Source organism: Amblyraja radiata, unplaced genomic scaffold (genome assembly GCF_010909765.2).
Source record: "Amblyraja radiata isolate CabotCenter1 unplaced genomic scaffold, sAmbRad1.1.pri scaffold_160_ctg1, whole genome shotgun sequence".
Lineage (NCBI taxonomy): Eukaryota > Metazoa > Chordata > Chondrichthyes > Rajiformes > Rajidae > Amblyraja > Amblyraja radiata.
Window position 1 is genome coordinate 65024 of NW_022630500.1, and position 58736 is coordinate 123759.

Below are 58736 nucleotides of genomic sequence, written 5' to 3' on the forward strand. Positions count from 1 at the left end.
GAAGGTCCATCTGTCTCCTCAGATTCTGGTGAACTTCTACCACTGCACCATCGAGAGCATCCTTACCAACTGTATCACAGTATGGTATGGCAACTGCTCTGTCTCCGACCGGAAAGCACTGCAGAGGGTGGTGAAAATTGCCCAACGCATCACCGGTTCCTCACTCCCCTCCATTAAGTCTGTCCAAAGCAAGCGTTGTCTGCGGAGGGCGCTCAACATCGTCAAGGACTGCTCTCACCCCAACCACAGACTGTTTACCCTCATCCCATCTGGGAGGCGCTACAGGTCTCTCCGTTGCCGGACCAGCAGGTCCAGGAACAGCTTCTTCCCTGCGGCTGTTACACAACTTAACTCTGCACCTTGGTGATTGCCAATCACCCACCCCACCCCACCCCCGCCAGACGCTCCTCCCACTGTACGCACGTAAATAGATTTCTTTATTGCTCATATTTATGTTGCTCTTCTAGGGAGATGCTAACTGCATTTCGTTGTCTCTGTACTGTACACTGCACAATGACAATAAAGTTGAACCTGAATCTGAATCTGAGATTGGGGCACTATCAGCCGAAACGGTTGCTATGAGGATAATGGTGCTACAGAATCGTATGGCCTTAGATTTCATTCTGGTCGAGAAGGGAGGCACCTGTGCTATCATTGGGCAAGACTGCTGTACATATATTCCTGATGATTCCTCCAATATTACTGATCTGCAGCCCATATCAAGAAGGAGATAGCTGAGATCCAAGGTGTAGGGGAAAGTCTGGTTGGTGATCATGACCAGGGGATGTGGAGTTGGTTTAATGGATGGGGCTCCTTTTGGGGTCTCGTGTGGCATTATGGGATTATTATTCTGATAATTATAATCGTTGCTGTATTGCTTTACTGCCTGGCACCATGTATTCACCAATGGCTGGCTTCTTGCTGCATTATTGGATCAATTGATTGAGACAATCAAAAGGGGGGAATGTGAAAGTCAGTGCGGTTATTCTCCATCTTATTTAGCTTATGTAGTTATATTTGCTATTAACCTCCATTTTGTACACAGCATGCTGGTAACAGTTTAAAATATTGGCCAATTTAGAAGCTGCAAAAGCCTGTGAATGCTCAACACAGAGCTTGTAATAAAATGACCTTCACTAACTAAAGGGAACAGAGATAACGGCCGTTCCCTAGCATCTCGTTTCTTTGCCATATCAGTGTTCTGTCTGGAGGTTGCAATCAATACGATAGTGCTTTCTTGCCTATGCAGCTGGGCCATGTATCTCTATACTCCCATATCTCTTTAATGTTATTTGAGGGATTTCATTGTATGTAACTGAGCCCTTTGTTCACTTATGCCTACGAACCATGTGACTAATGTTGTTTTATCAGTATAAAGATACATGTAATTTCTCTGTATAGTCAGTAGAGGTGTAGCAGCTTGCGAGTGTGCATCTGAGTGCACACAACTGGCTGTGTCCTATTTTCACCCGGGTGACAGAGTAAAAGTTTGTTCAACGAGACCTTTGACTCTTTGAATTATTATTCTACTCATCAAGTCTATCCAACTTTAACAGAACAGCATATGAACAGGCCCTTTGGCCCATAAAGTCCGTACTGAACATGATGCCAAATTAATCTCATCTCCTCTGCCTACAACGTGACCCGTACTGGAGCCTGGGGTCGAGGGGATCGGTGAGGAGAGAGGGGTGGGGGGGAACCGAGGCCGTCGTTCACCAACAACTGAGCTCAGCCGCCCACTGATTTTCCACCAAAGTGTATCAGGTACAATGTTTGTTGTTCCAGGATGCAGACAGCTTCAAAGACATTGCTGGTTATTTTTCCCAAAGAAGAGTGGGAAGAGATAAGTGACTGGGAAAATCTCCGTTATAAGAACGTGAAGCGGAACTATGAAGCCATGCTCGCCATTGGTTTGGAGAAAATATTCTTCACCTTTTTTCCTCTTTGGCCTTTTCTCGTGATACACGCTGACATGTTTTCTTCCCACATGAAATCTAAGTAGGTTTGTGCTTTCTGAGACCATATGGGTCAGGTCCGAACATTTCACTGCACTGGTTTACTTTGAGAATATGTCTGAGGATATTGGACATTCCTGTTCTTTGACAACATAACTTCTATTGGCTTCTGCTCTGTCTTTACAGGAGCATTCGTAATAAATTGGGTGAGTTGAATGTGCAGATAGCTATTAATGACTATGATATAGTTGGGATCACGGAGACATGGCTCCAGGGTGACCAAGGCTGGGAGCTGAACATCCAGGGATATTCAATATTCAGGAGGGATAGAAAGAAAGGAAAAGGAGGTGGGGTAGCGTTGCTGATTAGAGAGGAGATTAACGCAATGGAAAGGAAGGACATTAGTTTGGAGGATGTGGAATCGGTATGGGTAGAGCTGCGAAACACTAAGGGGCAGAAAACGCTGGTGGGTGTTGTGTACAGGCCACCTAACTAGTAGTGAAGTTGGAGATGGTATCAAACAGGAAATTAGAAATGCGTGCGACAAAGGCAAAACAGTTATAATGGGTGACTTCAATCTACATATAGATTGGGTGAATCAAAATGGCAGGGGTGCTGAGGAAGAGGATTTCTTGGAATGTATGCGGGATAGTTATCTAAATCAACATGCAGAGGAACCAACGAGAGAGCAGGCTATTTTAGACTGGGTATTGAGTAATGAGGAAGGGTTAGTTAGCAGTCTTGTTGTACGTGCCCCCTTGGGCAAGAGTGACCATAATATGGTTGAGTTCTTCATTAGGATGGAGAGTGACATTGTTAATTCAGAAACAATGGTTCTGAACTTAAAGAAAGGTAACTTTGATGGTATGAGACGTGAATTGGCCAAGATTGACTGGCAATTAATTCTAAAAGGGTTGACGGTGGATATGCAATGGAAGACATTTAAAGACTGCATGGATGAACTACAAAAATTGTTCATCCTAGTTTGGCAAAATAATAAATCAGGGAAGATAGTACATCCGTGGATAACAAGGGAAATCAGGGATAGTATCAAAGCGAAGGATGATGCGTACAAATTAGCCAGAAAAAGCAGCATACCGGAGGACTGGGAGAAATTCAGAGACCAGCAGAGGAGGACAAAGGGCTTAATTAGGAAAGGAAAAATAGATTATGAAAGAAAACTGGCAGGGAACATAAAAACTGACTGCAAAACATTTTATAGATATGTGAAAAGAAAGAGATTAGTTAAAACAAATGTAGGTCCCTTGCAGTCAGAAACAGGTGAGTTGATCATGGGGAACAAGGATATGGCGGACCAATTGAATAACTACTTTGGTTCCGTCTTCACTAAGGAAGACATAAATAATCTGACGGAAATAGCAGGGGACCGCGGGTCAAAGGAGTTGGAGGAATTGAGTGAAATCCAGGTTAGCCGGGAAGTGGTGTTGGGTAAATTGAATGGATTAAAGGCCGATAAATCCCCAGGGCCAGATAGGCTGCATCCCAGAGTACTTAAGGAAGTAGCTCCAGAAATAGTGGATGCATTAGTAATAATCTTTCAAAACTCTTTAGATTCTGGAGTAGTTCCTGAGGATTGGCGGGTAGCAAACGTAACCCCACTTTTTAAGAAGGGAGGGAGAGAGAAAACGGGGAATTACAGACCAGTTAGCCTAACATCGGTAGTGGGGAAACTGCTAGTCAGTTATTAAAGATGGGATAGCAGCACATTTGGAAAGTGGTGAAATCATTGGACAAAGTCAGCATGGATTTACAAAAGGTAAATCATGTCTGACGAATCTTATAGAATTTTTCGAGGATGTAACTAGTAGCGTGGATAGGGGAGAACCAGTGGATGTGGTGTATCTGGACTTCCAGAAGGCTTTCGACAAGGTCCCACATAAGAGATTAGTATACGAACTTAAAGCACACGGCATTGGGGGTTCAGTATTGATGTGGATAGAGAACTGTCTGGCAAACAGGAAGCAAAGAGTAGGAGTAAACGGGTCCTTTTCACAATGGCAGGCAGTGACTAGTGGGGTACCGCAAGGCTCAGTGCTGGGACCCCAGCTATTTACAATATATATTAATGATCTGGATGAGGGAATTGAAGGCAATATCTCCAAGTTTGCGGCTAACACTAAGCTGGGGCGCAGTGTTAGCTGTGAGGAGGATGCTAGGAGACTGCAAGGTGACTTGGATAGGCTGGGTGAGTGGGCAAATGTTTGGCAGATGCAGTATAATGTGGATAAATGTGAGGTTATCCATTTTGGTGGCAAAAACAGGAAAGCAGACTATTATCTAAATTATTATTATTATTATTGCTTTATTTATATAGCACATTTTAAGTCAACTTGCATTGACACCAAAGTGCTTTACATAAATTAAATAATAAGTTTACATACAAACCATAGAAAAAGGTTAAAAATAAAGAAAGAAAGAAAATGGACACAACACATTATAGAGTTCAACACAAACGTCCCCCCACAACAGAATCAAAAATTTCCACTGTGCGGAAAGGCAACAGAAAGTTAAGTCCTCTTCCTCTGAAACACCCGAGGTCGGGGCCCATTTGTGGCCTTGCTGCCAGTCCGATGATTTTCAGAGCCCTCTTGCCGTGAACATGGAACACTGGCGTCGGGTGAAACAATTCCTCAAGCGGCTTGGAAAGTCTGGAGTGGCTGCCTCCTCCCCGGAGACCGGAGACCGGGGCACTCGTAGACTTCAGGCCACGCCGGTTGGAGCTCCGACCCCGGCGAACTCGATCCCTGGCTCCGCGGCGCTCCAAATCCAGCGCCGCCCGCGGCCGGACGCCCGCAGCCCCAGCTCCGCGATGTTTGGATCGACGGCCACAGCGCTCCGGAGCTTACCGCACGGCGACCCGGCAAGGCATCGCCTGCTCCGTGGATCCGCTCCGTGATGGTGTCCTTGCGCTGCGCCGCCGCCGAAGCTGTAGTCCCGGCCGGTCCTGACAGGAAACGCCGCTCCATTCTCGATGGTAGGCCGCGAGGACGGGGCGAAGAAGCAGCTCGAAGGGATACTGCCTCTCCGACCAGGTAGGGGACTAAGAATTAAAGTTTCCCCCTGCCCCAGCCCCACCCACCACATAAAATACCTCCACTAACATTTTGGACAGGACTGGACTTAAAATAAAAAAAAGGTGAAGAGACGGACTGTGGGCAGGCTGCCATACACAGACGGCGCCCACTCCCGCACATCCGCCACCTAAATGGTGGCCGACTAGGAAAAGGGGAGCTGCAGCGAGACCTGGGTGTCATGGTACACCAGTCATTGAAAGTAGGCATGCAGGTGCAGCAGGCAGTGAAGAAAGCGAATGGTATGTTAGCTTTCATAGCAAAAGGATTTGAGTATAGGAGCAGGGAGGTTCTACTGCAGTTGTACAGGGTCTTGGTGAGACCACACCTGGAGTATTGCGTACAGTTTTGGTCTCCAAATCTGAGGAAGGACATTATTGCCATAGAGGGAGTGCAGAGAAGGTTCAACAGACTGATTCCTGGGATGTCAGGACTGTCTTATGAAGAAAGACTGGATAGACTTGGTTTATACTCTCTAGAATTTAGGAGATTGAGAGGGGATCTTATAGAAACTTACAAAATTCTTAAGGGGTTGGACAGGCTAGATGCAGGAAGATTGCTCCCGATGTTGGGGAAGTCCAGGACAAGGGGTCACAGCTTAAGGATAAGGGGGAAATCCTTTAAAACCGAGATGAGAAGAACTTTTTTCACACGGAGAGTGGTGAATCTCTGGAACTCTCTGCCACAGAGGGTAGTCGAGGCCAGTTCATTAGCTATATTTAAGAGGGAGTTAGATGTGGCCCTTGTGGCTAAGGGGATCAGAGGGTATGGAGAGAAGGCAGGTACGGGATACTGAGTTGGATGATCAGCCATGATCATATTGAATGGCGGTGCAGGCTCGAAGGGCCGAATGGCCTACTCCTGCACCTAATTTCTATGTTTTCTATGTTTACCTCCCTGTAATTAACACAACAGCTTCTTCTGTGTCTTGCTTCCCGGGACAGCATATTTAAGATTGGATTTTGGCCGTGGCTGGGATCATCTCCTGCCTTTCAACTGACTTTACTGATATACTTCACATTCTGTCTTCACGTGATGAGTGTTAAGCACTGTTGTCCATTTCACCTTTGCTGCTGTGGTCGAGGTTTGTCAACTGGACCAGAAAGGAGGAGAAACAGAACCTTGTTGCCTTCCAGCACCGGGGAAACATTGACTGTCATCCCTGGCCTCACTGCACTGTTGCATTTACCACATGGAGTTCCTTATACAACACTTAAGAAGGCATCCTGAAGCTTCCAGACCAACGTCAGCTGGACAACCTTCTGCCTCCGGTGTGAACCCAGATTGACAATGTAAACATGGGCAGAGTCCGTTCACACCATCTGACGGAAGGAGTGGAATTGGGAAATCAGGTGATGTTCAAGCACGGACAAAGGAGAGACGGCATGAATGTGCAGAATGTGGGAAGTGTTTCACACGGGCAGGGACCCTCCATCTACACCAGCGGACCCACACCGGAGAGAGGCCGTACAAAAGCACAGTCTGGAAGAAGAGTTTCAGAGTCCAGCTCCCTCCATCGACACCAGAGGACCCACGGGGTCAAGGAAAGAGCATTCACGTCGTGGCCCTGGTTTCACCAATCTTTCCACCACCAAGCACAAGAAGTACAAGACAGACACCGTTGTATGCAGATGCCGAGACGTGTGTTCAGCTCTGGCTGAACAACTTCTAATCTCGTGTGTGGACTCGATAAGAAGACCCACACGGGATAGCGGCTGTAGGAAGAGTTTCACAGACTGCATGAATGTGCAGACTGTGGGAAGAGCTTCGCACGGGCAGGGACCCTCCACCAACACCAGTGGATTCACACTGGAGAGAGGCCGTACAAATGTTCAGACTGCAGGCAGAGCTTTATCAGAGAAATGTCACCCATTTTCAGTGTTTTTACATTTAATTCTTTCATATTGAATTACTTTGAGTATGTATTTACATTTTCAAACTGTATTAATATTGGCCCTTGCTGTATTTCCCCCTTTATGATGATACTTTGTGTGGAGAAGTCTGGGGTATAAGGGATGGGTCCCTGGTTTCCCACCCCGTGTGAATTGGGGACCAGGGACGGGTATCATTGCCGCATGTCTGACCCTCTCTAGACTGCATCTTCCCACTGGGATAAACTGTCCCCACTGGGATATTCTGACTGTGCGGGATCGCTGGGATCGGGGCTGTTGTGATGCAGTCTGGTTATCGCACTGAGTTCATCAACACGGCGTTGATAAATCAACCACTTTTATTGTTGCCACAAGTCAGGAGTGACCCAAGGAGACTGTCATCCCTGCCCTCACTGCACTGTTGCATTTACCACATGGAGTTCCTTATACAACACTGAAGAAGGCATCCTGAAGCTTCCAGACCAACGTCAGCTGGACAACCTTCTGCCTCCGGTGTGAACCCAGATTCACAATGTAAACGTGGGCAGAGTCCGTTCACACTATCTGACGGAAGGAGTGGAATTGGGAAATCAGGTGATCTTCAAGCACGGACAAAGGAGAGACGGCATGAATGTGCAGAATGTGGGAAGTGTTTCACACGGGCAGGGACCCTCCACCAACACCAGCGGACCCACACCGGAGAGAGGCCGTGTGAATGTTCACACTGTGGGAAGAGCTTCACATACTGAGGTGACCTCCAGAAACACCAGCAGATAGAGTTCATTATAACTCACAAATCTGGGACACTTGGGAGTTTGGTGCTGGATGGCAGATGTTCCAGACTATTGCATGTTTTATTATTAGTCCACCTACATTGTTTAGTTTAGTTTAGAGAGCCCATCGAGTCTGCACTGACCAGCGATCCCCACATATTAACATTATCCTACACACACTAGGGACAAATTACAATTATACCAAGCCAATTAACCTATAAACCTGTACGTCTTTGGAGTGTGAGAGGAAACTGAAGATTTTGGCGTAAACCCACTCAGGTCACGGGGAGAACGTACAAACTCCATACAGACAGCACCCATAGTCAGGATCGAAACCGGGTCTCTGGTGCTATAAGGCCACAACTCTACCGCTGCACCACCGTGCCGCCCCAAATGAAGCCGTTCCAATTGTTCCAACGAAGCCGACAACATCTTGCGGAAGAGCACCACGTTTCAGTGTGGTGCAGCCCTTGAAGTTATCATTAATATGGGCAATTTCAGATAACCAGCCTTTCCATTTTGTATCAGAACTAGCCACATTATGTGACTGCATCAGTTCTGATGAACGGTCATTGATCTGAGAAGACATTTTTCAGAAGGTGTTTCAACATGGGGAAGAAAGGTCAGAGGGTTTTGGGCCAAACGTGGGCAAATAGGATCACCTTAGAGGAGGCATCTTGGTCAGCATGGACAAGTTGGGCTGAAGGGCCTGTTTCTACAGGAGCGTGAAACATGAACTGTTTCTTTCTCCACAAGATGCTGCCCGACCGGCTGAGTATTTAGAGCATTTTCTGTCATTATTTCTTTGTTCCGTCTTTATCTTTAATCGTTGTCCAGCCCCGAGTTGGCTTGTTTGAGGTGTAGATCGTCCCCAGCTTACGGACACAGTAAAGTACAGCCCGTACACATGAGCGAGTGTCTGGGAGACGGTGGGATGGATTTACCGGCTGCTGCGGGGCTGCAGGCATCTTCTGCCGTGTGGGAACTCTGTTCACGGACGCATGTTCCGCTTGGGAACGGTTCCCAGGAAGGGAACCCTGCCGTAACCGGGGGGAACGTCCTGCACCGTCTCCATAGCAACTTCTTGATGCATCTAATGAACGTCCCAGGCCATCTGTGTGCTTCCAACACAACACCACGTCTCACAGTCACAACTGGTTCTCTGACTTCCACAGTCTGCAAGTTTTAAACAACACAGTTTCAGCACAATCTCACCCTACACCTAATTAACACATGTTGTATGTAGGAAGGAACTGCAGATGCAGAGGTTTAAACTGAAAACAGACACAAAAAGCTGGAGTAACTCAGTGGGACAGACAGCATCTCTGGAGAAAAGGAATGGGTGACGTTTCCATCGAGACTCATCGCCAGACTGAGATTCAGGGGAAAGGGAGACGAGAGATATAGACGGTGATGGAGAGAGATATAGAACAAATGAATGATATAAATACAAAGTAACGATGATAAAGGAAAGTGGCCATTGTTAGCTGAGGGCTCGGTGAAAACCAGTTATAGACAATGAGACTCAACAAGACAACTTTCAGATTAGTACAATGACTTGGGTGGGGGAGGGACGAAGAGAGAGGGGATGTAAGGGTTCAAGTTAGAGCAATCAATATTCATACTGCTGGGGTGTAAGCTGCCCAAGCGAAATATGATATGCATCGAAGTCCCTCACCCTGAGCACAGGATCGCCCCAGGGTTGCGTCCTCAGCCCCCTATTGTACTCCCTGTACACACATGACTGTGTGGCTAGGTTCAGCTCCAACTCAATAATCAAGTTTGCTGATGACACTGTGGTGGTGGGCCTGATCTCAGACAACGATGAGAAGGCCTACCGGGAGGAGGTGGCTGATCTGGCACTCTGGTGTCAGGACAACAGCCTCCTCTTGAACATCAAGAAAACTAAGGAGCTGATCGTGGGCTTTAGGAGGGCACATCATCCGAGGGCGTACACACCATTGAGGATAATTGGAGATACTGTGGATAGGGTGAGCTGTTTTAAATACCTGGGAGTCTACATCTCTGAGGATATGACATGGACATCACACGCTGCAGTATTGGTGAGTAAGGCAAGGCAGCGCCTTTACCACCTCAGGCAATTGAGGAAATTCAGTGTCTCCGAGGATCCTCCAGTGCTTCTACTCAGCGGCTGTGGAAAGCATCTTGTCCGGAAATATTACAATCTGGTTTGGGAATTGCTCCGCCCAGGACAAGAAGGCTCTGCAGAGAGTAGTGCGTTCGGCCGAACGTACTGTGGGAACTACACTCGCCCTCCTGCAGGAACTATACATCAGGAGGTGCAACTCCAGTGCCAATAAAATCATGGGAGACCACTTCCACCCCTGCAACGGACTGTTCCAGCTGCTACGGTCAGGCAAACGCCTCCGTTGCCATGTTGTGAGAATGGAGAGGTTGAGAAGGAGTTTCTTCCCAGAGGACATTAGGACTGTGGTCCTATCTCACCAGGGACTAACTTTTACTGGACCACTCTACTGCTTTTTTTTTAAATTGCTGTTTTTTTCCCCTTTTCCTTCCGCCCACAATTTTTAATATGTAAAAGAATGTGATTCTGTTCCATTCTGTTTGTAGTTTGTTTGGTTGTTTGTTTGTTTGTCTTTTTGCACAAAGTCCGCGAGCATTGCCACTTTTCATTTCACTGCACATCTCCTATGTGTATGTGATGAATGAACTTGACTTGACTTGAGATGCTGTTCCACCAATTTGGTGATTGCCTCAATCTGACAATGGAAGAGGCCCAGGACAGAAAGGTCAGAGTGGGAATGGGGAGGGGAATTAAAGTGTTTGGCAACCGGGAGATCAGGTTGGCCCAGGCACAAACACATGTTGTACTTTCTTTATCTTTCTCATCGTATTATCAATCTTTACAACAATATTCCATTATTGGTGTGGATTGCTAGCTGCACTGTGGCTGAGAGGAGGGCGCTGCAGTGAGTTATAAAAACTGCACAAAGAGCATCACAAACGCTCAACTACCCTCCCTGGATGACATATACAGGGCCCGATGCTTGGGCCGGGCCACAAACATCAAGCAGGACACATCCCACCCTGCCAATCACCTTTTCACTCTGCTACCCTCTGGAAGGCGATTCAGGTCTCTGAAGGATCGCACCGGTAGACTAAAAAATAGTTTCTACCCATGTGCGATAAATAACTTAATTCTAACAAACACTGGGGAAGCACAATATAATTCGGGGTGCAAGATAATGCGCAATATTCTTTTAAAATATTTTTAATACCTATTTATTATTATTTTTTTACTGATAAGTGTATATGTGAGTCAATGGCTGTTGTGTTTGTTCTTTTTAAACCGAAGGAGATACAATGGAATTTTGTTGCACAGTATTGTGCAATGACAATACACGTATTCTATTCTATTCTATTAATTAGAGCAACAACAAACACAGCGCAGGAACAGGCCCTTCGGCTCACAATGTCTGCTGAACATGATGCCAAATTGAACATGATCCATATACCTCCAATCCCAGCATATCCATGTACCTTACCAAAAGCCTCTTAAACACCACTATTATATCTGCTTCCATCACCAGCCCTGGCAGTGTGTTCCAGGCACCCACCACTCGGTGGAATAAAAATCTTTCCCCGCACATCTCCTTTAAACTTGTCTCTTTTTTACCCGCCGGTCGTTGAAATTTCCACCTTTGAGAAAGGGTTTCTCAGTGACATCAGTAATATTTTAAACATTGAAATATTTTACTGTTCACTTAAGCTGCCTCTATCCCGCTGACTAACGCATGAGAAACTGGTTCAAGCATTAAGGAGAAACCTTCCAGCAGATTATCAGTGACACATTGCATTGCATATTGTAAATGATTTATGACAAAACTTTCTTTATACTGTTGGATTAATTTCAGGAAAATTACTTTTCCCATCGAGCTGCTTTCATCTAACTTCCTGTTCAGAGCAGATAAAATAGGGCGGTACTAGCTACAGAGACCCGGGTTCGATCCCGACTAAGGGTGCTGTCTATACGGAGTTTGTACGTTCTCCCCGTGACCTTGGTCAGAGGCTTGGATAGAGTGGATGTGGAGAGGATGTTTCCACTAGTGGGAGACAGTAGGACTAGAGGTCATAGCCTTAGTATTACAGGATGTTCCATGAGGAAAGAGATGAGAAGAAATGTATTTAGCCAGTGGGTGGTGATTCTGTGGAATTCTTTGCTACAGACGGAGGCCAAGTCAGTGGACATTTTTAAACCAGAGACAGATTCATGAATAATACGGTTGTCGGGGGTTATGGGGAAAAGCAGGAGAATGAGGTTAGGAGGGAGAGATCAGCCATGATTGAATGGCAGAGTAAACTAGATGGGCCGAATTGACCTAATTCTTCTCCTATCACTTATGACCTGCGTGTGTTTCCCCCGAGATCTTCTGTTTCCTCCCCCACTCAAACAATGTACAGGTTTGTAGGTAAATTGTCCCTAGTGTGTATGGGATAGTGTTAGTGTGCGGGGATCGCTGGTCGGCATGGACTCGGTGGGCTGAAGGGCCTGTTTCCGTGCTGTATCTCTAAACTAAACTAAAATGGAGTCCCATCCCGAGTAGGCAGAACCTTCCCATTGAAACACTTACTGGTTACTTGAATCCCAGTAGATTACGACACCACGTATCTGATCTCCTTTGATTCGTTGTTGGCCGGTCACAACATCAAAATCAACGTGTAAAGCAAAGAACCGCAGATGCTGAAAATCTGAAATAAAAATGGAAGAAAATTCAAAAAACATCCTTAACTTCCATCTAGGGTCCAGACTCTTTGAAGCTGTGACTCGCAGCTTGAAACTTGTCATAGAAAGAGGCCAAGCAGGCCTTGCAAATGCAAATATCCTCCACTTTGAAATATTCTCTAATTTGGCCAATAATAACAGAACAAGGAACTGCAGACCAGACTATACTAACAGAACAAAACAGACTTGGATGAGATTAAATTGACCCAGAGGGTGGTTGCAATCTGGGACACGCTGCCTGAGGAGATGGTGGAGGCTTGAACTTTCCCTGCAGCTGCAGGACATGCTCCACTGCAGGAGATGCTCCACTGCAGGAGCGGCTTCAATGCAGGCACCTGCTCCACTGCAGCATCTGCTCCCCTGCAATATCTGATCCATTGTAATAGCAGCAGCTCAATTGTAATGCCTTATTATTAATGCCACTTGTGATGAAATGAGCACACCCAGCAGACGTGTGATTATTGGCAGCAGGATATGTAGTTTTGCTTCCAATTACTATTTCAATAGACAATAGACAATAGGTGCAGGAGGAGGCCATTTGGCCCTTCGAACCTGCACCGCCATTCAATGTGATCATGGCTGATCATCCACAATCAGTACCCCGTTCCTGCCTTCTCCCCATATCCCGTGACAATGCTATTTTTCAAAGCCCTATCTGGCTCTCTCTTGAAAGCATCCAGAGAACCTGCCTCCATCGCCCACTGAGGCAGAGAATTCCACAGACTCACAACTAACGCTCTGTGAGAAAAAAGTGTTTCCTCGTCACCGTTCTAAATGGCTTTCTCCTTATTCTTAAACAGTGGCCCCTGGTTCTGAACTCCCCCAATCGGGAACATGTTTCCTGCCTCTAGCATGTCCAAGCCCTTAACAATCTTATATGTTTCAATGAGATACCCTCTCATCTTTCTAAACTCCAGAGTGTACAAGCCCAGCAGCTCCATTCTCTCAGCATATGACAGTCCCGCTATCCCGGGAATTAACCTTGTAAACCTACGCTGCACTCCCTCAATAGCAAGAATGTCCTTCCTCAAATTAGGAGACCAAAACTGCACACAATCCTCCAGGTGTGGTCTCACTAGGGCTCTGTACAACTGCAGAAGGACCCCTTTGCTCCTATATTCAATTCCTCTTGTTATAAAGGCCAACATGCCATTCGCTTTCTTCACGGCACGGTTACTTTCATAGACTGATGAACAAGGACCCCAAATCCCGTTGTACTTCCCCTTTTCATAAATTGACACCATTTAGATAGTAATCTGTCTTCCTGTTTTTGCTACCAAAGTGGATAACCTCACATTTATCTGCATTAAACTTCATCTGCCGTGCATCTGCCCACCCCCCCAACCTGTCCAGGTCACCCTGCATTCTCATAGCATCCTCCTCACAGTTCACACTGCCACCCAGCTTTGTGTCATCTGCAAATTTGCTCGTGTTACTTTGAATCCCTTCATCCAAATCATTGATGTATATTGTAAATAGCTGCGGTCCCAGCACCGAGCCTTGCGGTACCCCACTAGTCACTGCCTGCCTTTCTGAAAGGGACCCCGTTAATCCCTACTCTTTGTTTTCTGTCTGCCAACCACTTCTCTATCCATGTCAGCACTCTACCCCCAATACCATGTGCCCTAATTTTGCCCACTAATCTCTTATGTGGGACCTTATCAAATGCTTTCTGAAAGTCCAAGTACACCACATCCACTGGCTCTCCCTTGACCATTTTCCTAGTTACATCTTCAAAAAATTCAAGAAGATTAGTCAAGCATGATTTCCCCTTCGTAAATCCATGCTGACTCGGACCGATCCTGTTACTGCTATCCAAATGTGCGGCTACCTCATCTTTTATAATTGACTCCAGAATCTTCCCCACCACTGATGTCAGGCTGACTGGTCTATAATTCCCCGTTTTCTCTCTGCCGCCTTTTCTTAAAACCATCAGGCCCTGGGGATTTATCAGCCTTCAGTCCCATCAGTCTATCCAACACCATTTTCTGCCTAATGTGGATTTCCTTCAGTTCCTCCATCACCCCCGATCCTCTGGCCACTACTATATCAGGAAGATTGTTTGTGTCTTCTTAGTGAAGACAGATCCAAAGAAGCTGTTCAACTCATCTGCCATCTTCTTGTTCCCCATAATAAATTTCGGTCTTCAAGGGACCAACTTTGGTCTTAACTAATTTTTTCCTCCTCACATACCTAAAGAAGCTTTTACTATCCTGCTTTATATTCTTGGCTAGCTTACCTTCGTACCTCTTCTTTTCTCCCCGTATTGTCTTTTTGGTTATCTTCTGTTCTTTAAACATTACCCACACCTCTTGTTTCCCGTTCATCTTTGCTACGTTGTACTTCTTCGCTTTAATTTTTATACTGTCCCTGACGTCCCTCGTCAGCCATGGTCGTCCCTTTCTCCACTTGGAATCTTCCTCCCTCCTAGGAATGAACTGATCCAGCACCTTCTGTGTTATTCCTAGAAACACCTGCCATTTTTGTTCCACTGTCATCCCTGCTAGTGTATCTTTCCAGTCAACTTTGGCCAGCTCCTCCCTCATGGTCCCTTGATTCAACTGCAACACTGACATCTCCAATCTACTCTTCTCCCTCTCCAATTGTAGATTAAACCTGACCATGTTATGGTCACTGCCTCCTAATGGCTCATTAACCTCGAGGTCCTTTATCAAATCCAGTTCATTACATAACACTAAATCCAGAATTGCCTTCTCCCTGGTAGGCTCCAATACAAGCTGTTCAAATAATACATCACGAAGGCACTCTACAAAGTCCCTTTCTTGGGGTCCAGTACCAACCTGATTTTCCCAGTCTACCTGCATGTTGAAATCTCCCAAAACAACCACAGCATTATTTTTGCTGCATGCCAGTTTTAACTCCTGATTCAACTTGCACTCTATGTCCAGGCTACTGTTTGGGGGCCTGTAGATTAATCCCATTAGGGTCTTTTTACCCTTACAATTCCTTCGTTCTATCCATACTGACTCCACATCTCCAGTTTCAATGTCATCCCTTGCAAGGAACTGAATTTCATTCCTCATCCCCAACCCCTCTGCCGACCTGTCTGTCTTTTCGATAGGAGATATATCCTTGAATATTCAGTTCCCAGCCCTGGCCCTCTTGCAGCCATGTCTCAGTAATTCCCACAACATCATACTTGCCAGTTTCTAACTGAGCTTCAAGCTCGTCCACTTTATTCCTTATACTTCACGCATTCATATACAGTACTTATATGATTTCCTCCTGGTGAGGTTCCTCACCAATATTCAAAAATTCCCATTAGTGATCTCAAATTGGACTAACTTTACAATCACCACCAAAGCTTGATGTCATTCAGACGATGGTGACCATGGATAACACAAACCCATAGACATTGGGGCCGAGTTATGCTTTTTAATGTTGCAACTAGTCACAGACCTGAAATCAGAGATTGGACAAAGGCCAATGTTCCCATTGATGAAGAGGTGGATTGTCCTGGTTGTTCATTATTCAATCCATTTACCCAACCATGGCACAAAGTGTCACTGTCCGTACAGGCAGCAAGAATGAGCCATTACTTTAAACCTGGAGGAATGGAAAGAAGGATTCTGATCTATTTCACTTCACACACAGATGTGTGAAACTGAAAGATTGGTCATTGTGATTTCTGACCTGGAAATAGACACATACTCATCCATCATATTCTTCATGCTGGTTGATTATTCTTTAACTCTGAAAAATAATTTTAAGGTTGTTTGCTGTCTTCGTCAAGTAGACATGATCAATTGAATAAGCATGAATACTCTGGTGGAAATAGTAATAACTATAACATTACAAAGTGATGTTTCCACAGATATTTTGCACTGGTAAGTTCAATGAAGATAAATACCTGAAGTTGTGGCCATAACAGGTGATGAGCATGTTTTATTATTCACAGGATTAGACGTACCAAAGCCAGAATTCACGACAAATCGGAGCAGAAGGCGTCAAGCCCAAGTATACGAATCCAGCGAGTCAGATGAGGATTGGACACCTAGACTTCTGACAAAAAATCCACAACGTAATTTAAATCTGTTTGAAATATTAAATGCAGTTTTTCAAATATAATTGATTCTAATCAATTTGGCCGTTAGCCTATGGAATCTGTTGCAAGGGAGATTGTATTCTTAACTTTGGAGTGGTGGAAAACTTGTCAAATTGAATATATTTTTCCAAATGTGTTATTCATTAAGTGCAAATTTACTTTTCCAATTTTTTACTTTTATATGTTGCTTATTTTAAACTAAATTACATTAGATACTAGACCAAGTGCAGACTCGTTGGGTCTGTTCCCCCAACGTGCGGTTGTGGGGGGGGGGGGAGGTGGCACGCAGCATCACACACTAACTACCCCCCCTCCCGCACTCACGCTAATAGAGGTGGGGGGGCAGGAGTGGGGGGGGAGGAGGAGAGGGGGGGAGGAGAGGGGGGGGGGAGGGGGGGGGAGGAGAGGGGGGGGGGGGGAGAGGGGGGGGGAGGAGAGGGGGGGGAGGAGGGGGGGGGGGAGGAGAGGGGGGGGAGGAGAGGGGGGGGGGAGGAAGAGGGGGGGGAGGAGAGGGGGGGAGGAGGAGAGGGGGGGGAGGAGAGGGGGGCGGAGGAGAGGGGGGGAGGAGAGGGGGGGAGGGGAGGGGGGGGGAGGGGGGGGGGGGAGGAGAGGGGGGGAGGAGAGGAGGGGAGGGTGGAGAGGGGGGGGAGGAGAGGGGGGGGTGGAGAGGGGGGAGGAGAGGGGGGGGCGAGAGAGGGGGGGAGGGGAGGGGGGAGAGGGGGGGAGGAGAGGGGGGAGGAGAGGAGAGGGGGGAGGAGAGGAGAGGGGGGAGGAGAGGAGAGGGGGCGGAGGAGAGGAGAGGAGAGGGGGGGAGGAGAGGAGAGGGGGGGAGGAGAGGAGAGGGGGGGAGGAGAGGGAGGGGGGGAGGAGAGGAGAGGTGGGGGGAGAGGAGAGGGGGGGGGACAGAAGATGGAGGGGGGGGGGGGGAGAGGAGAGGGAGGGGGGGGGGGGGGAGAGAGGGAGTGCCTTTTTACATCAACCCAAACCCAAACAACCATTTGCAGGCAGTGCTTTTTTACCTCTAACCATATTTTCATTTTCAAACCAAATTAAGGGTACTCACAGTGCTGTAGACATTTGTCAGTGTCATTCTAAGCTCTGATTGAGGTACACCACTTGCAGAGACTGATTGAAGCACACCACTTCCTGGTTTTATAATCCCTCCCCCTCCCTCCAGCAGGGGCAGCAGAGAGAATAGGGAATGTTGTAAAAACATTAATATCTCTGTCAATTTTCATCGACGGGAAAAATCCTCGGCACACATGCGGCGGAGGGGGGCTCTGAGCGAGGTGGCCCAAAATGACGGCCGTAGGTGACGGCGTACTCTCGGAAACCGCAGCACAGAAAGCCAAAACCGGTCAAGTACAGAGTTTTAGTAATATAGATATCCAAACTATTGAGATTCAGTCTGTGCTTCTCCAAAGCAGAGATGATGTGTCACTTTTTTCCCCCAAGAACTCAGAATCTTTAGGCCTCCTTTTAAGGTTTCTCTGATATTTTAAAAATATGTGCAGGTTTTGTTCTTGACAAGTTGCAGGAATGATTTATATATATATTTTTTACAGAACATGTTATAAATACAGGTAGATACGTAATTTGGGTCACAAAATGTACTGGAGGACAGAGGATCTAAGGGGGTGGAGGAACTGAAATAAATTTTCATTAGGCAAGAAATAGTATTGGGTCGGCTAATGGGACTGAAGGATGATAAATCCCCTGGACCTAATGGTCAGTCCCAGGGTCCTCAGGGAGGTGGCTCCAGAAATAGTGGACACATTGGTGATAATTTTCCAATGTTCAATAGATTCAGGATCAGTCCCTGTGGATTGGAGGATAGCTAATGTTATCCCACTTTTCAAGAAAGGAGCGATAAAGAAAACGGGGAATTACAGAGCAGTTAGCCTGACTTTGGGGGTGGGAAAGGTGCTGGAGTCAATTATTAAAGAGGTAATAAAGGGGCATTTGGTAGCAGTAAAAGGATTAGTCCAAGTCAACATGGATTTATGAAAGGGAAATCATGCTTCACTAATCTTCTGGAATTTTTTGAGGATGTGACAAGTAAAATGGAGTGCCGCAAGTCTCGGTGTTGGGGCCACAACTGTTTACCATATATATTAATGATTTGGAAGAGGGGATTAGGAGCAACACTAGCAAGTTTGCGGATGACACAAAGCTGGGTGGCAATGTGAACTGTGAAGAGGATGTTAGGAGGTTGCAGGTTGACCTGGACAGGTTGAGTGAGTGGGCAGATGCAGTATAATTTTAAAAAGGGAGGGCGAGACAAAACGGGGAATTACAGACAAGTTAGTCTAACATCGGTAGTGGAGAAACTGCTGTGGTCAGTTATTAAAGATGGGATAGCAGCACATTTGGAAAGTGGTGAAATCATTGGACAAAGTCAACATGGATTTATGAAAGTTAAATCATGTCTGACGAATCTTATAGAATTTTTCAAGGATGTAACTAGTAGAATGGATAAGGGAGAACCAGTTATATCTGGACGTTCAAAAGGCTTTCGACAAGGTCCCACATAAGAGTTTAGTATGCAAACTTAAAGCACACGGTATTGGGGGGTTCAGTATTGATGTTGATAGAGAACTGACTGGCAGACAGGAAGCAAAGAGTAGGAGTAAACAAGTCCTTTTCAGAATGGCAGGCAGTGACTACTGGGGTACCGCAAGGCTCATTGCTGGGACCCCAGCTATTTACAATCTACATTACTAAAACTCTGTTCTTGACCGGTTTCGGCTTTCTGTGCTGCGGTTTCCGAGAGTACGCCGCCACCTACGGCCGTCATTTTTGGCCACCTCGCTCAGAGTCCCCCTCCGCCACGTGTGTACCGAGGATTTTCCCGTCGATGAAAATTGACAGAGATATTAATGTTTTTACAACATAGAAACATAGAAATTAGGTGCAGGAGTAGGCCATTCGGCCCTTCGAGCCTGCACCGCCATTCAATATGATCATGGCTGATCATCCAACTCAGTATCCCGTACCTGCCTTCTCTCCATACCCTCTGATCCCCTTAGCCACAAGGGCCACATCTAACTCCCTCTTAAATATAGCCAATGAACTGGCCTCAACTACCCTCTGTGGCAGAGAGTTCCAGAGATTCACCACTCTCTGTGTGAAAAAAGTTCTTCTCATCTCGGTTTTAAAGGATTTCCCCCTTATCCTTAAGCTGTGACCCCTTGTCCTGGACTTCCCCAACATCGGGAGCAATCTTCCTGCATCTAGCCTGTCCAACCCCTTAAGAATTTTGTAAGTTTCTATAAGATCCCCTCTCAATCTCCTAAATTCTAGAGAGTATAAACCAAGTCTATCCAGTCTTTCTTCATAAGACAGTCCTGACATCCCAGGAATCAGTCTGGTGAACCTTCTCTGCACTCCCTCTATGGCAATAATGTCCTTCCTCAGATTTGGAGACCAAAACTGTACGCAATACTCCAGGTGTGGTCTCACCAAGACCCTGTACAACTGCAGTAGAACCTCCCTGCTCCTATACTCAAATCCTTTTGCTATGAAAGCTAACATACCATTCGCTTTCTTCACTGCCTGCTGCACCTGCATGCCTACTTTCAATGACTGGTGTACCATGACACCCAGGTCTCGCTGCATCTCCCCTTTTCCTAGTCGGCCACCATTTAGATAATAGTCTGCTTTCCTGTTTTTGCCACCAAAATGGATAACCTCACATTTATCCACATTATACTGCATCTGCCAAACATTTGCCCACTCACCCAGCCTATCCAAGTCACCTTCAGTCTCCTAGCATCCTCCTCACAGCTAACACTGCCCCCCAGCTTAGTGTCATCCGCAAACTTGGAGATATTGCCTTCAATTCCCTCATCCAGATCATTAATATATATTGTAAATAGCTGGGGTCCCAGCACTGAGCCTTGCGGTACCCCACTAGTCACTGCCTGCCATTGTGAAAAGGACCCGTTTACTCCTACTCTTTGCTTCCTGTTTGCCAGCCAGTTCTCTATCCACATCAATACTGAACCCCCAATGCCGTGTGCTTTAAGTTTGTATACTAATCTCTTATGTGGGACCTTGTCGAAAGCCTTCTGGAAGTCCAGATACACCACATCCACTGGTTCTCCCCTATCCACGCTACTAGTTACATCCTCGAAAAATTCTATAAGATTCGTCAGACATGATTTACCTTTCGTAAATCCATGCTGACTTTGTCCAATGATTTCACCACTTTCCAAATGTGCTGCTATCCCATCTTTAATAACTGACTCTAGCAGTTTCCCCACTACCGATGTTAGACTAACTGGTCTGTAATTCCCCGTTTTCTCTCTCCCTCCCTTCTTAAAAAGTGGGGTTACATTTGCTACCCGCCAATCCTCAGGAACTACTCCAGAATCTAAAGAGTTTTGAAAGATTATTACTAATGCATCCACTATTTCTGGAGCTACTTCCTTAAGTACTCTGGGATGCAGCCTATCTGGCCCTGGGGATTTATCGGCCTTTAATCCATTCAATTTACCCAACACCACTTCCCGACTAACCTGGATTTCACTCAATTCCTCCAACTCCTTTGACCCGCGGTCCCCTGCTATTTCCGGCAGATTATTTATGTCTTCCTTAGTGAAGACGGAACCAAAGTAGTTATTCAATTGGTCCGCCATATCCTTGTTCCCCATGATCAACTCACCTGTTTCTGACTGCAAGGGCCTACATTTGTTTTAACTAATCTCTTTCTTTTCACATATCTATAAAAACTTTTGCAGTCAGTTTTTATGTTCCCTGCCAGTTTTCTTTCATAATCTATTTTTCCTTTCCTAATTAAGCCCTTTGTCCTCCTCTGCTGGTCTCTGAATTTCTCCCAGTATGCTGCTTTTTCGGGCTAATTTGTACGCATCATCCTTCGCTTTGATACTATCCCTGATTTCCCTTGTTATCCACGGATGCACTACCTTCCCTGATTTATTCTTTTGCCAAACTGGGATGAACAATTTTTGTAGTCCATCCATGCAGTCTTTAAATGTCTTCCATTGCATATCCACCGTCAACCCTTTTAGAATTAATTGCCAGTCAATCTTGGCCAATTCACGTCTCATACCCTCAAAGTTACCTTTCTTTAAGTTCAGAACCATTGTTTCTGAATTAACAATGTCACTCTCCATCCTAATGAAGAACTCAACCATATTATGGTCACTCTTGCCCAAGGGGGCACGTACAACAAGACTGCTAACTAACCCTTCCTCATTACTCAATACCCAGTCTAAAATAGCCTGCTCTCTCGTTGGTTCCTCTACATGTTGATTTAGATAACTATCCCGCATACATTCCAAGAAATCCTCTTCCTCAGCACCCCTGCCAATTTGATTCACCCAATCTATATGTAGATTGAAGTCACCCATTATAACTGTTTTGCCTTTGTCGCACGCATTTCTAATTTCCTGTTTGATACCATCTCCAACTTCACTACTACTGTTAGGTGGCCTGTACACAACACCCACCAGCGTTTTCTGCCCCTTAGTGTTTCGCAGCTCTACCCATACCGATTCCACATCCTCCAAACTAATGTCCTTCCTTTCCATTGCGCTAATCTCCTCTCTAATCAGCAACGCTACCCCACCTCCTTTTCCTTTCTCTCTATCCCTCCTGAATATTGAATATCCCTGGATGTTCAACTCCCAGCCTTGGTCACCCTGGAGCCATGTCTCCGTGATCCCAACTATATCATAGTCATTAATAGCTAGCTGCACATTCAACTCATCCACCTTATTACAAATGCTCCTTGCATTGAGACACAAAGCCTTCAGGCTTGTTTTCACAACACTCTTACCCCTTATACAATTATGTTGAAAAGTGGCCCTTTTTGATTTTTGCCCTGGTTTTGTCTGCCTGCCACGTTTACTTTTCACCTTGCTACCTATTGCTTCTACCCTCATTTTACACCCCTCTGTCTCTACGCTCACACATTTAAGAAACCCTTTCCCTTTAACTCCATCCTCCACTATCCCATTCGACACCTCACCCCCCTTATTCAGTTTAAAACCACCCGTGTAGCAGTGGCAAACCTGCCTGCCAGAATGCTGGTCCCACACCTGTTAAGATGCAATCCGTCCCTTTTGTACAGTTCCCCCTTACCCCAAAACAGATCCCAGTGATCTAAGAATCTAAATCCCTGCCCCGTGCACCAGTTCCTCAGCCACACGTTCAGGTCCCGTAACTCCCTGTTCCTGCTCTCGCCAGCATGAGGAACTGGAAGCAAACCGGAGATAACAACTCTGGAGGTCTTGCTTTTCAGCATTTCAGCAGAAACCCCTGTCCGTACCTCTCACAATAGAGTCTCCCACTACACTCGCGTTGCCTGCCTTAGGCCTTTTTGGTTTTGGCTCAACAGCCCTATTCACATCGCAAGCCAGTCCGCCACTCAGTGTAAACACGCCTTCTGTCCCGACAGCTTCTAAGTGGGTGAACCTGTTCACAAGAGGTACAACACCCGGGGATGTTGGCATTCCATGCTTCCCTCCCTTTCTCACTGTCTCCCACCTTCTCTCTTCCAGTACCTTTGGTGTAACAATCGTACTGTAGGACTTGTCGAGGAACGACTCCGTTTCTCGGACGAACCGGAGGTCATCCACTTGCTTCTCCAGTTCCCCAACACGGTCCTTCAGGAGCTCTACCTGGATGCACTTCTCGCATTTGTAGCAGCCAGAGGCACCAGCGGTGTCCTTGACCTCCCACATACTGCAAGCATCGCACTGAATCAGCTTGCCTGACATCTCCTTCTTTCGTCTCTCCCTCTCAAGTGTATTGCGTGGTCTCTCCTCGCCGAAGACTCTCGAGCCAAAGACTCACACATTTCTCACAAGGCCACTCACTCACTGCCGCTCGCTAAGAGCTGTCTTGCTTAAATTGACTGATTTACAAACCAAATTCCTCAGTTTTCAACAGTTTTCCCAGCACTGATTCACTTCTCTCCTCCTACTTGGGCTAGGGCCAATCAGTCGTATCTCTTGCTAAACTCCTGGTGCTGTTGCTCCCAAAGCTACAGCAGTTCTGAGTCTACAACATTCCCCATTCTCTCTGCTGCCCCCGCTGGAGGGAGGGGGAGGAAATATAAAACCATGAAGTGGTGTGCCTCAATCAGTGTCTGCAAGTGGTGTGCCTCAATCAGTCTCCGCAAGTGGTGTGCCTCAATCAGAGCTTTGCATGGAACTGACAAGCAGCCCCCTCCCTGGAGAGGTGGAGGACCGAGACTGTTGGAGGACCGGAGTTGGTGCCGGGACGGTGTTGATTGAGGAGCGGGTTGACCGCCGCTCACGGAGTTTGGCTGTCGATTGAGTGCAGCTGCAGGGAGGGACCGCGCCGGTCCGGAGGTTGGGAGAGAGCAAGAGGAGACACTGGGTAGTAATAGTAGGGAGATATTGTATTGGGGTATCGGCCGACGGCCTGTATAGGTCCGGTAAACGGTGCTCTGGCAATATTCCCTGCTGTTACAAAATGACAGGAGAGAGTGGGTCTAGTGGTATGGAGGCCAGTGGAGGAGAGGATAATGAAGGAAATGTTGAGAAGGAGTGGGAAACCGTGGGAACACGGGGCAGCCCCAGGAAGAGCAGCCGTAAAAGAAGGAAAAGCAATATTGGTGGATCGGAGAGTGAAGACAAGGAACCAGAAAAGGAACCAGAAAAGGAAATTTCGTTAAATGTAGTGGTGAGGTTTGAAGGAGAAGGAGGAGTAAAGAAGATAGATCCATTGAAGCTGACAAAAATAATCAGAGCCCAGGTTGGGGAAGTAAAGTATGCAAGAGTGCTGGAAGATGGAAACATGCTAATGGGGTGCAACAGTGAGGCTCAAGTTGAAAAGGCAATGAAAATGAACAAGATTGACAAAATCAAAATAATCAAAGTAGTGAGAGTGGGAGAACGGAGGAGGGCAGGGTGTAAAGGGGTTATCTATGGAATCCCTCTCAAAGTCAATATGAGTGAACTGGTTCAGGAACTCAGAAAGAAATGTGAATTAATTATGAATGCCAAAAGAATGACCAAAGGAGCAAAGAAAGAGGAAACTGAGTCAGTCCTGCTTGAATTCAAGACAGAATCCCTTCCAAAAGTGGTCCATTTTGGATTCATGCGATATAGTGTAAGAGAGTACATACCCAAACCAATGAGGTGCTTCAAATGTCAGAAATTTGGGCATATAGCTAAAATGTGCAAGGCGAGCCAAGAGTCAACATGTGTGGGTTAATAATATTAATGTTAATCCTACAATGGAATGCACGAAGCTTGTTAGCCAATGGGCAAGACTTTAAGCAATTCATAGACAGTAGGAAGGAAAAACCAGATGTCGTATGTATCCAGGAAACCTGGTTGAAACCAAGTTTAGATTTTGTTCTATATGATTATGTTGCAGTGAGATGTGATAGGGGAAATGGGGGAGGAGGGGGTTGTGCCACTTTCATTAAAAAAGGGATACCATACAAGGTATTAGGAATTGGGCAGGAACAGGAATATGTGGTAATAGAAGTGTGGTCTGAGAGGAGGAAAATAGTGGTAATAAATTACTATAATCCATGTAAGCGATTAGAGGTCAATAAGTTACAGGAAGTAGAAGGCCAGAGCAAATCTAATGTTATTTGGTGTGGGGACTTTAACGCACATAATACATTATGGGGCAGTGGAAAGTCAGATAATAATGGACAGGTAATTGAGGAATTATTAAATGATGGTAATCTAGTATGTCTAAATGATGGAAAGAAGACCAGGGTAGATGTTAGGACAGGGAAGGAGTCTGTGTTGGACCTTACACTTGTTTCTAATAGGATTGCTGCTAAATGTAACTGGGAAGTATATGAAAAGGGTACCATAGGAAGTGATCATCATCCTGTGCTATGCAAAATAAATATTACTTTAACTATGAGTAAAGAAAACAGAAGTGGACGATGGGTGTTTGGAAAAGCTAATTGGGAGAAATTTAAGGAGGAAAGTGATAGATATGTAAAACCGATACAAGAAGAGACAGATATAGAAAACTTTGAGAATAAATTGTCAGAAGGTATCAAAAGAGCAGCATTAGTTTCCATACCTAAAAGTAAAGGAAGATCAAAAAGGAAAGCTGTGCCATGGTGGGACAATAAATGTAAAGAGGCAGTGGTGAATAGAAACAGAGCATTCAGATTATTAAAAAGAACTCATAACTACCAACACATGATTAATTACAAACAGGCTCAGTCAATTGTAAGGAGGACTATAAGACAAACAAAAAGAGCATATTGGAGGAAGTATTGTGATTCAATTGGAAACACAACACAGGTAGGGGAGATATGGGGGATGATTAAAAAAAATGGAAGGTGATAAAAGGGAGTGGAGTTATCCTATCCTAACAAATGGAGATCAAACTGTAGTCTCAAATAAAGACAAAGCAGAACTAATGGTTAACACTTTTAGTAGGGTTCACAGCTCCCACAACTTATCAGATGAAGGAAGAAGAGGTAGGGAAAGAACAAGAGAGGAAAATGTTGAGGCCTTACAAAGGAAAGGTATCACAGAGGACAAGTACAATATTCCATTTAATTTGGGGGAGCTAAAGAGAGCTCTGGCCAAGTGTAAGAACTCAGCCCCAGGGAAGGATGATATTTGCTACATAATGATAAAGCATCTAAGTGAGGAGGGACTCCAAAAGATACTTGCACTATATAACAAGGTGTGGGAAGAAGGGCGAATACCGGAGAGGTGGAAGGAAGCAATCATTGTGCCTATTAGGAAACCAGGGAAAGATGCAATTAATCCAGTACATTATAGACCTATAGCTTTAACAGCACACATGTGTAAACTGATGGAAAGAATGGTAAATGAAAGATTAATGCATCTAATGGAAGAAAACGGTATAGTGGCTAATTATCAGAGTGGCTTTAGAAAAGGGAGAGGTACTAATGATCCAGTTCTGTGCTTGGAAGATGATATAAGGAAAGCACAAGTTAAAAAAGAATCTGTAGTTACTGTATTTTTTGATGTAGAGAAGGCTTATGATATGTTGTGGAGAGAAGGTCTTCTAATAAAGCTGCATTTAATGGGAGTAGGAGGAAATATTTTTAACTGGATAATGGATTTTCTTAACGGTAGAAGTATCCAAGTTAAAATAGGGTCAGACATCTCTAGTAAATGTGTAGTCGAGAATGGAACTCCCCAAGGAAGTGCGATAAGCCCGATCCTATTCTCAATCATGATCAATGATATATTTGCAAACATTCAACCAGAGATGGGGCGATCGCTCTTTGCAGATGATGGCAGCCTATGGAGAAAGGGGAAGAATATAGATTTTATCGTGGGAAAAATGCAGCAAGGGATAGCCCAGGTGGAAGAGTGGGGAGTGAAATGGGGTTTTAAATTCTCTATAGAGAAGACAAAGACAATGGTTTTCACAAGGAAGGAAATTAAAGAGGATGTCCAGTTAAAACTATACGGCAACAATTTGGAAAGAGTAAAAGATTTCCGTTTCCTGGGAGTCCATTTTGACTCCAGATTAACATGGAGGGTCCACATTACAAAAATAATTGGAAAATGCAAAAAAGCCATCAATGTAATGAGATGCTTAGCAGGTTTAGAGTGGGGAGCAGATATATTATCTCTTAAACATATCTATGTATCACTGATCAGATCCAGACTAGAGTATGGCAGTATAGCTTATGGATCAGCATCTAAGTCAGTGTTGTCCGAGTTGGACAAAGTCCAAGCGGAAGCTCTAAGAATCTGTATAGGTGTGCGGACGTCACCTGTATGTGCACTACAGGTGGAAACTGGGGAGATGCCGTTGAGACTGCGCCGCAGACAACTAATGGCTAATTACTGGCTAAGCCTTAAGGGTCATGGAGAGAACCACCCAACAAAACAGGTAGTACAGGAGTGCTGGGAGAGAGGGGTGGCTCAGTCTGGAAGTTTCGGCTGGGTTGGAGGTGGTGTGGCAAGGGACATGGAAGTAGAGGACAAAGAGTTCTGCCCTGCAGTATTGTGGCCATCTGTCCCAATATGGTTACTGAACATCCCAAAAGTTGATCTGGAGATATGGGAGGCAAAAAGGAGGGAAAAAAATTCGGACCTAAAAACAGAATACCATAACCATATATATAATAGATACAGGGAACACCTCTTAATCTTCACAGATGGATCAAAGGACCCAGTAGCTGAAACAACAGGGGCAGCTGTGGTAGTGCAAGGGATGAATGTTGAGATTTGCAAAAGAACAAATAACTATTTGGCAGTGTATACAGTGGAACTGTACGCTATTTTGATGGCAGTTCGGTGGATAGAACAGGTGCAACCATGCAAAGTATTAATATGTAGCGACTCATTGTCTGCAATCCAGAGTATTGGGTCTGGTGCATCCCATAGGCGGCCTGACCTAGTGTATGAAATTCTACTACTATTAAGCCAAGTAACAAGGAAGGGCAGTGACGTGACTTTGTTGTGGGTCCCAGCACACATTGGTGTGTTATGAAATGAAAAAGTGGATAAATTAGCAAAAGAGGCCGTTAAAAAAGAGAACATAGAGGTAAACTTACAATTATCCAAATCTGAAGGAAAACACATTGTGTGGAAGAAAATAAATCAGGAATGGCAACAATACTGGGAACAGGAGACAAAGGGGAGACACCTCTATTCGCTACAAAATAGAGTGGGCATTACAGCAAGTAGAGGGGGGAACAGGAGAGAACAGGTAGTATTAGCAAGATTGAGGATAGGACACTCACCTGAACAGCACATTAAAAATGTTGGGAAAACACCCTACTGGGCTGTGTGAGGAATGCCATCAGCCAGAAACAGTTCAGCATGCCCTAGTTGCATGTAGAAGATATGAAACAGAAAGAAGGGTTTTGATCAATGAAATGAAGAAAATTGGAATGACAGACATATCAGAAAAGAACATTCTAGAGTATGGAGGGGAAGGAAAAGGAGTAAAGGTGTTGTTTAATTTCTTGAGGGCCTCTGGCCTTATAAAAAGGATATAATGTAAAGACATGAGGACTGTGGAGTGAAGCCAGAAGGTGGCAGCAATGCAACATTGTGGATGCCGGCTGCCGTAAAACTCCAAAGAAGAAGAAGAGCTTTGCATGACACTGACAAATGTCTACAGCACTGTGAGTACCCTTAATTTGGTTTGAAAATGAAAATATGGTTAGAGGTAAAAAAGCACTGCCTGCAAATGGTTGTTTGTGTTGAAGTAAAAAGGCACTCTCTCTCCTCCCCTCCCCTTCCCTCCTCTTCGCCCTCTCTCCCCCCTCCTCTCTCCTCTTCCTCTCCCCCCCCCCTCTCCTCTCCTCTCATCTCCCCCCCCCTCTCCTCTCCTCTCCTCCCCCCCCCTCCTGCTCTCCCACCTCCTCTCCCCCCTCCTCTACTCTCCTCCCCCTCCACTCCCCCCCCCTCTCCTCTCCCCCTCCACTCTCCCCAGCCCCCCTCCTCTCGCACCCCCCTCTCCTCTCCCCCCCCCTCTCCTCTCCCCCCCTCTCCTCTCCCCCCCTCTCCTCTCCCCCCCTCTCCTCTCCCCACCCTCTCCTCTCCCCCTCATCCTCTCACCCCTTCTCCTCTCCCCTCCGTCCCCCATTCTCCTCTCTCCCCCCTGTCTCCTCTCCCCCTTCTCTCTCCCTTCCTCCCCCCCCCGCACCCCCCCCTCCTCCTCTCCCCCTTCCTCTCTCTCGTCGCCCGCCATCTCCTCTCCCCCCCAACGGGTCTGCACTTGGTCTAGTATATATTAATCATTTGGACGAGGGAATTGAATGCAACATCTCCAAGTTTGCGGATGACAGAAAGCTGGGGGGCAGTGTTAGCTGTGAGGAGGATGCTAGGAGGCTGCAAGGTGACTTGGATAGGGCAAGTGGGCAAGTGCATGGTAGATGCAGTATAATGTGGATAAATGTGAGGTTATGCACTATGGTGGCAAGAACAGGAAAGCAGACTATTATCTGAATGGTGGCCAATTAGGAAAAGGGGAGATGCAACGAGACCTGGGTGTCATGGTACACCAGTCATAGTAGGCATGCAAGTGCAGCAGACAGTGAATAAAGCAAATGGTATGTTAGCATTCATAGCAAAAGGATTTGAGTATAGGAGCAGGGAGGTTCTACTGCAGTTGTACAGGGCCTTGGTGAGACCACACCTGGAGTATTGCGTACAGTTTCGGGGTCTTAATCTGAGGAAAGACATTCTTGCCATAGAGGGAGTACAGAGAAGGTTCACCAGACTGATTCCTGGGATGGCAGGACTTTCATATGAAGAAAGACTGGATAGACTCGGCTTGTACTCGCTAGAATTTAGAAGATTGAGGGGGGATCTAATGAAACTTACAAAATTCTTAAGGGGTTGGACAGGCTAGATGCAGTAAGATTGTTCCCGGTGTTCGGGAAGTCCAGAACAAGGGGTCACAGTTTAAGGATAAGGGGGAAGTCTTTTAGGACCGAGATGGAAAAAAAAAGTTTCACAGAGAGTGGTGAATCTGTGGAATTCTCTGCCACAGAAAGTAGTTGAGGCCAGTTCATTGGTTATATTTAAGAGTTAGTTAGATGTGGCCCTTGTGGGATCAGGGGGTATGGAGAGAAGGCAGGTATAGGATACTGAGTTGCCATGATCATATTGAATGGCGGTGCAGGCTCGAAGGGACGAATGGCTTACTCCTGCACTTATTTTCTATGTTTCTATAGATAAATGTGAGGTTATCCACTTTGGCGGCAAAAACAAGGGGGCAGATTATTATCTCAATGGGGTTAGGTTAGGTACGGGGGAGGTGCAGCGAGACCTGGGCGTCCTTGTACACCGGTTACTGAAAGTTGGCGTGCAGGTACAGCAGGCAGTGAAGAAATATAATGGAATGTTGGCCTTCATAACAAGAGGATTTCAGTATAGGAGTAGAGGTTCTTCTGCAGTTCTATAGGGCTCTGGTGAGACCACATCTGGAGTATTGTGTACAGATTTGATCTCCTAATTTGAGGAAGGACATCCTTATGATTGAGGCAGTGCAGCGTAGGTTCACGGGATTGATCCCTGGGATGGCGGGACTGTCATATGAGGAAAGATTGAAAAGACTTGGCTTGTATTCGCTGACGTTTATAAGGATGAGGGGGTATCTTATAGAAACTTATAAAATGACTGGACAAACTTGATGCAGGAAGAATGTTCCCAATGTTGGGCGAGCCTAGAACCAGGGGCCACATTCTTAGAATAAAGGGGAGGTCATTTAAGACTGAGGTGAGAAAAAACGTTTTCACCCAGAGAGTTGTGAATTTGTGGAATTCCCTGCCACAGAGGGCAGTGGAGGCCAAATCACTAGATGGATTTAAGAGAGTTAGATAGAGCTCTAGGGGCTATGGGGTCAAGGGATATGGGGAGAAGGCAGGCACGGGTTATTGATAGGGGACGATCAGCCATGATCACAATGAATGGCGGTGCTGGCTCGAAGGGCCGAATGGCCTCCTCCTGCACCTATTTTCTATGTAAAATGAAACTAAAAAGCACCTTGGCCCACGATCTACTTGGTTTCAGTGTAAATTGTCCCTAGTGTGTGTGGGATAGTGTTAGTGTGCGGGGATCGCTGGTCGGCGTGGACTCGGTGGGCTGAAGGGCCTGTTTCCGTGCTGTATCTCTAAACTAAACTAAAATGGAGTCCTATCCCGAGTAGGCAGAACCTTCCCATTGAAACACTTACTAGTTACTTGAATCCCAGTAGATTACGACACCACGTATCTGATCTCCTTTGATTCGTTGTTGGCCGGTCACAACATCAAAATCAACGTGTAAAGCAAAGAACCGCAGATGCTGAAAATCTGAAATAAAAATGGAAGAAAATTCAAAAAACATTCAGCTGGTTCGACAGCATTTGTGGAGAAGGAAACCGTTCAGTTTCAGATCAGAGACCCTTCACCAGAGTAGGAAACAGCAACAAAAACAAGTTGTTTTTCACTTGTAGAGAGGGGTTGTGGTGGATTGGTGGAACAAAGGGGAGAATATCTCTGATGGGGCAAAAACTGATGAGGAAATGTAGTATTTGGAGTCAGCAATTAGAATAAGATGATGGAACAAGGAACTGCAGACCAGACTATACTAACAGAACAATAAAACGGACATGGATGAGATTAAACTCACCCAGAGGGTGGTTGCAATCTGGGACACGCTGCTTGAGGAGATGGTGGAGGCTTGAACTTTCCCTGCAGCTGCAAGAGATGCTTCACTGCAGGAGATGCTTCACTGCAGGAGATGCTCCACTGCAGAAGCCGTATCACTGCAGCAGCTGCTCCTCTGCAAGGCACAACTGCATTGCAGGAGATGCACCACTGCAGGAGATGCTCCACTGCAGGAGATGCATCACTGCAGCAGCTGCTCCCCTGCAAGGCACAACTGCATGGCAGGAGATGCATCACTGCAGCAGCTGCTCCCCTGCAAGGTACAACTGCATTGCAGGAGATGCATCACTGCAGCAGCTGCTCCCCTGCAAGGTACAACTGCATTGCAGGAGATGCATCACTGCAGCAGCTGCTACACGTCCCTGGTTATTAATTATTACATGATTCCCGTGGACAGCTCGAGCCCTCGGCGGGAAAAGGCGCCAAAAGCCGCCGAGAGCTCGAGCTGTTCTCGCTGTCCCGCCGCCGGGGGGAGGGGCCGAGCGCGGAGAGCGGCGCATGCGCACTGTCCGAGACAGCGCGGGGCGGGGGGGAGACGCGCACGCGCGCTGACGTTGACGTCTCCCCAAGCCCCGCCCCCCCGCCCGCGGCGGCCGCAGCCCCTCCCCCTCAGCGGCGCGACGGCGGGAAAGCGAGGATGGGGGGAGACGGGAAACTGGCGACGGCTTTTGGAGCTGTTGACGTCACCCGCGCTCTGGTTGGAGCCGCCGCTCACGTGACGGGGGCGGGAGGGAGGGGGAGGGGCTATAAATAGCGGCAGCGGCAGCGAGGCGGCGAGTAGTTGAGGCGGCGACTAGTGGAGTTTAGTGTAGTCGAGTCTAGTCGACGTGAGGTGGAGTGTAGTCGAGTCTAGTCGACGTGAGGCGGAGTGTAGTCGACGTGAGGCGGAGTCTAGTCGACGTGAGGTTTAGTTGAAGCGAGGGGTTTAATCGAAACAAGGTTTAGGTGTGAAATTGATCTGAGGTGAGGTTGAGCTGAGGTGAAGTCTGGTCGAGGTGATTGAGGGTTTAGTTGAGGTAAAGTTTAGTCGAGGTGAGGATTTAGTCGAGGTGCGAGGTTTAGTTGAGGACGTTTAGTCGAGGTGCAGTTTAGTGAGTTGAGGTTTAGGTGTGAGGTGAAGTTTAGTGAGGTGTGAGGTTTAGTTGAGGTGAAGCTTAGTCGAGGCGAGGTTTCGTAGTGAGGTGTGAGGTATCGTGGAGGCGAGGGGTTTAGTCCAGGTGTAGGTGTGTAGGTGAGGAGAAGTGAGCGTAGGTGAGGTGAGGAGAAGTGGGTGTCTGAGCTCAGGAAGGGAGAGCGAGGAGCTGCTGAAGGAGACGAGACCATGTCTGGGACGCAGGGTTCAGAGGTCAGACTCCAGGGAGCTTTGACATTAATATTGATCTGGGACTGAGGCCATTCAGACCATCTCCCTCATCCTTCTAGTTGTCTGTCTCCATCTGGCAACTTTCCCCAGCTGTGAGGAAAGAATATTAACCTGAAACATTCACTCCGTTTCTCCCTCCACAGATGCTGCCTGGTTTGCTGAATATCTCTGACAATTTATTCTTGTTTACAACCGTGGTTTTGCAGCAGCCACTGGGTGCTGCTCCTGACTTCAGTGTGGGGGAAGCCCATGATAGTCACTGTCTTCATTGCCACAAATGTAGACACTGATGTCTGTTGGCTGGAAGCTGCAATCTTGAATCTTGACGGGCAACATGTTGGGTCTGGACCTTTCAGGCAGATCACGCCCGACCTGCACTTTAAATGCAGTTTCCTCTCTTACTGTGATATGGTTTATGACTTCTTGGAATCAATAATGTTTTGATCTTGCTGGAATGCAATTAACAGCTGATTTATTTCAACCCGAAAAAAAACCTCACTATATTCTGAGTGAAGAAATATTTCATTTATTTCCATAAGAATTGACACTTTAATTTTAAGTTCTGATCCTTTATTCTGGAATTGTCCTGTATTAAATTAAAAAATGATATTTTAAAATCTGTTTTGGAATTAATGTCTGATGATTACAGATTATGCACCAAAGTGTATCAGGTACAATGTTTGTTTTTCCAGGATTCTGACCATTCCAACGACATTGCTGGCTATTTTTCCAAGGAAGCGTTTGAAGAACTAATGGACTGGGAGAAGGTCCGTTATAAGAACATAAAACGGAATTATGAAGCCATGGTTGCCATTGGTTTGTACAAAATATAAATATTTTTCCCTTTTTGCCATTTTCTAATGATGCATGCTGACATGAGTTTTTTTCCCCACATAAAAACTAAATAGATATGTGCTTTCTGAGCCAGGTCCTTGGTTAGATCCTTCCATTTCATCAACTATGGGTCGGTATTCAACACTATCATCCCCTCCAAATGACCAGTCTACCTTCCTTTGTGACTGGATACGAGAGAGAGGGAAACTCTGGTTGAGTGGTGCTGCAACAATAATCTCTAGCTGAACTCTTAAACTTGTACAGATGTACTGCAGAAAGTATCCTGACTGGTTGCATCTTGGCCTGCTAAGGCAATCCAATGCACAGGCATGCAAGAGGCTGTATGGTGTGGTGAACTCAGCCCAGTCCATCACAGGCACACTTCTCCCCACCATCAATAGTATCTACATGAGAACCCACCTCAAGAAGGCGGCATCGGTCATCAAGGTTCCCATTCATCCGGGCCATTCTCTCATCTCGCTGCTACAATCAGATAGGAGGTAGTGAAGGCTGAAGTCCCACATCAACAGTTTCAGGATCTGCTACTTTCTTACAACTATATTCTTCAATCCATTTGTGCAATCCTAATGCAACCGTAATCCTCTTGCAGTACCATGGACTTTTCATAACAACATGATTTGACTGATGTCTTGTAGATTTACACAGTTCTCTCGTAACAGTCTTACGGAATTACTATATAATTAATGTTTTATCCGTCTTGTATCTACACCGTACATACATACAACACTAAACTTGACATAATTTGGAAAAATTGGGATCGGGATCAAACAAGCCTGTGTCATCACTTGTGCATGCCTGAGACTGAGTTATTCCAGTACTTTGTGTTTAATTCTTGAAGTTCCTCTCTTATATTTTGCAGTTTGCTATCTTTCCCTTCACTCTATCTTTTGTACTTATGATGTATTGTATTATTTGATTGGATAACATGCAATTTAAAGCTTTTCACTGTACTGCATACACGTGACTACAATAAACATAAACCGACGGCTATCCTGTAAAATCCTGCAAATTAATTGACAGGATTAAGTAAACCATAGGTATTGGTTTCTCCCAGATTAACAAAGTGGCATCAAGGCTCAAGATCTTGTAGAATGCAGACAATGCTTTATGGCAGCCCTTTATGAAAATGTAACAGCATAATTAATTTGTGGGAATCCTTGATCGATGGCTGTTCAAAATGGAGGAGCACAACCTGGAATGCCCTTTGAACCTTCAGGTCTCTTCAGGAAATCAAAGAGTATCAAAAACATCCTGTCCCCAACCTCATAAACCATTCACTCATAAAGACATTCAGCAGCAGTATCTTTACCTTACTCCAAGACCTACAGAATCAATTCTCTCACAACTGACAGAGATGGAATGGGAGCAGTTATCCTCGCCACCAAGAGAATACTCATAAACAAGGGATATCAAAGTGGACATTGAAATATATCTCAACATCCCTGGAAGAGATCCACAACACTCAAGAAGCTTGGCACTCTTCATTCAAAAGTACACTGCTTTCACCAGCCTGAAATGCAATGTTTACTATCTCCATAATGCACTGGAGTCTTTGTGGTAAGATCTCTTTAATAACATATCCCTAACCTGTGGTCTCTACACCATAAAGGTTGAGGGCAATAGGTGTATGGGAGCACCACATCCTCCACGTTCTGCTCCATGTAACACAAGGGGCAATTTGGAAAGAACAGTAAATGCCAGCTCTGCCTGTGATGCCCTCGTTCTTTAGATCAATAAAGAAATGTCTGAAAGATAATGTTTAGAATTAAATGTTGCTGTATCTGTTCCTGCCCTCATTGTTATGTGCACGCACACTGGTCATTGGAAAATTGGAAAGGTCCCAAGACATAAACTCCTGCCTGAAATATTAATGCCTTGCAAATTCAAGGTGTGTCAACCCGTAGGATTTGTAATGCCACTTTTGATGAAATGAGCACACCCAGCAGACTTGTGATTAGTCGCAGATTATTGGCAGCAGGATATGTACAGTTTTGCTTCTAATGACTATTTCCTCCTGGTGAGCTTCCTCACCAATATTCAAAAATTCCCATCAGTGATCTCAAATTGGACTAACTTTACAATCAATACCAAAGCCTGATGTCATTCAGACGATGGTGACCATGGATAACACAAACCCATAGACATTGGGGCCCAGTTATGCTTTTTAATGTTGCAACTAGTCACAGACCTGAAATCAGAGTTTGGACAAAGGTCAATGTTCCCATTGATGAAGAGGTGGATTGTCCTGGTTGTTCATTATTCAATCCATTTACCCAACCATGGCACAAAGTGTCACTGTCAGTACAGGCAGCAAGAATGAGCCATTACTTTAAACCTGGAGGAATGGAAAGAAGGATTCTGATCTATTTCACTTCCCACATAGATGTGTGAAACTGAAAGATTGGTCATTGTGATTTCTGACCTGGAAATAGACACATACTCATCCATCATATTCTTCATGCTGGTTGATTATTCTTTAATTTGTGGCCATAACAGATGATGAGCATGTTTTATTTTTCACAGGATTAGACGTACCAAAGCCCGAATTTATGACCAATCGGAGCAGAAGGCGTCCAATCCAAGTATACGAATCTAGCGAGTCAGATGAGGATTGGACACCTAAACTTCTGACAAAAAATCCACAACGTAATTTAAATCTGTTTGAAATATTAAATGCAGTTTTTCAAATATAATTGAATCTAATCAATTTGGCCGTTAGCCTATGGAATCTATTGCAAGGGTGATTTTATTCTTATCTTTGGAGTGGTGGAATATTTGTTAAATTTAATATATTTTTCCAAATGTGTTATTAATTGTACAAATTTTAACAAATTTTTACTTTTGTGATATTTTGCTTATTTTAAATTCAATTACATTAGATATATCCAGAATTTCCAAACTATTGATCCAAAGCAACACTGATTTGTCACTTTATTCCCTCAAGGATTCAAAATCTTTAGGCCTTTTAAGAATGAAAATGGCAAGAATTCCAAAAGAAAGCCTGTCATAAAGGTAAGAACAGAACTTATTCCCAGCATAAAGGAGAAGTGAGAATATGCTTTTATGAATTAACAGAGTGTCTCTACATTAGCATTTTATTTTCTACAAGACAGAATTGACTGCTGTTTAGAAAAATCATCATCACTGCTGTGGAGTCAGGTGCTAACATTCGCAAATATATTTTTATTGTTGAAAGTGAGAGAATTGTTCCCACACTTTCCCATATTTGCTGACAATATCAAACTTCATTTCAGAGTACAGTATGAAAGGTGAGAGCTCACTGAAATATTGCACACAAGGCAGTTACAGCTTTTATTAGTAGTTGAGTTGAGTATCTCAGTTAATAATGCGATGGAATAAATAATCAAGAAGTAGAAACTATTTATTTGTGTCCTTATGAATCACAGTTTCAACAAAATGTCTCATCACAGGTCACGTCATATACAGGAGAGGACAAAAGAGATTTGGGAGGAGCCACTGAAGAAACAAAGGAAGGCACAGTGTTGGTTAAAAGAATCAAAAGAGCAACAGGTAATTCTGTTTGTAAAAGTGAAACTCAAAATGAGTGACTCATGTGCATTACAGTAAATAATTGAGATGAGATAATGACCATCTGACTACCACCATGTCATTTAAATTCAATTCATAGAACATGTTGCATATTATATAACTAACTTCCATATTTTATAGGTCAACCACTTATCTGACTTGAAACAATGTAATTAGGTTTATTTTTGGCTTTCTTTTTCCAGTTGTCTCCACCAGAAAGACTTTGGGATCTGCAAGCGAGGAAATGACCAAAGAAACAGAAAAAATAAGTTATAATTTACGAAATAAGGAGAGAATACTTTACACAGAAGAAGGGGAGCTCCATGATGACGATTACCTTTGTACGTCCAAAGTAACCAATCTATTTCTTCAGAGCAACCATATTTCATTAGGAGCATTGTAGTGATGGCACGGTGCATTGGTAGCCAGGGCAATCGCTCATCAACTAATTTTTCTTTTAACATTGATCACAAATATTTGTTGTTAACTTCTGGAATTTTGTCAGACATTGGAATCTGACATTGATTCCCCAGTAAACTGACAGTGACTGTTTGAAGAAAGTGTGGTTCATGCCCAATTTAGGTAAGGCACTTTGCTGGATACTTTGGGACATTATAAAGGATGTGAAAGTAGGAGTTGCTTTGAGGATTATTAATATAGGGCTATGATCAGAATGACCAACATATCACCAAAAATATTAATCAAATTGTTGTAGATAAAACGTTGGAGAAACCCAGTGAGTGAGGCAGCATCTATGGAGCGAAGGAATCGGTGACGTTCGCGTCGAGACCCTCCTTCAGACTGATGTGGGTTGGGGGCGGGAAAAAGAAAGAAAGAGGCGGGGACAGTGGCCAGTGGGAGAGCTAGGAAGCGGAGGGGAAAGAGGGAGAAAACAAGGACTTCCTGAAATTGGAGAAGTCAATATCCGTACCGCTGGGGTGTAAACTACTTGAATGAGGACATCTCCCATACCCTGGTTTGGAACACCTCATCCTGGGTGCAGATGCGGTGTAGAGGGAGGAATTGGGGGTAGGGGAGTCCTTACAGGAAGCAGGGTGGGAAGAAGTGTAGTCCAGATAGCCATGGGAGTCAGTGGGTTTATAGTAGATGTCGGTCAGTAGTTTGTTAACGGCGATGGAGATAGTGTGGTCTAGAAACGGTAAGGAGATGTCGGAAATGGTCCAGGTGAATTTGAGTACCAATGGAAGTTAGTGGTGCCTGGCCTCAGCCTTGTAGAGATCAGCGCGCCAAACTACCACGGCATCTCCCTTGTCGGCAGGTTTGATCACCCAGTCTAGGTTGTTGCAGAGTGAGTGCAGAGGGAGGGCTGTACGTTCGGGGGGGAGAGGTTAGAGTGAGACGGGATTGGAGACGTTGAGGCAGTTGATGTCCAGCCGGCTAAAATAAAAAGGTCTAAAGCAGGTGAATAACCATGAGGGGGGGGGGTTCAAGAGGAGGGGCTCCGTTGGAGACAGGAGAAGGGGTCATCACTAGGGGGTGAGGACTCCTTCCCATGGAAAAACACTTGGATGTGGAGGCGACGGAAGAAGAGCTCCATATTGTGGCGGACGCGGAACTCATTGAGGTGGGGACGGAGGGGAACAAAGGTGAGGCTCTGCTGAGAACAGACCGTTCGGTATGAGAGTGGGGGAGGTCAGGGGGGATGGTGAACACACGGCAAGGATGGGGGTTGGGGCCGGAGGAAGGCAGGTGAGTGGACAGACCTCAAACTGTTGTGGTACATTGTGGGAAGAACAATTAAATATTATTCTTTCTTTATCTTCTTGTTTTAACTTTTCATGTTGTGTCATTTTCTGGGTATCTGGTGAGTTGTTTTGCCACCCACCTTCTCATCAGCAGTAATCTTGGAAACATTGCAGGTGCCTTGCACTGACTAAGATATTATCCTGGACTGATCCTTGCCTTAAATAGTTACTATTGTTTACCTACTGTCATAACCTTTCATCTAATTTCCTCATCAAAGACTTTAAGAAATCAGTAAATGACAATATCAATTTCTAATTTCACTTTATCACTTATAAGATCAATGTACATTCCTGTCATTTAAACATGGTTTCCCTGAGGATTCTTTGTTGTGAAGCTACCAGCTAATTCTGTCATGTTCCACAAGATATCCAGAGTCACCTGTGGAAAGAGAAACACAACTAATGTTTGAGGTTTGTTAGAACTTCAATGTCAGATGGTAACACTGTTTTTCTTTCCTTAATTGTTCTCTGAATTGCTGGGAATTTCCAGCATTCGTCTAGAATGCATCATTTCCAGACTCATTTTAGTTTCAAATTCATCTTCCCACGAATTCAGCATTTTGTTTCCTTTCTATGTGAAGACTGAAGTTGTCCATAAATATATGATTTCCCTTTTGTGAAGTGCTCCATTTCGATTACATTTTAGATTTACCTTCTCTCCTTATATGATCTCATTGAATGGCGGTGCTGGCTCGAAGGGCAGAATTGCTTACTCCTGCACCTATTATCCTTTGTCTATTTCACCACATGATTTCTGGAGCCAAAACTGTTCATCATAGTTGATCTCATGTAAAATTATATTAGTAGGGCCAACAAAGAGCAGGGATTAACGGGTCCCTTTGAGAATAGCAGGCAGTGACTAGTGGGGTACCGCAAGGCTCGGTGCTGGGACCGCAGCTATTTACAATATACATCAATGATTTAGATGAAGGTATTACAAGTAACATTAGGAAATTTGCAGATGACACAAAGCTGGGTGTCAGTGTGAACTGTGAGGAGGATGCTGTGAGAATGCAGGGTGACGTGGGCAGGTTGGGTGGGTGGGCAGATACATGGCAGATGCAGTTTAATGTGGATAAATGTGAGGTTATCCACTTTGATAGCAAAAACTGGAAGGCAGATTATGGTGTCAAGTTGGGAAAAGGGGAAGTACAACGGGATCTGGGGGTCTTTGTTCATCAGTTAATGAAAGCAAGCATGCAGGTACAACAGGCAGTGAAGAAAGCAAATGGCATGTTGGCCTTCATAACAAGAGGAGTTGAGTTTTGGAGCAAAGAGATCCTTCTGTAGTTGGGGCCCCAGTGAGACCACACCTGGAGTGTTGAGTGCAGTTTTGGTCTCCAAATTTGAGGAAGGGCATTCTTGCTATTGACGGAGTGCAACGTAGGATGACAAGGTTAATTCCCAGGATGGTGGGACAGTCATATGCTGAAAGAATGGAGCTGTACTTCTACACTCTGGAATTTAGAGGGATGTGAGGTGATCTTATTAAAACATGTAAGATTATTAAGGGTTTGGACACGCAAGTGGCAGGAAACATGTTCCCGATGTTGGGGGAGTCCAGAACCAGGGGCCACAGTTTAAGAATAAGGGGTAAGCCATTTAGAACGGAGATGAGGAACTTTTTTTCACAGAGAGTGGTGAGTCTGTGGAATTCTCTGTCTCAGAGGGCGGTGAAGGCCGGTTCTCTGGAAACTTTGTAGAGAGAGCTTTTAAAGATTGCGGAGTCTGGGGATATGGGAAGAAGGCAGGAATGGGGTACTGATTGTGGATGATTAGCAATGATCACATTGAATGGCAGTGCTGGCTTGAAGGGCCAAATGGCCTACTCCTGCACCTATTGTCTATCGTCAACCTTGTCTTGCAATTGATAAAGTTCAGTTTAGATACAAACCATGCATTTACTTTTCTGTATGGTCTACTTTATTAAATCTCTTGTCTCTTTGCCCGGTTAAAGGGTGCAAGTTGCATCGGGAGTTAAAATTGGCATGCAACAAAAGTAATACTACGATGGTTATGGGAGATTTCAATATGCAGGTAGACTGGGAAAATCATGTTGGTACTGGACCCCAAGAAAGGGAGTTTGTAGATTGCCTCACTGATGGATTCTTAGAGCAGCTTGTACTGGAGTCGACAAGGAGAAGGCAATTCTGGATTTAGTGTTGTGGAATGAACCGGGTTTGATAATGGAACTCAAGGTAAAGGAACCATTTGGAGGTAGTGACCATAATATGATACGTTTTAATCTGCAATTTGAGAGGGAGAAGGTAAAATCAGAACGGTCACTATTGCAGTTGAACAAATGGGACTATGGAGGCATGAGGGAGGAGCTGGCCAAAGTTGACTGGAAAGGGATGCCAGCAGGGATGACGGTGCAACAGCAATAGCAGGAATTTCTGGGAATAATCCAGAAGGTGCAGGATCATTTCATTCCAAAGAGGAAGAAAGATTCTAAGGGGAGTAAGAGGTGACCATGGCTGACAAGGGAAGTCTAAAAGAGAAGACGTATAACATAGCAAAGATGAACAGGAAGCAAGAGGATTGGGATACTTTTAAAGAACACCAGAAGGTAATTAAAAAGGCAATACGGGAAGAAAAGATGAAGTATGAATGTAAGCTAGCCAAGAATATAAAGGAGGATAGTTAAAGTTACTTTAGGTATGTGAAGAGGAAAAGATTATTTAAGACAAATGTGGTTCCCTTGAAGGCAGAAACAGGTGAATATATTATGGGGAGCAAGGAAATGGCAGATGAGATGAACAAGTACTTTGGTTCTGTCTTCACTAAGGAAGACACAAACAATCGTCCAGACGTACTAGGGGACAGAAGGTCTAGGGTGATGGAGGAACTGAAAGAAATTGAATCTAATGATTTAGATGAAGGAATTAAAAGTAAAATTAAGCCCCTGTCCCACTCTACGAGGTAATTCACGAGTTCTCCCGAGTTTTCCCCTGATTCGAACTCGGAGAATAGACGATAGGTGCAGGAGTAGGCCATTCGGCCCTTCGAGCCAAGGACCGCCATTCAATGTGATCATGGCTGATCATCCACAATTAGTATCCTGTTCCTGCCTTCTCCCCATATCTCCTGACTCCGCTATTTTTAAGTGCCCCATCTAGCTCTCTCTTGAAAGCATCCAGAGAACCTGCCTCCACCGCCCTCTGAGGCAGAGAATTCCACAGACTCACAACTCTCTGTGAGAAAAAGTGTTTCCTCGTCTCTGTTCTAAATGGCTTACCCCTTATTCTTAAACTGTGGCCCCTGGTTCTGGACTCCCCCAACATCGGGAACATGTTTCCTGCCTCTAGTGTGTCCAAACCCTTAACAATCTTATATGTTTCAATGAGATACCCTTTCATCCTTCTAAACTCCAGAGTGTACAAGCCCAGCTGCTCCATTCTCTCAGCATATGACAGTCCTGCCACCCCTGGAATTTAGCCTTATAAGCCTATGCTGGGCTCCCTCAATAGCAAGAATGTCCTTCCTCAAATTAGGGGACCAAAACTGCACACAATACTCCAGGTGTGGTCTCACTAGGGCTCTGTTCAACTGCAGAAGGACCTCTTTGCTCCTATATTCGATTCCTCTTGTTATAACGGCCAACATGCCATTCGCTTTCTTCACTGCCTGCTGTAGCTGCATGCTTACTTTCATAGACTGATGTACAAGGACCCCCAGATCCCGTTGTACTTCCCCTTTTCCCAACTTGACACCATTTAGATAGTAATCTGCCTTCCTGTTTTTGCTACCAAAGTGGATAACCTCACATTTATCCGCATTAAACTTCATCTGCCATGCATCTGCCCACTCCCCCAACCTGTCCAAGTCACCCTGCATTCTCATAGCAAATGTCCGTAGCGGGTCCGTAGGAATTCGTGGATGTCTCGTAGCGGCTCGTAATGGTAACGGTAGGTACTCAGGACATCCGGTAACTCATGACCTTTTTTCATCCCTGCACCTATTGTTTATTGTCTAAATGGTTTTTCCTCATCTCCATTTAAATGGCCTACACCTTATTCTTAAACTGGTTCTGGACTTCCCGAACATCAGGAACATGTTTCCTGCCGAGAGGATTTGAGTATAGTGGCAAAGAGGTCCTTCTGCAGTTATACAGGTCCCTGGTGAGACCACACCTGGAGTATTGTGCGCCGTTTTGCTCTCCTAATTGGAGAATGTTCGGGGCCACAGTTTAAGAACAAGGGGTAGGCTATTTAGAACTGAGATGAGGAAAAACGTTTTCACCCAGAGTTGTGAATTTATGGAATTCTCTTCCTCAGAAGGCAGTGGCGGGCGATTCACTGGATGCATTCAAGAGAGAGTTAAATAGAGCTCTGAGGGCCAGCGGAGTCAAGGGATACGGGGAGAAGGCAGGAACGGGGTAGTGATTGTGGATGATCACCCTTGATCACATTGAATGTCTCGAAGGGCCAAATGGCCTACTCCTGCACCTATTGTCTATGTCTATGGTCTTAAGTCATCTGCCTGGTTACAAATGCTTCATTAGTTCACATAATAGACTTTTATCCTTCAACACACATTTCGTGTAGTTGACACCATGTACCCATGTTACCGTGAAACATACTCTCTGCATTACATCATGCTTGTTATTACTAAATATAAAATGATACTCTGGTCATGATTTTTCTCTTGATGTTTATCACTGTCCAGACAGTTCAACACAGCTGCCATTTGGAATTAAATAGCGGCATCTTACCCCCAAGAAATTCATGGTGACAGACAAACATCATGAAGGGATTCTTTACGGATTGGCCACTATTAACCTCTCACATTTTGAATGCTTCCTCAGAAGAGTAGCTTCTGCACAGCATCTGCATCATGGTAGTATTATATTCTGAGATACTTCTAAAAAGATAACATCTTTTGTGGATCATTGAGCATTTTCGGTACAAAGTCCAGCCACTTTCAATAATGCCAACACCCTGATTAGTTCTTAATTTTGCATTTTCTGTTTCAGTTTGTGAAGCCTGCGAGAATTTTTTTACTGAAGAATGCCCTGTGCATGGCCCACCAGTCTTTATGAAGGACACTGTCGTTGATTCCAATCACCCAGATAGAGCACGTTTAACTCTTCCAGAGAGTCTCAGCATTGCCACGTCCAAAATTCGTAAAGCTGGTCTTGGCGTCTGGAATGAAGGGAAGGTTATTCCCAGGGGCGTTCATTTTGGACCCTATGAAGGAGAGGTTTCAAATGAAGAAGAAGCTGTTGTCAGTGGGTATTCATGGATGGTAAGTGTCTCCAATAGTTAATCATAGAAAATACTCAGCAGGTTTGATAATATTTGTTGATGAAAGATCATCCTGAAATGTGAGCTGTGTTTTATCCTGCACAGATGCTGCCTGACTTGCTGGGTATATCCTGAATGCTCTGTTTTTATTACAAATTGTTTGTAGTTGAATTATTTTGCTATTCAGTCTAATCAGAGTCATCAAGTCAAGAGAGTTTTATTGTCATACTAGACGAAGTGGGGCCCGTTGGGTCCCATGTTCACACGGGAGGGCTGGTCCCCCAACACAATATTCCACCACTCACCTGTTCCCCCAACTCAACGACGGGAGCGTTCTGTAGCTTCATGGGGGGGGGGGGTGGGCGGTTGTGGGGGTAGGGGAGGGGGTGAATGTGGAAAGGGGTGTATTTGGGAGGGGGTGGTGTGTGTGGTAGGGGGGGAGTGGGTGTAGGGGAGGGAGGGGGGCTGTAGGGGTGGGGCGGTGTAGGGGAGGGGAGTGTGTGGGGCGTTGTGGGGGTAGGGGAGGGGGTGTATGTGGGAGGGGGCGGTGTGGGCCCCCGCTCACAGAACACAGCCCCCGCTCGCAGAACAGAGAACACAGCCCCCGCTCCTTCAGCTTTATTCTCGTGGCCGGTGATTGATAGCGGGAGCCGGAAGGGGCGCTGCCGTCCTGGTGAATAACAGACCAAAAACATTCCTAATATTTCACCGATCGGAACAAAACTTGGTGCGCTTGGAGCAGAAGTGGACGGTGAGTAAGGTGGCTTAAAAATCCTAGCGATATTGGGTACCTTAGTGTACAACGCAGACCGGAAGTGGTCAAGGTGAGAGTTTTAGTAATAGTGTAGAAGAAGATAGATGTCCCAGATAGAACATTGAAATTCTTACTGGCTGCAGCACAACAGAATATGTAAACATTGTACATAAACATAAAGTTTCTTACTGAAACAGTTCAAAGCTAACTGAAAAACAGTGATTCTCACTTCACTGCTCAGACTGGCATCCTCTCCCTCACCCAATCTCTGAGCTAAATCAGTTGCTCCATCTCCTTCCTGCTCTGCTGCCCCTCTTTCACCCTGATGTCTGACCTCCTTGTTTGAGAATGCATTGAACATTTCTGACCAGTAAGAAATCATTAGAACAGTGACATTATCAAAATTAAAGAACCTATTACAAGCCGACAAAGCTTGAAATTGTGCAAAATGTTTATTATATTCTTAGAGTTTCTTTGTCGTGTGATTTCATTCGCAGGAATGTTGGAGTTCTCTGATATAAACGTGTAATCAAGTAAAATAGGTTAAGTGGTCGTTAGTTGAAGGCATAATACTGGCAACTGTGTAAGCTTCACCTTTGTTTTCTTTATCAATGTGTTTTTTTACTAAATATCTTTTTATAGATTAGTAAGTCAAACAATGACACTGAATACATTGATGCACAGGATGAATCTAAATCGAACTGGATGAGGTGAGGAAAGACTAATGCTGATCATAATAATAAGCAATAACTGGGTTATTTAAATAAGGAGACACAAGAGACTGCAGATGCTGGAATCTTGGACTAGAAGCAAAGTGTTAGAGGAACTCAGTGGGTCAGGCAGCATCTGTGCAGGGAATCGACAGACAATGTTTTGGGTGGGACTTTTTCCAGACTGATGGAGTATAAGGGAATAAAGCTGGAAAAGGGAGGTGGGGCGGGACAAATCCAGGCAAGTGAGGGGAAAGGGCGGATAAATGGGAAATATGGGACTCGGGGAAAGGAAATGTTCCATTTTCCTCATTATCCAGAATGAATCAGCACTCTATCTGGGAGATGCCTTCTCTGCCTCAACCAGCCTTTCTCCTTGGATCACTCCATGACCCACAACTCCTATCTCAAGCCTCATGCTCCTGGAATGTCACCTGATGCTGCAAAACTTTGCATCAAATATTCAGCCTGTCATGTCTTGATCTGTGGCTGGGAGACTGATGCCACAGTTTAAAATCAGGTCTTGATGTTAAACTCTGTGGTATCTCCATGAAACCAGTATTCTAAGGGAATAATAATTCACTTCACACCACGCTACATCACAGCTGCACCGTCTTTGTCTCCCTGTAAATAACACAGCCGGCATCTCCTGAAACTAAACTTTCCAGAGAGTCAGGTCAACAGTGTTGAATTGTTACACAATGAAATTCTAACAAGTTCTGCAGCAAAACAAGTCTGTTAACACAATAACATGCAGATCAATAGAAAGTCATCAATAATACAATAACAACAACAGTAATACTAGCTTAGCATAAAAACAGAAAATACTGGAAATACTGCGTAGGTCAGGCTGCATCTGTGGGAAGAGAAACAAAGTTCAAGTTTCCTTCCCGCTGACAAGGGAGATGCCGTGGTAGTCTGGCGCGCTGATCTCTACAAGGCTGAGGTCGGGCGCCAACTCTCAGACACCTCCTCCTACTTACCCCTGGACCATGACCCCACAGACGTGCACCAGGCCATTATCTCAAACACTGTCACTGGCTTCATCACTTCCGGCTCCCTGCCCTCCCAAGCCTCCAACCTCATCGTTCCCCAGCCCCGCACGGCCCGTTTTACCTTCTCCACAAAATCCACAATCCTGACTGTCCGGGCTTGTTTCTGCCTGTTGGTGTCCCACCAAACTTATTTCCACATACCTCGACTCCATCCTATCCCCCCTGGTCAAATCCCTCCCTACCTATGTTCAAGACACTTCACAGACTCTTCGTCTTCGCCATGACTTCCGTTTTCCAGCCCCCATCCCCTCATCTTCACCATGGATGTCCAGTCACTCTACACCTCCATCCCCCACCAGGAGGTTCTTAAAACCCTCCGTTTCTTCCTCGACCGCAGAACCAATCAATCGCCGTCTACCGATACTCTCCTTCACCTAGCAGAGCTGGTCCTTACCCGCAACAACTTTTCCTTTGACTCCTCCCATTTCCTCCAAATCCAAGGCGTAGCTATGGGCACCTGCATGGGGCCCCTGCTATGCTGCCTCTTTGTAGGGTACGGTGAACAATCCTTGTTCGAGACGAACCGTGGCCCTATCCCCGAACTCTACCTCCGCTACATTTATGAAAGGTAAATCATGTTTAACGAATCTTATAGAATTTTTTGAGGATGTAACTAGTAGAGTGGATAAGGGAGAACTAGTGGTTGTGCTATATCTGGACTTTCAGAAGGCTTTCGACAAGGTCCCACATAAGAGATTACTATACAAACTTAAAGCACACGGTATTGGGGGTTCAGTATTGATGTGGATAGAGAACTGGCTGGCAGACAGGAAGCAAAGAGTAGGAGTAAACGGGTCCTTTTCACAATGGCAGGCAGTGACTAGTGGGGTACCGCAAGGCGCAGTGCTGGGACCCCAGCTATTTACAATATATATTAATGATTTAGACGAGGGAATTGAATGCATCATCTCCAAGTTTGCGGATGACACGAAGCTGGAGGGCAGTGTTAGCTGTGAGGAGGATGCTAGGAGGCTGCAAGGTGACTTGGATAGGCTGGGTGAGTGGGCTAATGCACGGCAGATGCAGGATAAATGTGAGGTTATCCACTTTGGTGGCAAAACAGGAAAGTAGACTATTATCTGAATGGTGGCCGATTAGGAAAAGGGGCGATGCAACGAGACCTGGGTGTCACGGTACACCAGTCATTGAAAGTAGGCATGCAGGTGCAGCAGGCAGTGAAGAAAGCGAATGGTATGTTAGCATTCATAGCAAAAGGATTTGAGTATAGGAGCAGGGAGGTTCTACTGCAGTTGTACAGGGTCTTGGTGAGACCACACCTGGAGTGCTGCGTACAGTTTTGGTCTCCTAATCTGAGGAAAGACATTCTTGCCATAGAGGGAGTAAAGAGAAGGTTCACCAGACTGATTCCTGGGATGTCAGGACTTTCATATGAAGAAAGCCTGGAGGGACTCGGCTTGTAGACGCTAGAATTCAGAAGATTGAGGGGGGATCTTATAGAAACTTACAAAATTCTTAAGGTCTTGGACAGGCTAGATGCAGGAAGTTTATTCCCGATGTTGGGGAAGTCCAGAACTAGGGGCCACAGTTTAAGGATAAGAGGTAAGTATTTTAGGACCGTGATGAGAAAATCATTTTTCACACAGAGACTGGTAAATCTGTGGAATTCTCTGCCACAGAAGGTAGTTGAGGCCAGTTCATTGGCTATATTTAAGAGGGAGTTAGATGTGGCCCTTGTGGCTAAAGGGATCAGGGGGATGGAGAGAAGGCAGGGATTAGTAAGTATGCAGATGATACTAAGATAGGTGGGGTTGTGGGTAATGAAGTAGATTTTCAAAGTCTACAGAGAGATGTATGCCAGTTGGAAGAGTGGACTGAAAGATTGCAGATGGAGTTTAATGCTGATAAGTGTGAGGTGCTACATCTTGGCAGGACAAATCAAAATAGGACGTACATGGTAAATGGGAGGGAATTGAAGAATGCAGGTGAACAGAGGGATCTGGGAATAACTGTGCACAGTTCCCTGAAAGTGGAATCTCATGTAGATAGGGTGGTAAAGAAAGCTTTTGGTGTGCTGGCCTTTATAAATCAGAGCATTGAGTATAGAAGTTGGGATGTAATGTTAAAATTGTACAAGGCATTGGTGAGGCCGATTCTGGAGTATGGGGTACAATTTTGGTCGCCTAATTATAGGAAGGATGTCAACAAAATAGAGAGAGTACAGAGGAGATTTACTAGAATGTTGCCTGTGTTTCAGCAACTAAGTTACAGAGAAAGGTTGAACAAGTTAGGGCTTTATTCTTTGGAGCGCAGAAGGTTAAGGGGGGACTTGATAGAGGTCTTTAAAATGATGAGAGGGTTAGACAGAGTTGACGTGGATAAGCTTTTCCTACTGAGAGTAGGGAAGATTCAAACAAGGGGACATGACTTGAGAATTAAGGGACAGAAGTTTAGGGGTAACATGAGGGGGAACTTCTTTACTCAGAGAGTGGTGGCTGTGTGGAATGAGCTTCGAGGGAAGGTGGTGGAGGCAGGTTCGATTTTATCATTTAAAAATAAATTGGATAGTTATATGGACGGGAAAGGAATGGAGGGTTATGGTCTGAGCGCAGGTATATGGGACTAGGGGAGAATACGTGTTCGGCACGGACTAGAAGGGTCGAGATGGCCTGTTTCCGTGCTGTAATTGTTATATGGTTATATGATGTCACATTTAATTATCTTGTCTAAATCATTTATATTGTAAATAACTTGGGTCCCAGCACTGAGTTTTAGTCACTGTGTGCTATTCTGTAAAGGACCCGGTAATTCCTACTCTTTGCATTCTGTCTGCCAACCAACTCTCTATCCATGTCAATATCCTACATGTCAATAGCATGTGCTCTTATTTTGCATACTAATCTCTTGTGTGGGACCTGGTCAAAGAGTTTTTGAAAGTCCAAATGCACCACATCCACTGGCTCTCCCTTATCCATTCTACTTGTTACATCCTCAAAAAATTCCAGAAGATTAGTCAAGGAAGATTTCCCCTTCATAAATCCATGCTGGCTTTGACCGATCCTGTTACTGCTTTCCAGATGCACAGCTATAACAACTTCCCCACTACTGGTCTATAATTCCCTGTTTTTAGGCTGTGGGCCAAAGTGCTTTTTTGTTTCAGTTTGTGACCCAAATCACGTAACTACCTGAATTTTTAACATAATGTGTAAAAATATTATAGAAATCATACCAGAAACTCGTCAAGAACAAAACCTGCACATTTAAAAAATATGAGAAAAACCTCCAGTTTTCCGAGTAGTAATTGTCCAATCAAAGCACCTTTGACATTGAGATCAGACGCCAATTGACCATTCACTCGCTTTGTTTCATGGTCGCTAGGTAGCGAGCACTCTGGGATCATGGCTGCCTCCGAATTACATCAAAACAATAGCAAGGTTTCCAAGGAATAAAGGTAATGCTAACCTTTCTGGTAATTTTGTTTTAAAATTGATTTATCTTTATAAAGTTATGATGTGAACTGGTAAATAAAAATGATAACTAACAAATGTAGAGCTGGGGTTAGGATTAGGATTAGGGTCAATCAGTCAGTCAGTAGGAATGTTACAACATTTTGAGATTTTAAAAATCAAGCCTGAAATTTATCTAATCAGATAAAGCACAAAAAAAACTTGACACTTAATTCACTTTCATATCTTCAGTATTAATAAAGTTATGGTCATTTTCATACTCAGAAATTAGCATCTTGTTCCCTATTGCTTTTCCATTAATTTAACACAAAAGCTGTGATCAAGGACAGTCAATTGACATAAAAGCCCATAACTTTAATAAAAATTAAGAGAACTGAATAAAATTTTCAGTTATTATAGATTGAAGCATTCTGAAACAAATATGATGCATCTTACTTTGATGGGCTGAAATTAAAGTATATAACCATATAACATATAATGAGTATATAACATATAATGAGTTAATTACCTAATTAAGTCGCTAATTACAAAATTAACCGTTGTGACGGAAATAGTAATAAACACCCAGACTGCCTTAAAAATTCAAAAATGTGATATTCTCAAGATCAGAACTTTAATATTAATTACAGCAATGAGGGAGGAAACTATATCCTGGCCTGGATTTCACAGGGAGCAAATGAAGGGAGGGAGAAAAATACTGGAGTGAGGTTTAATACTTGCAGGGAGAATACTTACTGATGAGCCAGGGCTAGTACATGCCTGATGGGCCAAATGAGCTCTTTAAAAAAAATCTGAGCAGATTCTCAGTGAAAGGCAATTGCTCTGGACTTTTCCTGGACTGGCACGGGCCTTTTGGGCCAAAATGCTCCTCCTGGGCTAATAAAGGCATTTGGGGCTAAAGGGACCAGTTTCTCGGCTAATAGGGGCCGTGGGCCGAAATTAGTGGTTTCAGGCAGGCCAAACAACTCATTTAATTTCATTTCCAATTGCATTGCAGATTCAAGCTCAGGGCAGGCTGAATAGCTCATTGCATTTTCATTTCACTTCCATTGCCATTGCAGTTTCAAGCACAGGGCAGGCGAAGACAAACAGCTGATGGCATTTTCACTTCACTTCCATTGCCATTGCAGTTTCAAGCACAGGCCAGGCCTAAGCCAAACAGCTGATTGCATTTTCACTTCATTTCCATTGCCATTGCACTTTCAAGCACTGGGCAGGCCCAAGCTAAACAGCTGATTGCTTTTTCACTTCATTTCCATTGCCATTGCACTTTCAAAACAGGGCAGGCTCAAGCCAAATAGCTGATTGCTTTTTCACTTCATTTCCATTGCCATTGCCGTTTCAAGCACAGGACAGGCCAAACAACTCATTTTATTTTCATTAAGGGCTAACAAATCATTTATTCAAGTACATTGCAGACTCACAGTGTTCTGTAGTTTCCCAGCTCAGACAGAGAGTTGTGACCTCTCCCTCGCTATCTTGCAGACAGACTGAGCCACGCCCACGCTTCCGGGTTTTATAGTCCCTCCCACCAGAAGGTGCGTGGCCTTCATGGCAGTGATTGCCAGGAGAGAGAATCAAAAAGTTGTAAACACTGCCCAGGCCATCACCGGCTCTGACCTCCGCACCATCGAAGGGATCTATCGAAGTCGCTGCCACAAAAAAGGCAGCCAACATCATCAAAGACCCACGCCATCCTGGCCACACACTCATTTCACAATTGCCATCGGGAAGAAGGTACAGGAGCCTGAAAACTAACGTCCAGGTTCAGGAACAGTTTCTTCCCTACATCCATCAGGCTATTAAACACGACAACAAATAAGCTCTGAACTGCAATAAACTATTACTATTATTGCACTATATTTGCTATTTATTGAGTATGTGTGCATGTGTATACACACACTGAATTTTTTCTTCTTTTCCCGTTATGTGTTATGTTTACATATTCTGTTGTGCTGCAGCAAAGTAAGAATTTCATTGTCCTATCTGGGACATATGACAATAAAACACTCTTGACTCTTGATATAAGTGTAAAGAAGGGACTGAAGCTGAAATGTGACCAATTCCTTCCCTCCAGAAATGCTGTCTATCCTGCTGAGACAATAGACAATAAGTGCAGGAGTAGGCCATTCGGCCCTTCAAGCTAGCACTGCCATTCAATGTGATCAAGGCTGTTCAACCCCAATCAGTACCCTGTTCCTGCCTTCTCCCCATATCACCTGACTCTGCTAACTTTAAGAGCCCTATCTAGCTCTCTCTATAAAGTATTCAGAGAACCATCGCCATCGTCCTTTGAGGCAGAGAATTCCACAGACTAACAACTCTCTGTGAGAAAAAGTGTTTCCTTGTCTCCGTTCTAAATTACGGAGGAGGCGCTGTCCTGAACGGCTGCCTGTCCTGCAGCTGTCCGTTTTTTCCCCTTCTTTTTTTTATTATTTTTAGTTCGTTAAATGTATAGTCAGGGGGCCTAAATCTTTTATGTGTGGGGGGTGGTGGGGGGGAAGGGGGAAACTGCTTTTCTAAGTCCCTACCTAGTCGGAGGGGTTGCCTTCCTCCGAGCAGCGACTTCGACCTGTCCTCGCGGCCTACCAGCGGGTCCTGGAGCGACGTTTCCCTGAGGACCTGGCCAGAACATCGGCGGTGGCGGCGGCGCAGAACGTTGGCGGCGGCGGCGGCGCGGAACGTCGGCTTTGGCGGCGGCACAGCGCTGGAGCGCTATTGCGGAGCGGGCGATGCCTTTCCTGGGTCGCCGCGCTGGAACTCCGGTATGCTGGGACCGCCGAGGAAAACATCGTGGAGCCGCGGTTCTGCGGAGCGGCCAGCTGCGGCGTTTGAACTAACATCTCGCCGAGATCACCAGTGTGCGGAGCTCCGTCTGGCGTGGCCTGTTGGCTTGGAAGCCGCAGGCTCCGGTGGGAAGGCGGCCGTTCCTGGCACCCCAAGCTGCTGAGGGTTCTCCCGACGCCGGAGTACCATCACCCGGCGATAACATCGGGCGCCGTGGCGGCGACTGTGGAGGCCTCAATAGGCCCGACTATGGGTGGACAAGAGGATGGGGACTGGACTTTGTGCCTTCCCCCACAGTGGGAATCACTGTGGGGGGATGTTTTGGATATTTTGGTGTTGAATTTCTTTGAATACTGTGTTGTATTTTTATTAGTGTGCTGCATGGACATCAGAATTTCCCCTGAATAAGGGGATTAATAAAGTATTTATCTATCTGTCTGTCTATCTGTCTGTCTGTCTGTCTGTCTGTCTGTCTGTCTGTCTGTCTGTCTGTCTGTCTGTCTGTCTGTCTGTCTGTCTGTCTGTCTGTCTGTCTGTCTATCTATCTATCTATCTATCTATCTATCTATCTATCTATCTATCTATCTATCTATCTATCTATCTAAATGGCTTACTCCTTATTCTTAAACTGTGGCCAAATATAAGGTTGTTTTATAGCTTCTTCCAGTTCTGATGAAATGTAATTGAAAACAAAAATAAGTCTCTTGGTTATAAACCCTGGTTGGGAACAAATAAATTGCAAAATAATTAAATGCTGTTCAGTTCTATCTCCACAATGGAGGGCACAATTAAAGCCCTGTCCCATGGTACGAGTTCATTCCAAGAATTCTCCCGAGTTTGCCCTGATTCGAACTCGGAAATTTACGATAATGGCCACTCGTCGGTACTCGGGGCTCTCGTGGACATTTTTCATCATGTTGAAAAATCTTCACAAGTCTTCCCGTGCTTTCCTGCCGTTAGCGAGTCTTCCCGAGTACCTGCCGTTAGCGCTAAGAGATGTCCCCGAGCTCCGACGTACCCGCTACGTTCATTCACCGTGCTTACCACAAGTTTGATTTTTTTTAAACTCGGGAGAGCTCTTGGAATGAACTCGCACCGTGGGACAGGGCTATTAGGTTTCTATATGTGTGGAAGGTAGGAATTGAAAGAAATCAATGTTAGGATTAATGACATAGTGCTTGGAGATTATGGCGATAGAAGCAGGACATCACTGAAGTTTGGTGATCTACTTCCAGTGGACTAAAGGCATTTGATATGATAAATTATTTGGATGCAGGAACAAACTGAAACACCTCCAATAATCTATATTCTATCCTATGGGGAGAAGGCAGGAAGGGGATACTGATAGTGGATGATCATCCATGATCACAGTGAATGGTGGTGCAGGCTCAAAGGGGAAAATGACCTGCTCCTGCACCATTCAGGTAATTGTCATATGACATTGTCTATTGTCTATAAAATGGAATTCAGAAAATTAAACAATGCATTGTTGCCAAGAGATGGTCTGTAATGTTCCGTTGCTGTGGTAGCATTAGGTCAGTTCAACAACCTGATGGGACAGTAGCTTTTTTCGAACTGGGAGTGTGGGACGTTTACACTTCTGTGGCTACTGTCGATGGTAACAGTGAGAAGAGAGCACGGCTTAACCCATTTCAGCTATTAGTTGAGCAGACTTAACCTGAACAACTTGGTATTTTTACATCTTTATATTCTGAGACCTTTCCTGTAAAAGATCTTTCACGGGGAAGTGTTGCGACTATCCGCAGAAACTGCGTGCCTTTGTAATCAATTCCCCTCGCAGTAGACAATAGCCTTCTTTGTCATCAGGAGGCTAAATTCAATCTGGAAATTGTCCGCTTGGGGAAAGATCATCAAATATTTTAAATATATTGTGACATTTGGATTGATACAGGTATTGTAATTTTCTTTTCCACTTACCTTGTATAGTGCTGATAATTTACATAATCAAAACAATACAGCCATTAGAACACCCGCGCTCAGTGACTCCTCCCTCCAGTCAATCACGAGGGTTCGATTACCCAGAGCCACCACCAGGTGTCGCTACACTATGTTATTCCCCTTTTTCAAACACTCCCTACACATTAGTGGCAATTTTATGGAGGCCATTTACGGAAACCTAAAAAGCTGCATGTGTTTGGGATGTGGGAGGAAACTGGATCACCCGGAGGAAACCTACACAGTCACTCAAACTCCACAGAACCCAATGTCCGTATGGAACCAAGGTCTCTGGTGCCGTGAGGTAGTAGCTCTACTGGCTGCGCCATTGTGCTGCTCATTTTATGAGTGAAAATTCCAGCATATTTTATCTGGTTATTGGGGGAACTTTGCCATGTCCAAATCAGCTGGTTTGTTTTCCTGTATCCTAGCAGTGACAATAATTGAAAATTATTGGAATGCTGAAAAATGGAAAGTGCTCATGGAAAAAGCAATTTGTTTGTGTCCTTGCACATGGAAATGGAAATGGGATGAAATACAGATAAGTCCAATATCGGCAAAGGAAATCTATATAGAACTTTGGCCATACTTGTAGAATTAAATAACAGCTGATAGGAGGTGCTGTAAGGCTCAAGTTTACAATTGGATATCAAGCTATGTTCTACTTTTGTGCAGTGCAGGATGGCAAACTTTCTTCACAAGTAGGGCTAGATTTAGCAACAGTCGTTGTAAATAAGCTGATCAACTGTGGCACAGTTATGGAATACGATGTTAAACTAATTACATTGAGATGCAACTTTAATCTGTGTCTTAACTTTTAATTTGCTGTTTTTGCCCCACTTTGTGACGTGATAAAATCTGTGAAATTAAGGTAATTTGGGACGTTTGTGTATGATTTGATACAGGTAGTTCTGCTGTAATGGTTATTTTATTCGTATGAATTGGATGTAATGTGGATTTTGTGAACATTATTTATATTAAGTGGACCTAATTGATAACATGATTTGATTGATCTACCTTGCGTTTGAATACCTCATGTGATCTAACCTCGACATCATCCAGGATATAAAAATCCAGAGATTCATCATTCACTGAGAGAGGTATTTCTTGCACACCTCTGTTTTAAATGGCAGCTCCTTTGTCTTGTGATCCATACATGTTACACCTTTCAGTTGCCTCAGTTTTATTTCCATTGTTGCATCTAGCGTGCTCAGGATATTTCCTATTTTAACCATTTTGTTTTGTAATAGGCTGGCTTTCCATTGGGTAGAGAAATATTACCCTAAAACTATGTTGATATTATGTGTTCATTGAAAGCTACGTTCATCAAAGTGAAACCATGTACATGTTCAATGATCAAAAGTTAACTGAAATTTAACCCTGCTTCCAAAAGAATTGAGGTCCCAAGTTCCACGTATCCACTCTCATAGAAATATTTTGTGTATTGCATTGCATTGTCCATTATTGCAACTCCTCATTATTGAGCATTATTGAGGCATCTTTGAGCTCTTAATCCTGCTCTTCTTATTGGTTGTAAGGAATTTAGATGTATAATCATTTCACACATTGGAACTACCTGAATTTTAGAGCCCAGCTGCCTTCATACTTGTTGCCTTTTCCCCCATAACCTCAGACACCCGCACTAATCAAAACTCTATCAATCTCTGCCATAAAATATATATTGACTTGGCCTCCACATCCTTCAGTGGCAATGAATTAGACAGATTCACCACCCTCTGATTAAAGAAATTCCTCCTCTCCATTCACTTTAATGTCTCTTTATTATCTGCCACTGATCCGCTTTGCATTGGGTGTCACTTTCTTCAATTGGACCCCTCTGCCATTTGCTAATCTCATCATTCGCATCATTAGTATTGAACTATTATCTACCTCTTTGATGACCCTTGGACTATCCTTGATCAGACTTTGCAACGAGACCTGGGTGTCACAGTACACCAGTCATTGAAAGTAGGCATGCAGGTGCAGCAGGCAGTGAAGAAAGCGAATGGTATGTTAGCATTCATAGCAAAAGGATTTGAGTATAGGAGCAGGGAGGTTCTACTGCAGTTGTACAGGGTCTTGGTGAGACCACACCTGGAGTGCTGCGTACAGTTTTGGTCTCCTAATCTGAGGAAAGACATTCTTGCCATAGAGGGAGTAAAGAGAAGGTTCACCAGACTGATTCCTGGGATGTCAGGACTTTCATATGAAGAAAGCCTGGAGGGACTCGGCTTGTAGACGCTAGAATTCAGAAGATTGAGGGGGGATCTTATAGAAACTTACAAAATTCTTAAGGTCTTGGACAGGCTAGATGCAGGAAGTTTATTCCCGATGTTGGGGAAGTCCAGAACTAGGGGCCACAGTTTAAGGATAAGAGGTAAGTATTTTAGGACCGTGATGAGAAAATCATTTTTCACACAGAGACTGGTAAATCTGTGGAATTCTCTGCCACAGAAGGTAGTTGAGGCCAGTTCATTGGCTATATTTAAGAGGGAGTTAGATGTGGCCCTTGTGGCTAAAGGGATCAGGGGGATGGAGAGAAGGCAGGGATTAGTAAGTATGCAGATGATACTAAGATAGGTGGGGTTGTGGATAATGAAGTAGATTTTCAAAGTCTACAGAGAGATGTATGCCAGTTGGAAGAGTGGACTGAAAGATTGCAGATGGAGTTTAATGCTGATAAGTGTGAGGTGCTACATCTTGGCAGGACAAATCAAAATAGGACGTACATGGTAAATGGGAGGGAATTGAAGAATGCAGGTGAACAGAGGGATCTGGGAATAACTGTGCACAGTTCCCTGAAAGTGGAATCTCATGTAGATAGGGTGGTAAAGAAAGCTTTTGGTGTGCTGGCCTTTATAAATCAGAGCATTGAGTATAGAAGTTGGGATGTAATGTTAAAATTGTACAAGGCATTGGTGAGGCCGATTCTGGAGTATGGGGTACAATTTTGGTCGCCTAATTATAGGAAGGATGTCAACAAAATAGAGAGAGTACAGAGGAGATTTACTAGAATGTTGCCTGTGTTTCAGCAACTAAGTTACAGAGAAAGGTTGAACAAGTTAGGGCTTTATTCTTTGGAGCGCAGAAGGTTAAGGGGGGACTTGATAGAGGTCTTTAAAATGATGAGAGGGTTAGACAGAGTTGACGTGGATAAGCTTTTCCTACTGAGAGTAGGGAAGATTCAAACAAGGGGACATGACTTGAGAATTAAGGGACAGAAGTTTAGGGGTAACATGAGGGGGAACTTCTTTACTCAGAGAGTGGTGGCTGTGTGGAATGAGCTTCGAGGGAAGGTGGTGGAGGCAGGTTCGATTTTATCATTTAAAAATAAATTGGATAGTTATATGGACGGGAAAGGAATGGAGGGTTATGGTCTGAGCGCAGGTATATGGGACTAGGGGAGAATACGTGTTCGGCACGGACTAGAAGGGTCGAGATGGCCTGTTTCCGTGCTGTAATTGTTATATGGTTATATGATGTCACATTTAATTATCTTGTCTAAATCATTTATATTGTAAATAACTTGGGTCCCAGCACTGAGTTTTAGTCACTGTGTGCTATTCTGTAAAGGACCCGGTAATTCCTACTCTTTGCATTCTGTCTGCCAACCAATTC

The 58736-nt window shown here is 44.8% G+C and overlaps 2 long non-coding RNA genes across 2 annotated transcripts; one reads left to right on the top strand and one right to left on the bottom strand.

Annotated features, from left to right (window-relative positions):
* Window positions 1-6189: 6189 nt before the first annotated feature.
* LOC116969847 lies at window positions 6190-32162 on the bottom strand. Its single transcript, XR_004410938.1, has 5 exons — window positions 31615-32162; window positions 31178-31295; window positions 16328-16479; window positions 12305-12422; window positions 6190-8867 (listed from the first exon to the last, which is right to left on the bottom strand). It is a non-coding gene; the product is annotated as an uncharacterized LOC116969847 (long non-coding RNA).
* A 1572-nt stretch (window positions 32163-33734) lies between these two features.
* LOC116969848 lies at window positions 33735-36877 on the top strand. The gene is made up of 3 exons (XR_004410939.1): window positions 33735-33831; window positions 36394-36516; window positions 36815-36877. It is a non-coding gene; the product is annotated as an uncharacterized LOC116969848 (long non-coding RNA).
* Window positions 36878-58736: the final 21859 nt, after the last annotated feature.